General features: G+C 40.1%; 8 protein-coding genes across 14 annotated transcripts in view; 4 read left to right on the plus strand and 4 right to left on the minus strand.

The window, feature by feature from the left end:
• Positions 1–537: 537 nt before the first annotated feature.
• Positions 538–19,659, plus strand: kcnn2 (potassium calcium-activated channel subfamily N member 2). The gene is made up of 9 exons (XM_068335200.1): positions 538–1,450; positions 1,776–1,871; positions 10,843–11,261; positions 11,525–11,666; positions 11,792–11,902; positions 12,010–12,137; positions 14,036–14,044; positions 16,856–16,925; positions 19,384–19,659. Exons 1-9 carry the CDS (start codon positions 620–622, stop codon positions 19,657–19,659), a joined length of 2,082 nt encoding a protein of 693 aa, XP_068191301.1. The 5' UTR covers positions 538–619.
• Positions 19,660–22,753: 3,094 nt separating this feature from the next.
• drg1 (developmentally regulated GTP binding protein 1) lies at positions 22,754–28,508 on the plus strand. The gene is made up of 9 exons (XM_068334720.1): positions 22,754–22,919; positions 23,541–23,664; positions 23,769–23,944; positions 24,034–24,103; positions 24,507–24,676; positions 25,788–25,918; positions 26,104–26,271; positions 26,409–26,531; positions 28,165–28,508. The coding sequence occupies exons 1-9, from the start codon at positions 22,881–22,883 to the stop codon at positions 28,262–28,264; spliced, it is 1,101 nt and encodes a 366-aa protein (XP_068190821.1). The 5' UTR covers positions 22,754–22,880; the 3' UTR covers positions 28,265–28,508.
• Positions 28,509–34,379: 5,871 nt separating this feature from the next.
• On the minus strand, positions 34,380–38,945 carry stard7 (StAR related lipid transfer domain containing 7). The gene is made up of 8 exons (XM_068334354.1): positions 38,076–38,945; positions 37,693–37,856; positions 37,514–37,563; positions 37,297–37,407; positions 36,990–37,072; positions 36,774–36,873; positions 36,601–36,685; positions 34,380–36,365 (listed from the first exon to the last, which is right to left on the minus strand). The coding sequence occupies exons 1-8, from the start codon at positions 38,528–38,530 to the stop codon at positions 36,187–36,189; spliced, it is 1,227 nt and encodes a 408-aa protein (XP_068190455.1). The 5' UTR covers positions 38,531–38,945; the 3' UTR covers positions 34,380–36,186.
• Positions 38,946–45,259: 6,314 nt separating this feature from the next.
• slc20a1b (solute carrier family 20 member 1b) lies at positions 45,260–54,845 on the plus strand. The gene is made up of 11 exons (XM_068334063.1): positions 45,260–45,544; positions 46,647–47,324; positions 47,398–47,538; positions 47,915–48,000; positions 48,237–48,333; positions 51,072–51,191; positions 52,335–52,616; positions 52,761–53,379; positions 53,795–53,980; positions 54,116–54,200; positions 54,394–54,845. The coding sequence occupies exons 2-11, from the start codon at positions 46,991–46,993 to the stop codon at positions 54,547–54,549; spliced, it is 2,106 nt and encodes a 701-aa protein (XP_068190164.1). The 5' UTR covers positions 45,260–45,544; positions 46,647–46,990; the 3' UTR covers positions 54,550–54,845.
• A 1,206-nt stretch (positions 54,846–56,051) lies between these two features.
• Positions 56,052–58,889, minus strand: si:dkey-200l5.4 (uncharacterized protein LOC795026 homolog). 6 transcript variants are annotated; one of them, XR_011038146.1, is made up of 13 exons: positions 58,791–58,889; positions 58,610–58,666; positions 58,469–58,495; positions 58,228–58,278; positions 58,069–58,104; positions 57,955–57,975; positions 57,835–57,870; positions 57,707–57,742; positions 57,570–57,602; positions 57,362–57,400; positions 57,240–57,272; positions 57,047–57,171; positions 56,052–56,339 (listed from the first exon to the last, which is right to left on the minus strand). XR_011038146.1 is itself a non-coding variant. In XM_068334067.1 (12 exons), exons 1-12 carry the CDS (start codon positions 58,843–58,845, stop codon positions 56,326–56,328), a joined length of 438 nt encoding a protein of 145 aa, XP_068190168.1. In that variant the 5' UTR covers positions 58,846–58,889; the 3' UTR covers positions 56,052–56,325. The 6 variants fall into 6 exon arrangements, 5 of the variants coding, with proteins under 5 accessions (XP_068190168.1, XP_068190166.1, XP_068190170.1 ...); XM_068334067.1 differs by lacking the exon at positions 57,047–57,171; XM_068334065.1 differs by having other exon boundaries at positions 56,052–57,171.
• A 669-nt stretch (positions 58,890–59,558) lies between these two features.
• pcyox1 (prenylcysteine oxidase 1) lies at positions 59,559–65,661 on the minus strand. 2 transcript variants are annotated; one of them, XM_068334751.1, is made up of 7 exons: positions 65,609–65,661; positions 65,090–65,215; positions 63,942–64,148; positions 63,681–63,855; positions 63,388–63,599; positions 62,032–62,184; positions 59,559–61,929 (listed from the first exon to the last, which is right to left on the minus strand). In XM_068334751.1, exons 2-7 carry the CDS (start codon positions 65,202–65,204, stop codon positions 61,259–61,261), a joined length of 1,533 nt encoding a protein of 510 aa, XP_068190852.1. In that variant the 5' UTR covers positions 65,205–65,215; positions 65,609–65,661; the 3' UTR covers positions 59,559–61,258. The 2 variants fall into 2 exon arrangements, with proteins under 2 accessions (XP_068190852.1, XP_068190851.1); XM_068334750.1 differs by lacking the exon at positions 65,609–65,661 and adding an exon at positions 65,301–65,592.
• Positions 65,662–66,062: 401 nt separating this feature from the next.
• On the plus strand, positions 66,063–68,008 carry fam136a (family with sequence similarity 136 member A). The gene is made up of 3 exons (XM_068335207.1): positions 66,063–66,303; positions 66,976–67,116; positions 67,527–68,008. Exons 1-3 carry the CDS (start codon positions 66,217–66,219, stop codon positions 67,713–67,715), a joined length of 417 nt encoding a protein of 138 aa, XP_068191308.1. The 5' UTR covers positions 66,063–66,216; the 3' UTR covers positions 67,716–68,008.
• A 947-nt stretch (positions 68,009–68,955) lies between these two features.
• Positions 68,956–69,395, minus strand: part of gmcl1 (germ cell-less, spermatogenesis associated) — a 5,872-nt gene continuing 5,432 nt past the window's right edge. Inside the window, exon 15 of the mRNA XM_068334880.1 lies at positions 68,956–69,395. This exon is cut by the window's right edge and continues 709 nt beyond it. The gene's annotated coding sequence lies outside the window, so the exon portion shown is untranslated.

Consider the following 69,395-nt stretch of genomic DNA (forward strand, 5'->3'; position numbering starts at 1 on the left):
TTCCTCGGGGTGATATAACTCTTCTCCTCCATTAATAACGCAGCCAGCAGCGGTCACATCAATCTGTGCAGGAGGCCTGCGCGGGTCACGTGGTTAGCGGTCAACGCGCTAAGCACGCATCGACCACTACATACAATACATTTTGAAATGAGCCATGAATTTATGAACAGACCTGGTAATAATGCAGAGATGTGACATTCGTAAGTAGTTTGATAGAAGAAAATAGCAGTCTTGTGTTTTCATGTAAACTTTTGACTTTATTTTTGCATTTTTAAAGAGATCTCTTAATTAATAAAAGTTCATTCTAAAGTTGAAAAAAGTAAATTTTTAAAGTGAAGTTAGATCTAAAATAATAATAATAATAATAATAATAATAATAATAATAAATATGCTGTATGCTGTCAATCTGATGAAATCAGGGTGGGCTTCTCATCCCGTGGTTATAACCTGAATGACGTACGTGGACTCAGTTGTTGTGGTCCCCTTTGCCCAATCAAGAGGCTCCGCTCACATTCTACCGGAGCCGATATGGGTCCAGACATGCAGCGGCTCCGCACCTGTCCGCCCTTCGTCGGGTGCTGCGCGGTACCCGACTGCTGCTTTAACCAGCAGCACTGACATGGAAACCCCATTGCAGCTGCACAACGATTTCTTTCCAGATCAGCAGCTCCAACCCTGTCGGCACCACCAGCACCACCAGCACCGCTGCGGGCGGGAGGAGCGGCTCGGCAAACAGCGCGACCGATGCGTCTGCACCTGCAATAACTGCACCTGTGATGCGAGAAAAAGCCTCGTCTTTCGCGGGACATCGCCGATCACTGTGGGAACTTTAAGGACACCTTCGGAAACGTCTTCGAAGCAAGGCTGCCAGTACAGTGTCTGCGAGTTCACACCCTCTAGTCATGGTAGTTCATCCAGGCATCATCATCATCATCCTCACCATCACCAGCAGCATCAGCAGCAGCAGCAGCAGCAGCAGCAGCAGCATTGCCGCGATCGGCAGCCAGGCAGCCTGGGCAGCAGCAGCAGCCACAAAGACAGTAACTCCTACAATGAAATAGCCATGAGCAGCTGCAGATACAACGGCGGCGTCCTGCGGCCGCTGAGCAACTTGAGCTCGTCTCGCAGAAACGTCCACGAGTTCGATTCCGAGTCCCAGCCTTTGCAGCCCGTGTCAGCCGCAGATGCGTCGGACACTTTAGTATCCAAGACGGAGAATAATTCCACCACCCTGATGCCTTACGCATCGGGAGACGGAGGGGGAGGCTGCGGCCACAGCGGCGGCAAATCGGGGAAAAAGAAAAACCAGAACATTGGGGAAAAGCTCGGACACAGGAGGGCCTTGTTTGAGAAAAGAAAGCGACTTAGCGACTATGCTTTAATCTTTGGGATGTTTGGGATCGTTGTTATGGTTATAGAGACTGAACTCTCCTGGGGAGCCTATGGAAAGGTGCGTATTTTCTCCAAGTCCACACCATTCAGTTAATCTGGTGACAGAAAAAAGCTCTTGAATTCAAAAAGATAAACTTATAGCAAATGTGTAGCAGAAAATGAGAATAACAGGCAACAGAATTAAGTGTCCCATGCAGACCATAAGGCCCACTGCTGGTCAAGCATGAAGGGGAACCCCAATAATACACTTAGAGTCCAGATGGTATGCTTTGCTTCAGTGGCTGAATTATTACATAAATGTATTTTTTCACACAACATTTATAAATTGTATGTCATAATGATGTTGTGTCTTGCTTGGCTTTAGTGTTGTTGCTCTTTTCCAGGAGTCCCTGTATTCATTAGCTCTAAAATGCCTGATAAGCCTTTCTACAATCATTCTCCTGGGGCTGATTATCATATACCATGCGAGAGAGATACAGGTAAAGTTGAAACACACGTTTTCCTCATTCTATGACTGTTGGTGTTGAAGGGTTATAACATTTAATACTTTCTTCACATTTAATAATGTCCGGTTTCATGTCAGAATTTACACTGTCCTGTGTTTCACAGGATGCCACAGATAGATTTTAAAAGAAAATTGACCCAGACATTTGCAGATTCAAAAATGTGTTTTTTATTGACTTCAGATTTAGCCAACTCAATAGCTTCCTAAGGAAGCAAGTGGAGACTTACATTTGTTTTTCTGCAATGTGGGACAGTGTGATTAAGTATATGTCCAGCATATTTATTTTTCCTGAAAGGGGTTCAGCAACTTCTATTTAAATCTTCTCCCAAAATAAAAATCTTCACTGCTGTCTCATTGCATATGAGAGTTGTAGACTGAGCATTATCTTTTGAATTCTAATTAAAACTTCATTATACATTCCGATACGATTGAGGAACTCCCTGCAGAGCTTAGTGAATGGATGCAGAATTTCAGCCTCCACTGAAACGATACCAGACTTATGTTGTGTCCTTGTCGAGCAGCATTACTTACAGTCTTCAGCTATTGTGTCTATGTTAGAGCAGTGACATCAAAGAGGATGCTTTCTGCAAGGTCGACTTAATGTATATGTGCTCGAAAGTGCTCATGTGTCAGATACTTTTATTTTAACAACGAATATTCTGAATGGAAAAACGTCACATGAATGGAAAGGCAGCTCTAACATAAACAAAATTTAACTTAGGTTTTTCTTGCTTAAGTTCAAACAATACAGATCAAGCTGACCTGTATTGGCTGCAGTTTTAATACATGAAATCTGGACAAACATCAGGTACTTTTGTCATCGTATATCAGCAGCCTTTTTGATATAAAGTACTTCAAAATCCTATAAGAGCATCAGGCATTAAAATAGTCCCAAAAAAAAGTATATTTCCTCCTTCCCATGTCTCACTGTACCCTATTCTTTGTTAGGCCTGATGGAAATGCACACATCATTACCATATTTCAATGCATAACGCAAAGATTTTTATTTCCCCTGCAGACATGTGTAAAAACCTGTTTGGAAATTGTGCATTCACATAAAAAGACGGTGCTCATCTTTCCTTCTCCTCAGCTTCTTGTTGTTGTGTTTTTCTCTAAAGATGTAGTAGCTATAAAAGATTTAATTCATAAATGGACCTCTTGCTTGAGCAAACTCTCTTTGATGCTAAATTATGTAAGGATTTACCCGTGACTAATATATTGCAAAGGTATATTCCTCATCAGAGCAGGTTTCCGTTTGGCGACTTTTATAACGGATTTTGTTGAAGCTGAAGTCGTGCCTCAGCTGTAAGTTAAGGGTGCCTGCTCACAATCAACCACTAAATGATAAAGCACTGAACGGTGCATATTTTAAGTTTGCATAATAATAATAATCTTAGAAACAGAATCATGTCTTCAAATTTGTAATTAAACATCATGGCCTCTGAGTGTCAAACTAATTGTCAGCTGCAAAGAAATATAATTTAAAAATAAAAAATAAAACAAGGAAAAATGCTTACAAAAGAGTTAATATTTTAATATTGAATAGACTGCACCTCCAAAATTGTTTACTGCGAAAAGTTGAAAATATTTTCATAAATGCTGTTGTCATGATTTTAAAACACATCTGTATTCACAAATATGTTGATGAAAGCAGTTTCAGAGGGCTTGAATCCTCTCATCTGCACATTAAAACCAGCTGTCAATCAGTCTCCTACGTGACCTTGTGTTACGTTGCTGCTCTGAAATGTGCATTTATTACATCTGTCGCTGGCTGTCTGAAACCTCTTTTATTCACACTCTCTTGACAGTCACATCAATATCCAAAGCATTTTTCACTCCGGATAGCTCTCCCTTTCCTCACAATTAAAGACATTTCCCCTTTTGCTGACATAGAAAACTTTATTAAGGTAATTGTTTGCCTCAGAGTTGATTAAAGCAAAGCACTTTTCACCATGTATCCCCTCAATACAATGATTTATATACAATTCATTCAGACGCTGAAGTCTGAATACTTAAATGAATCAGAAAACATTGTTGTGTCACTGCAGTCCCTCATGGTCCCTTCTGCTTCTGTCTAAATGAACATTGATTCTAAGTCCATTTTCTAATTTGAGTTTCCTTTGTAACAAACTATTCATCAGTTGTGAGTGTCTTACAAATTAAATCTGGTTCGTAGTGTTAATACTCCAACGTTCACCCCTCCAGCTGCTCCTTTCTGTTCCAGCCTGAGGGACTTTTGTTCTTGTTGTCATTAAGTCCGTCATCGCTTGCTCCCCGCTGACTGACAGATGTGCATGCATACAGACACACACGCATGCGTACACACACACACACACACACACACACACACACACACACATTTTAAGTCTGTCTTCTTAGTGATGCACACTGTGAATGAGCTTCCGTTTCATTTTATTTGTGAATATCCGATGTTTCAATATCTCGGCTCACGTCGTTTTGAGTTAAATTGTTCTCGTTTTACGTCGGTTTTCAAAAAAATACATGGAAAAATTAAAATCAAGTTTACGTCATTGTACTCGACTTTACATCCATCCGACACAAATAATCGTAAAATCACTACAGCAAACCTTTAAGGAAATATCCCATAACAACCCTTGTGAACCGTAGCCGAAGACCTTTTTTCAGTACTATATAAAAAAATACATTTTGATTGTAGGTAAGCTGAAAATAGATTCATATTACTAATATATTATTGAAAATACATTCATAAAGTACAGAACAGAACTGGGAATGGTTATTTTTGGGTTACGTCATTTTTTGACGTTACCTGTATTTATGATTGTAAATATCTATTTTCTCTCAGAAAATAGATATTTCTACTAATTCAGTGTTTTAGACAGACAAGAGTTTGCAGAATTCACAATGTCTTTACTTATCAGACCTGCTTATCAGACCTGCTACCTACATTACCCACAATCCAACTCAACTACAAACAGTTGTTTGCTGATACTAAATGAGTGACTTATGTTGTTTTGAACCATTTCCCTCAATCAGAAGTGTCGACCAAGTGATGGCACATAAATGTATTCAAAAACCTTATTCAGACTGTCATGTCTGAATAATTTAATGTCATTCCAAACTTACTTCAGAGTGACAAACAATTTAAAAAAACATTTTCATAGGCTGTGCTTTACTAAACTCCAAATGGCTTTTTATTGAGTTTGGTTTGTGACATTGGTGGAGTGTTCTCTTAAAATCGGAGTTGTATATCGTTGAATTTCCTCTAAGAAATCGTAAAACATCTGATCTTTTGACGTCACATGGAAATAATCAAATATTTATTAAGCACTCTATCTGTTATATTGCAGTGTTTGTGGTTAATGTGTCGGCACTCTGCATACACGTTGAATGTTTGCAATATATTAGTGTGCTTAGAGTGCTGTTCCTAAAGTGCACTTTTCCATGTGGGAAACTTTGCTCCTGCAGCGAAATAGATTATGCATGCACATCCATGTGTACTCACAGATGCCTGTCAGATGCAGAAGCATAAGACAAGATGATGAAATACTTTGCCACCATTTCTAGACCCTTAAAACTGATTTACTTGTCAAACTCTGTAAAGACTGTGCCCTTTCATTTTAGGTATATCAACGGTGGACTTTTTCCTCCACAGAGTGATTTGAAACTCAGAAGGTCAGGTCAGACAGGAGAGATGCTGGGCATCAGCTGTCATTTGAATTTTTTAGGGGTACATTTGCTGTGCTGCCAGTTTGCTGACCTACTGAGCTTAACTCATTAAGAAAGGGTAACAATATGTCCATATCATGAAAAGTATCTTAATGTTTATCCCAAAGTCTACAATTATGAGAAATAAAACTCATATTTAATCCTCACTTAACATGCTGGTGTAGTTCAAGGTCTTTTTTTGTACTTATCCTATAAATCCTGATCCCGTCCGAGTTGTGCCTTTTTAGTCCAGGTGACTTTGCGGAGTTGGCAAGCAGTCTTGTTTTATAATATGAATAGAAATGGAGAGGTTATAGTCTAGAGCTGCTTTCTGTCTTTGATTTGTCATTGTCAAAATTTCATTTGATTTTTTTGAGTGAGAGAAAGCTGACATTTTGAATGTTTCCTCTCGTTCTCACACCAAGCCATGTTTGCCGAAGGGTGTTTTTTTTTAAAGACCTTTATAATGCAGTTGTATCATGTGATGGAAAGTTCTGCTGAGTTTTCTTTCTTTCTAATGTAAAACGCTTTCTAATGCTTTGGGGCTAGTTCTTTCCTTTAATGTGTGCTTTAGTGATAAATGATAAATGTTTCGCAGTCGACAATTTGCAGAAGAGATAAAATAACATGTCGTCTGAACTACAGCTGCAAATCCAGGCCGTCAGACTAGTCGGTGCTTGACACACCACCCCTGGGTGGTTGATGTGTTTGTGTCAGAGATATGGGGTAACTGCAGGAGACGCTCCCGGAGAAATCTGTCGTCTAACGGAGACTCCAGACAGGAGTCGGATAACCAGCACTGGCTGGTGACCTCAATGTTTTCACAGGACACACAGGCTTTCAAGGTCAGGCACCCAGTTCCCGACAAGTCCTAAAGATTATTTATTCATAGAATTACCTACGTTCTTCTCCGCATGTGAATCCAAACATGCATCTGATTTTCTTCAAATTATTCCTGTGTGCAGTTTGGCTGCAGCTGAGAGATTTATGCACACCTTTGCTTTGGCTCAGGCAAATCTGAGACTTAATTTCTGAAACAAAAGAAAACAGAAAACCCCAGTGGCTTCAGATTTACTGGACAAAGCGGTCTCTTAGTGGATCACTTTGATATCATAAATAAAGTATTGCATTAGTGTCTAATTGGGCTGAACCTCTCAACCCAATTCACTAATGAGATTGAGCGATTTCATTCTCAGCGACAAGATATATGTTCCCATCTCCGCATTACACAGATTAAATATTGAGCTGGACTCCATTAGTTATATTGAGCTTGTTGAAACCAGTAACCAAACCAGCTAGCGTCGGAGGTAGAGCCCCTCCGAGGGAGGCAGGAGAGGCATCTCAGGACATATTCGGCTGAATTCCACCTCAACCTGACAGGAAGGAAAGTTTTCCATGAAGAGCGAGAGCCATGCACTCTTAGTGATTACATTGTCAAACAGAGCAGGCTGAGCGCCGGAGAGAAGCCAGTGACAGCTGGAGTGTTTCACCCAACCAGCTGTTCAGCTTATTGTGGCAAGTTTTTAGGTTTCTTGTTTATTTGAGGCAGAATACACACACAATTGCTTTAAGTGTCAAGCAAACGTGTGCGTTGTGTGTTCACATTTAATCAGGTAGAATTTATGGATGAACAAGTGTAAAACATTCAGAATCAAACGGAGGATTTAAGGAGTAATTTCCCTGAAATTTAAAAAAAATTAAAATACATTTTTCTCCTTTTTCGGTCAGGGTATGGGGTTGCGCAGATATTTTTATGATTTGATTTTCCCGGAAAAAGCACCTCCATGGGTCATGGAGGTGCTGGAGGTACTGGAACCTAAAGTTAGGGGTTAGGGTGAGGATTAGGATTAGGGTTGGGGTTATACACTCTCACTTACAGACAACTTGGAACAGGCCAGGTGATTCATTTCAGTTATAGCTTCATTTAGAAAAAGTTTTGTTTGATAAGTTGCATGCTCAGATCGTTGCATGTAGTATTTAAATGACAGCAGTGCTCTCTAAATAGTTAAAGTGTCCCTCACCCATGTTTTTGTTTGTTTGTTTGTTTGTTTGTTTGTTTTTTCCTATAGATGGAGGGGTTTTCCTCAGCTTCTGTCGTTTCTTTTTAGGTCTGCATGCAGCTAACATGGAATATTTAATGCTGTGAAGTAAAGGACCATTGAGTATTATATTTCAGGCGATCCATTACCATAATTGCTTTTACCTGTCGAAGAGGCTTTCCTCAGACAAGCTGCATTTTAAATGTTTAATTACATTGTTTTGAGGTAACAAACTTTTTAATTGCGCAGGACGGTTTGTTGTTCAAAATGTAAAATAAAACGCAGCTTGCGATGTTTGCAAACAATAGATTTCGCTTCTGTCCGAGCTGTAATTCTGTAAGTAAGAAACCTGTGGCAGAATGGAGTCACAGCTTGTGTTTCCGTGTCTACGTTACACCCCCATGGAAAGCCGAACAAGACGAGCTGTGGTTAGAGTTACACACTTCTCTGACAGATGTCCGTTTGTTAAAGGAGCTCAGTGTTGATCATTCGATATGAACAATTGCCTCTGAAAATTTAATTCCTGTGTATTCTGTGTGTGCAGGAAACTGATTGTGGCTTTTAAATATATAGATGAGTCTTGGGCGGACGGCTCCTGTTTGTTGGGGGACGTGTCATTTGTAGCTTGTTCTTTTATGCTTGTAATGTACCAGCTTGTCGACAGTTGAGGTTTCTTTTGTTGTAGCTGTTGGACATATTGGCTCAGAAGCTATAATAAGTGTTTTTTGTGTGTTAAAGTGAACCCGTAGTGACAGATTGCCTTCAAAGCAGTGAAGTATGTGAAGTCTTCATGCACGTCTGAGAGAGCAGTGGCAATATTATTGATTTTTCCACACGTTCTCTTTGTCCTTGAACACGCTGATCGAGGCCTTTCGTTTCGATGTGAGGAATGACTTTTACTGCAATAACATTTTTATGTGACTTATCACTGATAAATTTACAGTCTAGGTCATTGATCTCATTAGGTCCCCAGGAGTAGGACAATTTTAGCAGTGAAATTCCAAATGAAGCTAAATGGAGACTAGTTGGCAAAATTTCAAATCGTGATGTGTGTGTTGAAATATTATAACATTTTCATTTCTAACAGACCTAAAACTGTAGCTTTGACTTTATTTGAATAGATTTATGTAATGCATTTCAGATCTAAGCAGATTTGGGACTGCTCTGACATCATTGTTGAATACGTTATACTTTATTACATCCCGCTTCAAAGCGATGATGTATTGTAATTGTCAGTGTTGATATGTTCGTTCGTCCGTCCGCCCGTTAGTTAGTCCACCAAATATCTTCACAACCGTTGCTGATAGAAAGATGAAACAAAAAGCAGATTACTCGGGCTGCAAAGAGGATGAAAATTTGAGTCAAGTGTGACTGAAGTGACTTTTGGGCCTTGCTGGACGTATAAAACAACAGCATGCAGCTAAGTAATGCAGGAAGAATGGATCATAATAAAATAAGTAACTTACTGTAGTTATATGCTGAATAAAATGAAAGGGATGCTAATTTAAAACTCCTTTCAAAGTCAGACATTCATCTTATCTACTTCCTCGGGTCAGGAGGGGTAGCTGGTCCTATCCCAGCAGAAAGGCGAGTCGAAGCTAGACAATTAAGCTCTAACAGAGAGACACGATTATTGTCCTCAGAGTAAGTCAAATGTTCCGTTTTGATTCATGGCACACACCGGCATCTTTTAGAACAAACGTTTTTTGGATGAGTATTTTTTTTCCCGTAAACCCTGCACAGGAATCTGAGCCGTGAAAGATCTTAGAGTTGCCATCCCAATAAGACAAAAAGTCTTTGACAATCTCAATCATGCTAACCTGTAAACAAAAACACTTGTGTTTCAAATCCTGAGAAGACACTTGTTAAATGAGTTTGTGAACTGAGCAGAATTCATGGGCACTTTTTACTTCTGGCTCCTTTAAAGTCGCTTCTGCTCTGAGCCAAAAAAAAGCCACCTCGTTTGTATTTGCAGACAGCAACGTTTTGTGAAATATCCAGTTGTTCCCAGGAGGAACTGTGAACAGGAGGAGAATCTTGAGGAGATGGATGGAGTGGACAGAGCAGCTGTGAAAGAAAACTAGAAATGTCAAAATCAGCTAAACCTATTTGTGATGATATGATAACGTTTAACCCATGACCAACAACAGCAAATATAAAATCTGCCGAGAACCTCAGACTGAGCGTCGAAGACTGTAATCATGATCAGGGAGTGCTGTGAGTCATCTGGTGCTGGCGTTGGTGGGTTCAGCCATTAGTTCTGGGTGAATAAACTGAGCAGTGACTCTTCTGGCCAAAGATAAGGAAGATTGAAAGTGATGAAGGGAAGAGAGGGAGGAGGAGAGGCAGAAGGGTTGACCATGAGGAAACTGCTGTAAATGACGGAGGACAGGATAGAAAAGAGTGATGAGGGATGTTGAGATCCACCCATTGTCAAAGCACTCCCCCCATTGGAACAGCCTACCTTCTGGTCAGGGTGGCCAGGCAACCAGAACCTAATGCTAATGCGTAGGCGGCGAATGTTCTCATCAGTATAATTGAGGTTGAAAACGTGACACATATTTTTATGTTGTGAAAGAAAATCAGAGTTTGTTGGAATTTATCTTCCTGGAAAGATGTTTTCCATCTGAAAACCCACAAAATTTAATTGATTTTAATATTTAATATGACTCTCTATACCTTCCAGGTGGACACTGTATTCCATTCATTTTGCTTTAATATTTAAATCAAAGTTCTATGCATGGTGTTAAATCAAGTTTTAACACCATGCAGAAGTTAATAGAAACAAATGGCTAAAAGAAGAGTTCAGAATGAAACACAGAAAAGCATTTAAAAAACCTTATTTTTTTTGGATAATATTCAGAAAAACTATCAGCTTTCACCAGATGCCCTTGGACATATCTGAGGTCCCTTTTTGTCTTTGAACAAACACACTATCACAAATTTTAATTTTAATTTTCCACGGCCTTACGTCACCATAAAGTTCGGTTGAGCATGATCGAAATTCAGTATCCATAGATACCGGTTTATCATTAAGCCTGAATGGGTGACAACATGAGCCACTGCTGAAAAAAATGAGACTTAAAATGTTATTTAACAACCAAAGGCTGTGTGATTTACTGTTTAATAGCATTTAATGATTTTCCCACGGATTGCTGTGTCACCATGTCGAAAATAATTTTTCCTCTGCTCCCGCCTCACCGTGTCCTTTCCTTGCAGTTATTTATGGTGGACAATGCAGCTGATGACTGGAGGATAGCCATGACATACGAGCGCATCTTCTTCATCTGCCTTGAGATTCTCGTGTGCGCAATCCACCCAATCCCAGGGAACTACACCTTCACCTGGACGGCACGCCTCGCCTACTCCTACGTACCGTCCCAGACCGATGCAGACGTGGACATCATCCTGTCCATCCCCATGTTCCTGCGGCTGTACCTCATCGCTCGCGTCATGCTGCTACACAGCAAGCTCTTCACAGACGCCTCATCCCGCAGCATCGGCGCGCTCAACAAGATCAACTTCAACACGCGCTTCGTGATGAAGACCCTCATGACCATCTGCCCTGGGACCGTACTGCTGGTCTTCACCATCTCGCTGTGGATCATCGCTGCATGGACTGTGAGAGCTTGCGAGAGGTGCCCGGATCAGTTTCTCATGCAATGCTGCTCAGCATAAAACATAGATAAGGCCTAAAAATAGATAATGCACACACTTCTCAGCACGCTAAGTGTCAGAGCGTCAAAGTAGAAAGATTTACAGGAAAAAATGGCGGCTCTGCCCGGCAATATATTAAATCTAATGATTAGTTCCATTCTGAATGTTTGTCTTTTAAGAACTATTTATTTCTGTTTTGGGTGCGTTATGTTTGTCAAACTATTGCATTTAACATTTATTGCAGGTACCATGACAAGCAGGATGTAAACAGCAACTTTCTAGGAGCCATGTGGTTGATCTCAATCACGTTTCTCACTATTGGATATGGAGATATGGTCCCAAACACATACTGTGGGAAAGGAGTCTGCCTCCTGACTGGCATTATGGTGAGAAAAGCAGCAACAGCGCTTCAAGGTTGCATTTATTGCACAAATATTGATTGTGTAATAAATATTATGGGAAACAAATAGTTGAAGTTAATGAAATCACATTGTGTTGTGTTATTTCTCAGGGTGCTGGCTGTACTGCGTTGGTGGTGGCTGTGGTAGCAAAGAAACTGGAATTAACCAAAGCTGAAAAACATGTCCATAATTTTATGATGGACACCCAGTTAACAAAAAGAGTAAGGGGATTATATTTGGCAATTTTGACATCACTGATACTTTACCTTTCATGCATTATTGACCAAATGCTTCCCTGTTTTGTTGGGGGGGGGTTTTTGGACCTCAGGTGAAAAACACAGCTGCGAATGTTCTCAGGGAGACATGGCTTATCTATAAGAACACAAAACTTGTGCGAAAGATGGACCACGCCAGAGTCAGGAAGCACCAGAGGAAATTCCTCCAAGCCATTCACCAGTAGGTACCGCGCTCTGAGCCGTGGATTCTCGCCACTCAGGTTGATCTCCTCCAAACATTTCACCCAACAGTGTGTTTTCTTGATTCACCAACCTGAAATCTGAATTGTTTGACACCTGTAGCAAATTTATGTCCTCATGTTTTACTGGAGGATCTTAACAGTGGATCTCCTGACGTGACTGTGACTGAATTTTCAGGTGCGATAATGAGTTGACTGGTCCATTCCTCGTCATAGAGTGAGAGTGATAAAATATACATAAAGAGTGGGTAAAATCGGACCAAATGCATGTAAATGATGTGCTATAATTTATTCATAGTAACAATATTGTGAAAGCCACCTTTATCATCAGTGTAATATACTACTTTCTTGGAATAACAATGAAAACCTTTCTTTGGGACGTGGCTTTGGGCAGAAGCGAACATTTTTTCAGCAGCCGCAGTTTTCTGGGGTTATTCCTGGAAGAAGGAATGTTGACATATTCACAGCAGTATGATATTGATCCCCCCCCCACTCCCTTTCTCTCACCTTGGATGTCAGATTGATTTGTGCGTGTCTGTTTTGTATGTGTTGGTTTGCAGGCTGACACCCGGGGGGGGGGGGGTTCTACCTTTCTGACGGGTTGTTCAGACATTTACCTGCCAGCTAGACTTTATTGGTTCCCCTGAGGACTCCTTAAGTGCTATCTCTATAAAGCTATCAATTCTGGCCATAACCAACAGTGTTTAAAAGCACATCCACAATATCTGGCAATCAGCTCAGTGTTTCACTCAAAATGCAACAAGAGGTGCGAGGATTTTGCTTTTATGCAAGGTTGATTGACGAATTGTTCTGTTTTTGTATGTTTGTTTCTTTCCTCTGGTTTGATGTATGTTTACAGTGTATGTATTTATTTGTGGGTCTTGGTGCTCTCCTATGTTTGACTTTGTTTTCCATTTATCTTTCTGATGAGCATTTAAGATCTTCAGAAATACACAAAGGTTTTGTTATAGTTGCGACCCACATCCAGTTTTGTGCTCTTTCTTTGTCCTTGCTGTCATATTCAGGCAATTTGCAGCAGTGATGACAAGGTCATACTGTGTGTTCACCTCCTGATCTGTAGGACTGCCTGATGCTGGAAATCCCTCTGAGCTACGGCTAAATTTTTACGGGACCACATTCAGTTGGAAAAAGTCACGTATAGCTCTGTGTGCAGGGACCATGACTCAACGTGGTGTCAACATCCTCCTGTCGCACCTTTATCTTGTTAAGGTTCTGTTTTGTTCAGGAGGTAGTTTGTTCACCAGCTTTATCTCTACGAGTTTTAAGTATTTCCTGTAGTGTAGGTGCAGGATGTGAACCATAAACTGTGAGATGAATACGGGACAGGAAGCAGCCCGACAGCGAGCTGATCATTTAAGCGGACAGTTTCAAAAGCTGACAGCCACCCTTGACCTGCCATGAGGCGGGTAGTAAACATCAAATCAGATATCTTAGCACCTGTTTCTCCAGGTCAAGGATGCCTGAAAAATTCTCAAACACCCCCATCAGTCACTGTAAAGGATGTGAGCTGTAAACAGTTGTTAAAATGGAGACTGAGAAGCAGTTTGTATTGGTAAATCCTCAAAGGTAACAAGAAGGCTGGTTTGATTTACTGTATTCTGGATAACCGGGAGTAGGATGGAGGGGGGGAAATGGGATTAGAATGAAAGAGGGGACGGAGAGCTGCAGCGATCAGACACACTGAGCGATAGCCCGATGGTGGCAGGGAGAATTAAGTGGAGAATAAACTGTTGCTGTCGTCCGGAAGTAACGGTGCAGAAGCAGATTGTGCCAGCTGAATGTGTTTCTCTGATCTAATAATTCATTTGTCTACTTCATGTGTCCCTTTTTTCCTGTTTGTGTCGACACAATGCAATAGAGCTCGAAAGTAAGTCTTCGCCTCACATGTAGATACAGACCTGCTGTTTGCATGCCAACAAGAGCTTGAACCCAATAATGTGACTAAAACATTACACTCCCTCATTCGATAAGTGAAATTCATGCAAAAAAAAAGGAAACCATTGTCATTTGCACTGATTTTGATTGTTTCACATGATGCATCCGTAACGTCACCAGATTATTCCACCTAAGCTGCTATGAAGGTTTGTATTTGATATCCTTTCGACTGAGTAGCATGTCAGTTTTATAAAGTTTATTATGCTCCTACATTTGACTCTCAAGCCACTTTAGATAAAAAAGCAAAACCACAATTCAAGCCTAATTATTGGTACTCGTTGCACATTGTTCACGCCCAAAAAAAGCACGCAAAGTGAATTTCAGTTATCGGTGATGGAGGGTGTTTTTCTTTCCATTTATGCATGGATGTGATGAGAATTTGATCTTTAATCAGGAATCTACTGATTAAACTCCAATCATCTGTGCTTTCGCATACTGAAGTATGGCGACTGGAGCTCTACCAGACACAGACCTGCATTATATTTTGGCATTTTATACAACTGAGCAGCCGTGTTCATTCAAATCGGGGGGCTCAGGGTCATCTTTCAGCACGTGAAACCATTGTTAGTCCTGCTACTATATTTCCAGATACATTCCCTCCATTTCCCACTTGGATGGCACGGTAGCAGAGATGCTGATGCAGTGTTATCATGGCTGGTAAAGCAGCATAATAACTTAACATGGAAGCTGTCATGCATCTCTGCATTGAGAGGAATTAGGAGGAGTTTGTGATACGAAACACAGCTTAAACACTCCTGAGGTCGTCCGGATGGTGTGTTTTAACCACCAGGCATGATAGCGTACGCATGCAAACGAATGTCTTACATTATGTTTCAGGCCATAACATCTGTTAAGTGGAGTGTTTCAGTAGATCCCCTATGGGAACGCTGTCGCTCTCTGTGCACAAGGTTGAGGATGGGGAATTATAACAAAGAAACGGGACAGTGAGCGTTTGTTAGCTCAGGGATCGCTGGATGGAAGAGGCGGTGACCTGAGAGGAAGGTCAGACTAAAGCCACAGAGCAATCCGGTAAGATCTCGAAAGGAAGGGCCGTAAAGAAAAATAATGACAGGCTGCAAAGCAACCTGTCGGATAAACTCAAGATAAATAAGCATTTCTCTCAATAGTGAAGAAAACTGAAAGCCACAAGACAGGAAAGCAAGTCAGGAGCATTTAACAATATGGTGCAGCACTAACTGAAATTGCCTTTGATTTAGTGGGGGGATTGAAAAGTGCAGCTTAGCCGCTTTCCCCTGATGAATAGCAAGCAGATCGAGAGTGCCATTCAAAAGGAGAGCCGCCCCCATCAGGGGCAATTAACAGAATGAAAGAGATGCATTGAATATTAAAGATCATCAACATCCTGGCCTCCAGCTGCCCCATGCACCGACCCCATCTGTTGGTATTCTGTGAAATGTCTGGTTTTAACAGGTCCTGCATCGATTTTATAGTCATTCAAAACAAGTACCTGCTATCTTGCACCGTTTCAGACTATTTCCTCTAATTGATGACTTTAATAATTGTATTTGCAGTAGTATTTTGTCTGTGACTGCAGAGGCTTCTGTGTGTGACGCGTTTCAGTCCTCTGTTGTCACGACGTCCTTCCTCACCCGTACCATAGCTCCCTACGGTGATGCTTTTGGCCCCCTCTGTCGGTCTGACCCGTCACCCTCGCTCTACATCTGCCTGTCTGCAGGAAACTGAAACGATCCTGCATTGCATGAGAATGGCCTAATTATCAGACTCCCCAAAGTCCCCTTAAATCCCCTTTCAATCTATCACCATTTGCTTTCAATTCACACATAACCTAACGATGACCTCACAAATACATCCACAACCATTCCGTTTGTTATTATCATATCAAAATCTGAAACGTCAGTCATAAAACTTGCCGTCTTGCTGTTACGTCTGTTTATCGTTCCCAGTTTTTCAGAATGACTCGATGATTCAGGAAAATAAAACTCTCTAATATCGTGAGGCCATGTGTGGTCGACACGCTACGAAACTGCATAGTCGCTGTTTTTCAACCCCCTGAGAAGATGAGTAACGATAGGCTCAGCAGCCTAATTAAATGTTTGATATGAAATATTTAAGCACACTTTAAGGAGTAGGTGAGTTAATTTTTCCACACTTTAAAAAAATTACCGTGTGTTGGGGGTAATTTATGGAAAAGAGGCCGTTGTGACTTTTGTCTATAATGCAGTACTTTTAGCTTTATATTGTGAATAACTTTTGATTTTCATCAAAGCTTATGCCTCAAAAAAAGGTAGACTGAAAACTACCCAAAAGTTAAAGCTCATTCTTTGTATCTCCTTTATCTAGAGTCTGATATGTTTGGTTCTAAATAATTCATAAATGTAGAAAAAGTTGGATTAACCTGAAGGAGAACTTCAAAAGAAATAGCAGTGAGTGTTTTTTTATTTTATTTTATATGCACCAAGTTGCTTGATAAGCAATGCATCATAGGTGCTCAGATGAGTCGTGTTAGCGTGTAGGACATAGAGCTGCTGTCATTCTCCACAGCCGCAACTCTCTCCTCCTCTTCGGTCTCCTTTCCACTTGCATGCAGTTCAATCAAATAAACTGACCCCTGCATTTTTCTACACACATCCTGTGCATGTCCTAGGAGTGCTCTCCGTGTGTATGCCGTGTGTGTGTGTGTGTGTGTGTGTGTGTGCACAAATTTAACAATAAACTTTTTTATAGCCCTAATTTATTGGGTTCTGAATGGTCTTGTGTTCAGATTGAGAAGTGTTAAAATGGAGCAACGCAAGCTGAATGACCAAGCAAACTCACTAGTGGACCTTGCTAAGGTAAGCTAGACTAACAGTTTCCTGCTGCATTGCACGTGAGGATAGCCAGCTATCCTGATGAGTTTCTTTCCCATGTGTGATTGAATTCAATGCATACCGGCTCACTTGCTCAAATGGGTGTGTTTTCTGATATAATCAAAGTCTACAGGTGTCAAATAAACAGACAGGCCGTTCACAAGGTGATCAGAATAAATCTGTATCGTGATTCTCACCTCTTGGGTTTGAAATAACCATATTTCATTTTGCAGAGTAAATTTCCATCCCTGGGGACGTATCCTCAAATTTCCTGAATGAGAGTGAGAAGAAACTCCTTTTGTGTGTCGACACCGTTCACTTCAAGTATTCACCGATGTTTGTGTCCAGATTCACTAAACAAGAGTTGACAAACCGTAGGGAAAGTCCAGGCAGCGTGCCAACCTGACGCAGCAGAAATAGTAACCTGGGGAAGGGAGACACACTGTGATCTGATGATTCAGCCAGAAGTACAGGCGAGGAAGGAGAGGAAGGCAGAGAGTTTTGACATTCAGAGGTATACCACTGTCAAACCATATTCGGACCAGGGTATCACAAACACTATGAGTGTGTATTACGCTTTTGCCTGGAGCTGTAATAGCATCAGCAGGAAGGATTTTGATGTGACATTGGTGGTCAGGGGCAATCTGCTGGATCCTGTTATAACAGGCTGTCACCACAGGGGGGCAGGGCAGCGCCGGGCCCTTTATGTTCCCAGTGGAAAGATGGAGTTAAATAGAGCTGAACATATCACCAGCAGCTGCGACAACACTGCAGTGCAATGAGAAACTCCTCAGATCACAATGTACCCCCTTTCTCATTGTCTCCCTTTGTAGATTTTGTCTTCGATTTTGAAGCTACAGTACGCTGTTTGGTAAAATGTGGTTTCTCTCCAGAGCATTTCCTTCCTTTCACTCATCTGGATGAAATACATGTCATGACATCACACACCGATTGCTGTTTGAACATCTACCATTCTCCCCCCCACTTACAATTTATTTTCTAATCTGGAAATTGGTTGATATTCAATGTGTGTTTGTGGTGCATCCATAATAATCTTAACTATTCAAGCTGGATACTACTACTACCCCTCTTTTCTTAGGCTCTGGCTTTCTATGTCATCACTAATTAATGTGTTCTTGTTATATTTAATTATTTACAGGCGAGGACCAAACTTGGGTTAGTTAAGTCCACATGTAGGACTAAATAAGGCGTAATTTATTTTTAGAAAGGAGAAAAATTTCAAATCCCTAATAAATTAAATGCATGCATTTATATATTTGGTGATCATTTCATGAACTGTTTGAATATTACAATACAGATCTCTGTAAGTAATAAAAAAATACTGATCTCCACTCCATCAGGCACTAGTAGTGTCAGCACTACTTAAGTCCTTCCCCATTCACATAAACAGCCCATCCCATTATCCCCACCTCACATCAGATGAGGGCAAATTTAGTGATGGATGGGCTCGCTTAGGGTGCAGAGGATTATAAGTCCTCTGCTGAATAATGTCACAAAAAGGTCCTTCTAGCGCAATCACACCCCTACTGTTACCCACAAATGTTACACCCCAGCGTGTTGTTGATTGCCTGATCCTCCAGAGTTCAAATGCAGGCGCTGCTGTCTATTATTAAATGTCTGTGAGTGGATGATTGATGCATCAAATGTGCAGGAAGCTTCACCAGCAGGCACCTTTCCCGTCTCTTCAAGGTCGTAGACTAATTTACTCTCACCTCACTTTTTATCTTGATAACTGATGTTATCCTCTTCAGTCAGTCTGTTTGACATTTTTTCTCGGATGCTTTTAGTTAATAAGAACGGTTCACCCTTTTCAAACATGTCTAAGAATACCCATGTGTCCATATGTGCACTGAATGATGTAATTCTCTCTCCTTGTGTTGCTGACATTTCACTGTTTCCTTGACAAGGAAATAGTGTCCATTGAAGCACATGAATGGAACCAAATAGACTGACTCGCTGAAGCAGCATATTGGCTTCATTGGAACCTTGATATGCAATTTATACAGCATAGAAGCTGAGGGCTTTGTCCCCAGCCTCCTCCACTGAAATCTCTTCAGAAAGGGAGCTCTAAGAGTGCATGGAGAAGGAACATTTAAATAAAACTTTAACTGTAGATATGCACAATATGTGTATATTATTGCCAGGCATAAAATGTAAACCTAATTATTTCTCTGCCAGACAATTAAAACAGGAAAATGGTCACTTTATGCATTTTTGCTTTCTGTTTTTCAAAGTCTTCAGTCTCAAAATAATGTGATGAGGAAGTTAGTCTTCCTTTTTACAGCCTTTGGAATTGGCTGTAGCTCCGTGTTCATTGAAATATTGTACTTTAATCTCCCATCTGCATGTTGATAATGGGCATAACACTATATTTTCCATTTGTAAAATGGTCATTCTAAGTTCATCCTCTCCCCTGTTCCAGACTCAGAACATCATGTATGACATGATATCAGACTTAAATGAGAGAGGGGAAGACATGGAGAAAAGGATTGCCCTGCTGGAAACGAAGCTGGAGACTCTACTGAGTAACTTGCAGGCTCTGCCAGGACTCATCAGCCAGGTCATCAGCCAGCAGCACAGAGACTTCCTGGAGGTGCAGCTGCAGCCTTATGACAAACACAGCCCTGAGCGCTCACAGTCGGTGTCCCGACGGAGATCGTCCTCCACGGCGCCGCCCACCTCCTCTGAGAGCAGCTAGAGTCCGAGGGGAACTCCTCCACTCAAGACTTTTGCCATCATATGGCCAAGTTGCATTTATTGTAAAACCTTATGGTTTTAATAAGTATTATCCAAATTCTGATGACAGAATCCAAGATACTGGGGACGATGCATTTTAATGGATAACTTCATTGCTGTTATTTGTTTTTTATTACCTCAGAAGATGTTGTTATCCTAGCTCTAGTGACATGACTGCATATAATGGCACTTCCTTCAGTTGAAAACTAAAAGGCCTTTCAAGGTATGATAAGAGCTCTACTCCGTCTCTATGCAGAGATAGCCAGTTTTAGATGGCAAGGTTATCATGTGAAACTATTGCACTAAAATAGTGCTTCTCACAGACTTTGTGCTTCTTCTGGCTTGATCCAGTCACCGTCTTCCTCAAATCGCACTGGGAAAACACTAAATTAGTCAGGGAGCATGACAGCGATGCTGAGGAAAAGCATTGTGTTCAATGGACTGGAGTGAACTGACACCAGAAGGCAGATGGAAATTGCCCCAACTCACAGTCACTCAGAGATAACTTAAAAGCTTGAAATGAGGAACGAAAGCGTATATCTTTGAGGTTAGATACAGCATCAACTATAGCAGTTTTGTTTCACTGAATGTTTCCCTGTAGAATGACTATTTTTTGGGGAAACATTGCAAATAATTAAATCTTCTAGTCAAAATGATTGCATCAAAATCTGTATTTGCACTTATTTTTAATTATTGCACTTCAATACTGACTGACGTATGGTATGAAGATGCGTTGCTCATTAAAACAAGAACATTTGAGATGTTTGGGCATGGGTTTATTATTGTCAGTTCTCAACTTGTGGCAAATATTGATTAATCAAGTTGAAGCCCTGTTTTCTGTACTTCCAAAAGAATTATCGGTGTAGACCGTCTGAGGTCTGCAGAGATGTATTGATTGGTCACAAGCTCAGTAATTATTACCCCTTGTCTTGCTGTGTCTCACCTACTGTCCTTACTTCCTATACTATTTATGCTTGCTGTCACCCTGGCTGGGCAACAACAAATGCTGAACAACTTGCTGAAACCATATCTACCTTTTAAAAATAAAATGCCTATTTTTGTATATTTTGATGGGGACAAGCACACCTCCAACAAATAAACAACAAAGATGTTTGATGTGAAAGATTTAGTATATGCTCAATATTACTTGGAATGGAGTTGAGGTGAAAACATAACATCCATTCGTTTCTATCCAAAAATTAATTATAGACTATTTAAAATTTAATCGTTATTCAGATTTAATTTTATTTACAGCATATGCCTTTGATAACTCTGTTGTCTGAGCTGGCAGAACAACATTCAAGTGCTGAGCTGACTACATTATCTACAGTGACTGACATTTAGTACAGTTTTAGATTGAGTTCTGATGTCAAAAATCAAATTAAAACACTTAAACTTTATTTTTCTCCATACATTTATGTGGAAATTATGTGGCTAATATTCCCTCTAAATATTCATATTCACCTTATGAACTTACTGTAGGTGCAAGTTTTTAGGGATTGCAGAGAATAGTTAGTGGTCAGTGGAAATCGGATAAAATTCAGCCCATTAACCAATAAACTTATTAGATTATTAATGAAAAGAGAGATGTTCAGTCCACAAACTGAACACAGAAACATAGAAACCAATGACAGATTATAATGTACGCCACTTAAACGGTAAACAAACAATAAACATCTACAATTTCACAGTGCCGTCTATTTTTTTTTTAAATTGTGTGAAAGTTTGTATTTATTTATCATTCATTTTATTATGATTCATTTAAATAATTACAATACAAGAATCACATCTGCATTAGGATTTAATGTATTCACATTGTGGCCAAATCACTTTAAAAAAAATTCACTTTTTCTTGATATTTAATTTAACCATGGGCTTATGTTGAACCTGGAGGATGTGTTCGCTTAATGTGTATGTAGAGTACTGTATTTTATTTTTTAACTCGCAGGCTTTCTAATACAGTACATACCAAAAGGCTGACCACTTGTGGTGGAAGAAGATATTAAATTGTTTACTTTAGCACCACCACCAGTATCACAGTAGCTGTTACACTATTCAAAAACTGTATTTTTTTTTACACGTTACTTAACGCGTGATATAGTTAAGTCCAGAAATTTTCAATGAGCCCATCCACCTGCTGCTGATTTCATCACTTTATCTTACCAAGTTTTTTATTTTATTTTTTAATTTTTTATTTATCTATCTATCTATCTATCTATCTATCTATCTATCTATCTATCTATCTATCTATCTATCTATCTATCTATCTATCTATCTATCTATCTATCTATCTATCTATCTATCTATCTATCTATTTATTTATTTATTTATTTATTTAATACACTGTTATAATCCCCGAAGGGAAATTAAGAACGCATAAAAGCTCAAATTTCAGCCTATCCATCATATGGTGATGGACAGGCTGACAGACGAGGTTAGACAGGAATCTCCATGGACTATGATGTTTGCAGATGACATTGTGATCTGTAGTGAGAGCAGGGAACAGGTGGAGGAGAAGCTAGAGAGGTGGAGGTTTGTCCTGGAAAGGAGAGGAATGAAGGTTAGCTGCAGTAAGACAGAGTGCATGTGTGTGAATGAGAGGGACCCAAGTGGAAGAGTGCGGTTACAGGTAGAAGAGATCAAGAAGGTGGAGGATTTTAAGCACTTAGGGTCAACAGTCCAGAGCAATGGAGAGTGAAGAGGTGAAGAGATAGTGAATATATTGGCAGGATGATGCTGAGTTTTGACCTGCCAGGCAGGAGGCCTAGAGGAAGACCAAAGAGGATGTAATGAGGGAGGACATGGGGTAGATGGACAGGGTTAGATGGAGGCAACTGATTTGCTGTGGTGACCCAAAGCTGAAAGGAGAAGAAGAAGACTGAGCTGTCTGAGGGCTTAGATTAGACATTCACCACCTACTCTTACCATGTTTTTGTAAGTATGCCAAATAAAATTAAGGTCTCTGTTATGTGTGACTTTCTCCCTCTTATAAAAATGATACCGCTGACGCGTGTTCTCGCGACGCGTGTTCTCGCGAGATTTCCCGCCACGCAGTGCACGCCGGTACTTGCGTGGTTTCAAGCTCGTGCGCCGTCTAGCTTCTGCTAACTTTGCTCATATCCATGTAAAACCTCCCCGGATTCTGTCAGGAGTTGTGCTGTGTACAGAGGAATCGTTACCACCATGAGTATTCTTGCGAGAATAGCGGAGATTGAAAATGAGGTAGGGTTTAAGTCACGATGGTTAACAGCTAGCTGTTAGCATAACCGCCGCTGTTCCATTGGGTTATAGCTGCCAGGCTAACGCTAGCAAAAGCCGAAGCCCCACAGCTGGGCTTCACAGTCATCTACAGACTGTTAGTGTGCTTTAAGACTTAAGTTTAATTCATTTATTATTGTATCTGGCTTTTAAATTAAGTATTAATCAAAGGTTAGAGTAAATTAAAGAGTGTCCCCTATCTAGGTCTGTGGCACGCTTCCTTTTGATTATGTTGAAATGGTTGAAAATGTATGTAGCGTCCGTGTAGAGAGTCGGCTTTCTCCATTTTTGTATCTACGATCGTCTGTTTGCCGACACTCGCAAGTATTCATTCATATCTGATATGAATGATCTCTTTTTCCACCGCCGGGCTCTTGCCACGTACCGGTGTGTCCCTCGCATTATTTTGACGTTTGATTTTTTTTTTTTCCCTGTAATCGAACCTGTCTCACTGACAAGATGCTGTTTCATGTTGGTTGTTTTAGTTCCTTCTGAAAAAGGAGTACTACCTCACTGTTCACTTATACACAACTATCATCCAGTAAGTGTAAGACCTCATGTTATAATTGTTCCTGCTAACTGTAGATGGCCAGGACGCAGAGGAACAAGGCCACCGCTCACCACCTGGGTTTACTCAAGGCACGTCTAGCTAAACTGAGGAGGGAACTCATCACACCCAAAGGAGGCAGCGGTGGTGCTACAGGAGAAGGTAAGATAATGATTTATCAATAAATTTACTTAGAATAAACGTATTTTTAAGTCATTTTAAGGATGTGGATATGTTCATATTTACTTTTTTTTTTGACTATTTAGGATTTGATGTTGCAAAAACCGGTGACGCTCGTATCGGCTTCGTTGGATTCCCATCTGTTGGAAAGTCTACTCTGCTAAGTAACTTAGCAGGTGTGTACTCTGAGGTCGCTGCCTATGAGTTCACCACTCTTACGACAGTACCTGGAGTCATTAGATACAAAGGGGCCAAAATTCAGGTATAATATCTTCTATTTCTTCCATAGTCACAAGAGTTTTTAAGTAATTTACTTACTTTTGTTTTTGTTTTTTGCTTCTCCCTTCTCAGCTCCTGGATCTTCCTGGAATCATTGAGGGGGCCAAAGATGGAAAGGGAAGAGGCAGACAGGTCATCGCAGGTAAAGTGTGATCATGCACATTTATGATAAAAAGTGTTTAGATTGATAATAAAATGATCACTGCTTTATTACAGTCCTTCCTTTTCTTCCCTTTTGTCACTACTTTGTGTTGTTGTGTGCATCCAGTGTCGGCAGAAAAGTAACATGCAACTTAATAAAATCTGAAAAATGGTATTTAGATAATTTCATTATCATTTCCATTTAGATTATTTTTTGTCAATATATATGAGATTTGGAAAAATTACTAAATTGTGTAGTGGCATCTATGTTATGACAAAAAGCTGGTTGCATTTCAAGTGTTTTAAGTGTAGAAGGAAAATTGTGAAAGTTGTTATTTTGAAGTGACTGTGATTCTTTTCATGCTTTCCATGTAGTGTCTGCATCTCTTCTCCATTTGTTTCAGTTGCTCGAACTTGTAACCTCATCCTTATCGTTCTGGATGTTTTGAAACCACTTGGCCACAAGAAGCTCATAGAGCATGAACTGGAGGGCTTCGGCATCCGCCTTAACAAGCAGCCACCCAACATTGGCTTCAAGAAGAAGGACAAAGGAGGCATAAACTTCACAGCTACGGTATTTGCCACACAGAATGAGACCAATTTAAATCCACAAATGAACACTACAGTAATCCCTCGCTTATTCGCGCTTCAAGATACACGGCTTCATTACATCGCAGATTTTTAATAGGTAGACGCGTGATACCCTACTTGCATGCTATTGGTTGACAGCATCCATGTATGCTGTGTTCCGAGACTCACGGAACACAGCACACTTCCGTGTGTTAAACAAAAAACTTTTCTTTAATATAAAAGTGCTTTAAACAATCTATAAATGTGGGAAAAGTTAATACAGATATAAAGTGGTTTAAAATCGGTGTGGGGAGGGTTCATAAATGTTTAAGTTACCGTAATTAATAAAATAAATTGTTAATATAGCGCAGAATTTTGTTTTTTGTGGGTGGTCCTGGGTGGTTGCTACATGCAACTCTGTAGTAAGAGTTGTATATGGTTGTTATAAGCATTGGTTGTCTGCTTGTCATACAGCCATTGGATGAGCTAGAAAATGTGATTATTATAAAAGTAACACAAAAGTACTGTAGTCTAAAAAATGGGTAAAGATTATCCATTACTCTGGTATGTTTTACATGTATGTTGATGATTATCAGTTCAGTTTGATGATAGGAATATTTCAACATCTTTATAATTTAAACAAACTTAAGGGCCTCAAACCTGAGTGTGTTGGTGTGTAGTTGCGGGTGTGTGTACAAAAGTCAGATTTAGTACAAGTATTTTGTGATCTGTCAGTCCCAAACATTGCAAACATTTTGTTGTACATATTATGGCGTAGTGACGTAATGCTGCCCTCTGGTGGACATCTAAAGTTTTACACTTAACCAAGTCAGTTCTTGACTTAACTGAGTCTGGGAGTTGGAGAACCAAAATATGATGAAATAAATTATGAATGCTATGAAATTGTGCGTAGTGCTGGATTTTGGCCTCAGTAATGGTTTTATGTGGATCCAGGAATGGCTTCAAATTCTTTTTCATTTTGTCACATTGCTTGATATGTCCTCTATGAACTTTTATTCACTCTTCTGGGATTTTTTTTCATACAGTGTAGTTTATACAAGAGGAAGCTACCTTCTCCTTGTCTCATGTTGGTTATGATTATGTCTTCTGTTTAGTGTGCCCAAAGTGAGTTGGATACTGAAACCGTAAAGAGCATTCTGGCAGAGTACAAGATCCACAATGCCGATGTGACGCTGCGCAGCGACTCCACGGCTGATGACCTCATTGATGTGGTGGAAGGAAATCGGTACAGAATGAACTGCCTTTAGTCCTTTAGAGAAAAACATAATTCTCCAAGTAAATGCATGTTACACACTTGGATAGCGATGTAAAAGTAAATAAAAACAAGTGCTATCTTATTAAAACAAAACTTGTGTTGATCACGCAGCAGTTTTGTGGACAGTAGGGATTCACGGTCGCTCTTTTCCACAGGGTGTACATCCCATGCATTTATGTGCTGAACAAAATCGATCAGATCTCAATCGAGGAACTCGACATTATCTACAAGGTGCCCCACTGTGTGCCCATCTCAGCTCACCACCGCTGGAACTTTGATGACCTGTTGGAGAAGATGTGGGACTACCTTAAGCTTGTGCGCATGTAAGAGTTGTTAGACAGTCACCAATAGGGGGTGCCATTGGAGCTGGGGATTTAATTGCTGCAGAAAACAAGGAGTCTATGAAATATGTTGTTGGTTCAAAATGCAGAATTTGATGGAGATGTATGTTCATTTGCAGCTACACCAAACCTAAAGGCCAGCTCCCTGACTACACGTCTCCTGTTGTTCTCCCTGATGAACGGACTTCAGTCGAGGATTTCTGCTTAAAAATTCACAAAAACCTCATCAAAGAATTGAAGTAGTAAGTACCACAGACTTATAGTTTTAACTTTTTAAACGTGAAACCTTGAGCACTGTTCCGTACATTCTTGTCACTTTTTGTGTCGAATTATGTTTGGATTTATAGGCGTTGTGAAAAAAGTCACTTCTATGTGGTAAATGATCCGACTAGACACTAAACTAACTCAAATGAATGAATAGCTGCCAGTGTTGTGAAGTCTTTGTGTGTTTTATAAGCTATTCGTGATAAAAGTCCAGCTGTAGATGCACAAAGCCAACAAGCTCCTATAGCCCAGAGATGGCAAGTTCTGTCACACAGTACAGTCCAGTCAGGCGATGTCCTTATCCATCAGCCATTTGTTTGGATCTTTTGGTTCTAGCTGAGAACGGAACTACAAGTGTCAAACAGTCGTGGAGCTGTCATTGTTGTGACGTACACCAAGGAGGTTAATGATCAGTTTGTTTTTCCTATTAGGAGGATAAAGGATGGGTCCAGGATTATTTTTTTTACATTGAGTAAGGGCATTTTCCCCATCAAGGTCATGAAACTTTGTCGAAGGGTTGACAATGTGGCAGAGCATTTTTTTATTCTGGTGATGAAGGGTTTTGACTGTATTTGTATGTTTAAACTAATGCGATTTACTATGAAACTGGTGAGATTTGGACTTTGTCCTAAAAGAGGAACCAAAAAAAATTTGCCGGTGTCCACTTTTTCCAATGTGGGGGAAGCGCTAGCCCATTCACAGAAGAAATCAAATTCGTTTTGCACATGTTAAACAAAGAATGGTTTGTTCGGGTCATCTGAGAGCTGTCAAGTCTACAGTCTTCACTATATTGAACCAAACTGAGACCATTTTAATGACACCTGTAGAAACATGTCCTGGTGCTCAGAGTTGAGTAGATGATTAGTGTGTGTGACGCTCAGTTTAAAACATTCATGCCATGCAACATTTGGACTGATTTCTTCACATTATTCTAATGTTTTTTCATGGGTTTTGTGAACTGGAAGCCAAAATTATGTAAAAATAAACAAGCTCTTCAAATTGTTTAATTTGCGGGCCCTGAATCTATAATCTATGAAAGTTAAACTTTTTGAATGGAATTATGGAAATAAACGTTTCCACAATATTCAAATTTTTGCAAAGGGTCTGTATATGATGGCAGGGTCACTTGTAGTTCCTTTGAATAACAATAAGCACAGTGAGGCTTACAAGGAAGAAAATTGTTACCAAGGATGGAATCATGAACAGAAGTGCAAATTTTAAATTTTGTCTGCTTTTTTTTCATACTTTCCAGTCCAGTTAATTTATTTTCAGCAATTTTTCTAATTAAAAACTATGAATCCACAATGACAAATGATCCTCAAATGATGACGTAAATAACAGACATGGCCTCCTTTATGGGGAGGTGTGGCATTCATGTTCAGGGTCTGGATTGGGATCAGAGGGGACGTGTTACACCACCATCTCTAAAGGGGAGACCTAAGGTCATCAATCAGTGGATATGTCAATGCTGCTGAGAATACTTATTCCCTGGAGAATGTTTGTGTCAAATGTGATTAGAGAGCCTCTGTACCTATAGGGTGTCACTGAACCATTGTTGCTATAGCAAATAAAAAATAATAAAGTATATTTTTCTTTTTTTAATTCTTTCAGTGCACTTGTGTGGGGTGCATCTGTGAAGCACAATCCTCAAAAGGTGGGAAAGGACCATGTGTTGGAGGATGAAGATGTGATCCAGCTGGTGAAAAAGTAAAAAAAAAAAAAAACAACGTCTCCACTCCATGGCTTCTACGTCAAAATGTTCCGTAACAGTTGCTCATTAAATCACCAGATCCATCTATTAGAGCATCTGTTGTGTGGTTCCCAGTTTTCTGCTTTAATTTTAAAAGATGACTTGAATCCAAGTGTCATGTTTTAAAGAACCTTCAATGCTTAACACCATGAATAGTTCATATTGAATATTGGTTAAGGCTTGCAATAAAACCTGAAATAAATCCCTACAATAAAATCATGTGATCTGTTTTCTTTCCCCCCGTATTAGTGATTTTACATGTATCGGGTGTAGCTAACGTTATCTTCAGTGATCCGGGGTGAGCTACATGTGGCGTCACAGATGTGTTGCATCACTTCAGTTCATCACAGCTACATTGTCCCCCTCACAAGCGGCAGCGCTGCAGCCATTAGAGTCTGGCTCAGAACACTAGAAACGTCTCATCTGAAAGCCTTGTCCTGCTCTGTGATTTATGTTGCAGCGATGATGAAGGCAGTTATTCAGGCTGGGGGGCCCACACCCCTCCTCTGGAAGGGATGGCCACTCAGGTTAATCAATTCATTCACTCAGACGCAGTCTGGAGACATCAGCGACCAGCTGTTCACAACTAACACGACTCCACTGAGCAACATAAAGAGCATTTCATCAGAGCCCAGAGCGCTTCTGGAAGCCTGCATCGGTTAATGTCATTATGCTGCAACCTGCATGATGTGCAGCAACCATTTTGTGTCTGAGCACCTCATCCTGGCTGGTGATTGCAGCGGGTGGCGCCGGTGCATATGCAAGTACAGAGTCTGATCAGATGAGAGTCAGGCTGGAAATGTGAAGAATGGGCTCAAGGAGTCAAACAGGGTGAATTAAATTCAGTTTGTTACTGAACTAAATGAGCGTCCTTTATTTTGTACATGCTGCAAACACGATGTGCTCTCCTTAAGTAGTAGAGCTTTGGTGAAATAAAATGACCCTAACATTAAATCTAATACATGAGTGCTGTATCAAACAGTAAAAACATCAGCATTAAATCTACAGATAGCATCGAAATCAACAGCTTTTACAATATTGGTCCACATGCACCAGAAAGACTTAACCTTCATCATGTAATAGCAAAGTAAAATATAAATATTGATATGCTTTTGAGACCAGAGAAATTTTATTCCATTCCTACATAAGAGGCAACATTAGTTATGTGTTACACTCCATTTTAAATGTCAGTCTTGGGCTTTCAAACAGGATTTTTGTGCAACAGTTTGCGTGCAAACGTATCGATAGAAATCTGATGAACGAGACTGACAACACTTGATGCAACTCTAAAGGTCAATGAGGACACTCTGGAGTATATCTGATGCTATAGACTACTGTTCTTGAGAGAAAATCTGCTTTTTCAGGAAAAGCTGCAGTGGCCGGAGTCCTGCTTGCCTGTCCCACAGCAGCAAGATCAACCCTATTCAGACACCCTCTCTTCCCCACCCCCCATTCTACCCTGTAAATTATAGCAGCACTTTAGCTAATGAAAGAGTTGAAGACTGGGCACTAATAAAAGCCATTAAGTGAATAAAGCACTTCCCCCTCTAACAAAATTAAAGAATCTATCCATTTGGAGAGGAAGGACTCTATATTAATATTTATGAAATGCGGAACCAGTGGCCCTCCCAAATTCCCCAACCCGCATCCAATCCTAGCCTGACCAAGTTCTCCTTTCCAGTGCACCTATCCCAAGAGAACATCACCAACCCCTCCTAGCTTGAAGGAGGGGCAGGAGATGGGGACTTGAAGGGTGCTGAGGACGAAGGCAGGACAGTCTGCCTCCAGTAGAGCAAGCTAGAACATCCCAAGACCCAGCTCACAGCACCCACCTGCCTCAAAGCGGCTACACCCAGCATCAACTTTTGGGGCCAGAGGAAGGAGAGGTGGGTTTCTGGGAAGCACCAGATGTGCAGAGGTGACTTTCCACAGACAGCAGCTGGAGATTGTCAGTAAAATACAGAGTAAGTTGTGACAAAATCTCATATTTTTGTTTTTTATTGATGGCTTGTTCAGTTATGACCCTAAATTTGAAGAGAAATTAGTGTATTTGTTTTTAAGTCTTATATTTTTAACAATACATGGTTTAGAACATTTTTTCTCAGATTTAGAATTAGATTCTGAGATACGTGAGGTCAAACCCTTCCTGATTACAGTGATACAATTCTTGAAGAAGCTAATAAGGTAAGGACGCTACATTGTGTTTCACAATCATCCATTCATAAAAGCCATCTTGCATCCCATCAGTCTTTCAAACATCATCATCATTCTAAAAAAGTTCCTGCCCACCAGTTCCATCCAAAAATCCAAATGTTGGGTTTGTCTTTGGCGCATCCATTTGTATTTTGGAGTAATTTCATCACACAAAGTGGTTCAAATGCCGGAGTTCTAAGTTGATTATCGCACCAATGCCTTTCATTTTAGACGTTCGTCCCAGGGGAACAGTAAGAGACTCAAGATAACAAGATTTGAAACCTTTTGGAGAGGCAGCTCTTTAAAGATTGATGCTATCGTGATATTTCACTAAGTGACCGTTAACATAGTTAGGACAAAAACGTCAGGAGTGGTTGTGTCTTTGACTCTGAAAGGACGGCAGATATCCTCAACAGTGAGTACAAGACTAAAGTCTGTTGGCATCCCCCAATGCCAAGATCTATTTTTTAGTTGAGTGAATAAAAGTTTATCAAATGGACTCTGAGAATCTATGATTCTTATCGAGATCACAGAAAAATCAGCCAAATACTGTTTCCATCCCAACCCAATGGGGTCATGGAGAAAACATACGTGTAGACCACCACTCCTTGGGCCTTCAGTAAACCTCTACAGAGTTAAATAAATTTTAATGTTTTTGCCATGATTGCGAGAAAATTAAAAAATTTTCAGTCATGTCTGGTGAAGTTGGGCGCCAATGGCGAGAGGGTGGGGTTTGTCGCAGTTAGTGCGCAGCCCTTTTTTCCGCAGTGGGTGTGACCTGTGACTAATTCTTTTTTTTTTTTATTCTGCAGATGTTTCTTAGCTGCAGTGATTTCTTTCTAATCGTTATGTCAACCGGTGTTGAGATATTTATTCTATCTTATCAATGAGATCAAGAGCCCTCCATCGCACCTCTGGACTTTGAATCGAGCCATTGGATTGTTTTTCCACAGCAAGAAAAACTGATGGTCATTTATATTTTAGTATTTTTTACTATTTCGCCACACTGACCACTCCTTCATGGAGTTGGCGAAGAAAAGCTAAAAGACATATCCTTTCTTACTGATTCTCTCCTGTTTCTAAATCATCTGACCAACAATTGTCCTTTAAACAGATAACTTTGGATTGATCTTAGATCAGTGTTTGATGTTTCGTCTTAGCCCAAGACCCCATTGTGCTTGATCTAACCATGCAGTGCGTCTTCTCTCCATGGTTGTGCCAAGCACCTTGGAGACTTGTGAGCGATGTCTTCATCCTGTTGTGAACATCTAAGCAATTTCAAGTTTTAATTTTTCCTCCTCTTGTCAGCAAAGACCTTAAGCATTTTTAAAAACTTAGAAATGAGAATGAATTGAAAATGGAGCAATAGAATATGAATTATAGAACTTAACACACTAGCGTGTGTACAAAAGGATTGATGAAGTAATTTTCAACATTACTTTCAGGCTGTGATTATTTCTGTTATTTTTTATCAGTCATGTTGTTTTATCCCGTGATGTACTTGAAGATTATAACCAATAAATATGATATAAATATCTTGTGTGTTCTTTTGGTCATATTTTTACCGATGAGTGAAAAAGGTTCAAATGGTTTCACAGCATTAACAGAGATAATACAGTCATTTTGAATAAACAACCTGGTTGGTGTCACAATGGCAGATTTATGGATACAACCAATTACTTAAAGTGCTTAGTGGCTTTTAACTACAGTGAAAAATTTCAGACAGTGGAGGTCATTCTGTGAGACTGCAGACACATCGCTGGTCTGTAAATCAAACGCAGTCATATTCAAGACATTGTCCTTATACAGTTTATGTTCTTAAAATGATCATAAAATTATACAAATTTCGCTTTGTACAGTTTTCAGCTAAAATCAAATGAAGCGTATCTCACCATTAAATTTAAAAGGTCAAATTAGACCCTTCTTTTTTTTTTTTAATGGCTCTTATTTAAACCGATTTGGTCACTTAACAAACACATCTGGTGTTAGATAATACACACTGTAAAATATTATATCATTATTAGAATCACCATTACAGCAACGATATACAATAAAAGTTTGGTTGATATTATCTTCATTATCATTATTCCATGGAATTTCATTCTCATCATGAATGAGGTGACACAATTCTAAATTGTTCCTGCAGTTTGGAATGGATGATTTTTATTATTATTTCAACTACAATTGATCAAATTAATTTAATTAAAACCATATCTCCTCTGTTTTGTTGTTGTTGTTTTCACGCCAGACCTGAAGGAAAGGCACAAATCTTACCAATGACATTAATTCCATGACAGTGGACTCTATGAACCAAGACTCTGAATTAAGGCAGCTGAGTGGAATCCAACCATTTTTCATTTTATTTACACCCGTGCTTTTCTGTTGTCACGTCACAATGTTTTCCCCAAAAAAACCTGAAATCAAATTGTTGCATGGGACTAAGATGCAATATAATATAAAAATATAAAGTGGAGATCAATAAATAGATGAATAGCAGCCATAATTAGAAGCACAGGCTTCTAAGAGGAACCAAGAGCAGAGCTTGAATTATGTTGAACATCACATTATTTTTTTATTTAATCACAGCTGAAATAATAGCTTCTGATATTTCAATGCAAACTTTGGAAAATCTACTGATTCCAAATTCTGAGCAGGTATTGTGTACACTTGATTGAGTATGCTGTTGGCAGATTCTGATCCCCAAAACAGCAAAAGGACACAGAGAATATTTTAACTAAGTATTTTAAACTACACAGCAGTCAGTGAGTGCAAATGTCTGCCAGGTCATCTCAGTTCTTCATTGTGTCGTCAAGCCACGAAGCAGCAGTCCTGTGATTGGCCCTCATAATATGACTCCCTGACCATGAAAACCTGTCCCTAGAATTAAGAATCACAGATCACGTATCTTTAATAGTTTGACCGTCCCTTTGTCTGGATCCTCTCCAGAAATTTTATGTCTTTCCATGGCAAGTGGCCCACCCTCTTATGCAGTTTTAAAAGTCTATCAAAATAGTTTTTGGGCAACTCTGCGAACGCAGAAAAACAAATTAGTACGGCACTCAGTGGAACGAATGCCTCTGCCAAAGCCCAGCAATCCCCTTTAATTTAATTAAGACTCATTCAAAATCAAACTCAGAGTACTGTAATTGTAATTTATAGGACAGACAATCCCCAATAAAAAAAAAAAACCCAAATAATCTCATTTTTTATAATGATCAGCAGCAAAATGTTCAAACTTATGGCTTATTGATACTTACCAGTAACTACTAAATATTCCTGATTTGTATTCATCATGATACACAATGTTAAAAGTTAAAAGTTATAGAAAAATCCTGGATCTGATCCTATAAGCTGGATCAATACCAAAATTCGATAAAGTCTTTCTGGCCAAAGACCCATCCAACCACCGAGTTTCATGGAAATCAGTGCAGTGCATTTTGCATAATTCTAGCTGACAAGCCAACAAGTAAATGGACACAGACTCCTTGGCGAAGGTCAGAAATCGTAAATGTTTCACTCACATTAGGAACAATAATAAACAGTTGCTTTTCTAAGTTGCAGTTTAATAACCGATGCCCTAATTTTATACCTTCTTTGGAATAATGTGGGACAATTATGTATTATTAATGAACTCTATAAGTGTCTAGTAAAAACTAAGGATAATTTGCATGTATTCTATTGGATCCAGATTCTTGTTCCAAGGTGGTAAGCCGAGCAGACAGTAAAGCGTGGAGCCTCCCTCTGCTGTCAGACCTCACATCCAGACAGGGTTTACAGATGATCCCATTAGACTAGACCGCTGTGTCTGCTTTGCACATCGTGTTAATCACCCCCCCATCCTCCACCAGAACAAGGTCAAAACCAGAAACACAATGCAGTCAACGATGATTCACATTAAGATTTATTTGATCTGTTATGTCACTCACTTCAATCATTCTTGAAATTACGGGTTAATAAATGCAAAAAAGCTCCAGTCCACAAAGTAATGTAGCCACTTCTAAACTGATTCATGCGGTAGCAAATCTTGACATGAATGAACCGCCTGCAGAAAAAGCGAGAACAGTGTGATAGCTCTTCTAGACCACTGCAGGTGGCCATCAGGGGTCTGAAGTGTGCATTCACAAACTTAATATTAAGGAGTATTGCATAATGTTCACAAGTGTTTTGAGCTCTTTAGTAAAGTCTCACAGCTTTGTTCGACTACACAAGAGTTCAATTATCAAAAACGAGCTTTCACTTCCTTTCACACACTTTCAATGTCGTGTCACTTTTGCATTTTAAATTCAACAGCAGGAAACAATTACATGATGTAAGCACTTTGACACAGTGAAAACAAATTAACACTCGATCATCAAGACAAACTTCTCCAGTTTAGTGGATCCCATTGTTTTGTACCATTTTGACAATCAGTGCAACTCATTCATTATGATGTACCTTCAACAGGTGTTAAATGTTAGTACAAGGTTTGATGCCGTTTAACAAATGGATTTCAGGGTATTTATGTCATCTTGTCAGACTTAACAGTGCATTTTTTTCAGGAAGGAACAGCCTCTAGTGCTCTTGGTACATCCATACAATTGACTATAAAAGCAAGTAATAATAAAAACTAAAGGGTTAACATGTTACAGAGCCAGTTATTCTTTTGAGAAGAGGCATTTCCAGTAGTAAAACCTTTCAGATGTACAAATTATATGTTCTATGTTCTGCACAGCAAACATGCATAAATCTAATAGTACAATCTTCAGTCACTTTGCTGCATCTGCAGTGGCCATACTAAACTAAATGAACTAAAATAGGACACCTTTATTGCTTACAAAATTTAAATAAATCATGACGTGGCACAAATCTGTTCCTCCAGGAGGGTCACTGTTTTATTCAAAACGCCTCTACAGGACGCCCAACTAGCGAAACTCAACTCAAGTGCATGAGCACCACAGCATCTGAAGATTTATTTGGTAATAAGATACTAAGCCCTTAACACTGAATGACTGGTTTATTTTTAGAAGGCTGTTTTGTCAACACTAACAGTTTCCAACAAAATGGACGGCATGAATCTATGACATCCCCCAAGAACAAAAACGCTTCCATTTCATTTTGTGGACACATTTTCCCCTCATATGTGGTTCATCATTTAACTGTTTGATGATCAACCTCAAACAAAGTGAAACCAGTACTTACAAATGCTTGAAGTGAAGAAATGCATTTGTTATGTTTGAAGATGCTTTGATCCTTCATGGTTATGGATATGACTGGGGCCTGACTTTGAACAATTTGGTGCTGATCATTATAAAAATCCAGATTCAGTGCTTTAAGAGGCATCAGTTCCCTCAATATTTCGCTGCAATCACACCCCAGACACTTAAATTGGATGGAATTTGAAAAAATGTAATACAGGATATACAACATTTAGATGGCAAAAACCATGCTTTGGCTTAAGAGAATGTACAATTACCAACTTATCCTCAGTCTTAACAAATGTTTGCAGATCAGATCAAACAGATCAAAGGAACCAAAATCAAATCTGGACCAACATATCACTGGGTACAACTTTTTGAATTTTTGACAGTAATGCCTACTGTCAAAAATGAATGTCTACTACCAGAGCAGATTGCAATCCATTTGCAGGTCACCTAATGTACCAAAAAAGGTTGGCTGAAGGATTTAAGTGGGTTATCTATTAAATATCCATCTCAAGCGTAGATCGGTCCAGGACCCCCTGTGTGTGGGTTTTCTTCACTCAAGCGCTCTTGGCTCGGCTGGCGGCTGCTTTCACTGGATTTTATAACACCTGCATAATCATGGATCCCAACTTCTAAATTCTTGGCCCTCAGAGCAGCATTATGAAGCTTCTCCAGAAACTCAGGCATACCTGCCAGATACAAGAGGAAATATGATGAGGAGAAAATATTAAAAATGAGGTAAAACAAATTCACAAAGTACAAGGCACAAAATTCTGAATGTGTCAACAAACAAAATTAAACATTAACAATTTCAAACATGATGGGAAATTAAATATCTGTGGTTTGTTGGTCCAACAAAGCAAATACATGATTTCATATATTCTATACAGCTCACATCAGCCCCAATCACTGAAAAGAGCTCACCACTTGATACCATCCAGCTCACACAGTAACGAGGGAAGACGGTCTGAGGGTTGTCACTATAGGTCAGGAGGTAATCAAATCCGTTCTGCAAAGGAAAACACACCAGCGAAACTCAGTGGATACAAAACAAAGAACGTTGGATGTTCTAGAAAAAAACCCAAAAAACTGCAAACCTCATCAAATGACTTGTGAGGGCGGATGACCATCTTTGACTGGTATGAGTTAACTCTCACAAACTCCTGAGTCTCTGGAACTCTGGGATGCTGCACAGCTCTATCCATCAGCAACACAAGGTTAGAAAAAAAAAAAAAAGACAAAACAGGTTCAGCATTTATTTACAAGTCATGTATCAAAAACGCAATTGTATCCAGAAACTCTTTCATTCCCACCTGGATACTAGGACCATCAAATTGTTGTCAACATCAACCTCATAGCGGCGAACATACACATAGTCCCGTGAGTACATGGGATACTGTGAACAGAAGGAATGAAATAACAGATGATGGTCTAAAACATTATACATACAATGCTTAATGTACTTTCACCAATCAAGTAGTTGGTCTTCATTAAATGATGGACAATGCCATTGTTAGTTAATGGAAATGAGAAATGGAATGGGAAAAGTGTTCCATGAAGTCTCATTATATTGAACAAATACCCTCCTACCTGCAGACAAAACCGCAAACAGAAACTCACGGGAAAATGTGTAGCCCAGTGTACAATTTCAGATCCTGTGCTGGCATCCCTATCCACCACTTCAAGCTTGATAACAAGAGAATCCCACTTCTTCCTGTACTCCGTGTCCAACTGGGGGAAAGGGGACAAGAACAAGCCAAGGGTAAGGTGCTTAATATAGCACATCGAGTTGAGCTCACACTTGTTTTTGTGCTGCACTCAAACAGCATAAACATACCTGTACATTGAAGAACTGTCTTGGGGTAACATCATCATATGAACCCAAAACTGCAAGAAAAATAGTCTTCAGATAAATAAATGTCCCAGAAAAAAAACTCAAGACCAAAAAACCAACGTGGAAAAAGTGGAATATGTGCTTTGTGTTTGAGAGACCTATGAGATTGTGAGCTGGCTGACCTCTGTACTCATACAGGTGACTGTTAGGTAGAGGACGCTTCCACACTTTAAAATCCTTTTTCTCCATCACAACTTCCCATTCGGACTCCAGCCGTCCAGCCACCGATCCTGGACTTGTGGTCAAACATTTGGCGGCCTCCAGCGCCTCCAGCTCAACCCCACACCTTCAAAACGAATACAAACAGCAGGAGAATTAACAATTTGTTCAGCATATTACTCAGCTAACATTACATGTCAGTCAAGTCAGTATATATTCAGTTTGCATGTGTACAGGTGATTACAGGCGAGGCCATGTTTTGGTAAGGTGTGGAACCACTTAGAGTTGCACTTTTAGTTTCCTGTCATTCACATACACGCTTGCTTTTGTAAGAAATAAGTCAAACCTGTGCATCTCCTCGTCTTGAATCCTCTCCTTGTCCCACATGAAGACACCAGCCATGGCTGCAAAAAGTTTCCCCGTAGGAGAGTGCTTGTTCTGAAACCTGCGCCATATGTTCCCCACCAGGGTCCTCCTGGTCCGTTCGGAGTACAAGTTCGAATAAAGTTCCCCGATTTGATAAGCACGTCTGAGTCTCTGGCCAGTCAAGAAGCTGCAGTGGTCCGCAAATATGGAGAGCAAACCCTTCCTCCTCTGGCCGGATCCAGACTCCCCGGTGACCCCAGCGCTTCGCCTCTTGAGGGAGGCCAACAGCAGGCCCAGGGTCCGATCCAGCCAGGACACCTTCCCGAGCATTTCTTCTCCCTCATCGACAGTCCGTCTGAATGACATCCGGCTCTGCAGCCTTATTGTACCCGCACCGATGTCGCAGATGGGTCGGCGAGGAACCGAGTGCAGCATGGTAGCTGTGACCCTCAAGTTTACGGATGTGAATAAAGGACAGCGAAGTTCATGCACGTATTTCGCAGCCAAAGAAAGCTACGAGTCAGCGATTCTTCACCTTTACTTTACAGATAACAAGCCGGGTTTCTGACCGCTAAAGCACATTTTCACCTGGTTGGGGCGTTAGCATGCGACATGTGCTAGCATTAACGGTTAGCTACTGGTATCTGTTAGCTGCGCGCTGATATTACACAAACTACGCGTCGACACCGCTAGACGTATTTATGAATTCACACTCAAATAACTGCAAAGTTTACTGACGTTATACGACTGAAACACATTTACCAACCCTGATAGCTTCTCGTGCTTTACCACGCGGGTGTCAAACTCCTATAGCGCCTTTGACCTCCTCCTAATCATGTCTTTCCCACGCCCACTCGGAAAGCCCGCCTTACAGAGTGTAATGCGGTCGTTAATTGGTCTTCGGTTCTTCGTAAACAAATCTGATTGGTCGTAGGAACAGCATGTCTTCAGTATATCCGCTAGTGTATCAGCAAGTGCGTTCGACCGGATTTTACCCTCTACTAAAGCTTGTAGCGTATATGTGACGTCATTCAGACGATTTGACGTTGTGATAACTGATTTGAGCTGTTGATATCTCGTCTATAGAAGTCAGTTCAGGCTTCCTGAGCCACATCAGTTCCAAAACATTTTTTTAAAAAAGAAAAGTCTACAAACATGGAAACTCCTTTCACCTTCCAAACTCAAATCTTTTTCCTTTCGGCTTTTCCCTTCAGGGGTCGCCAGAGCGAATCAGTCGCCTCCATCTAACCCTGTCTTCTGCATCCTCTTCTCTCACACCAACTACCTTCATGTCCTCTTTCACTACATCCATAAACCTCCTCTTTGGTCTTCCTCTAGGCCTCCTGTCTGCATCCTTCTACCAATATATTCACTATCTCTCCTCTGGACATGTCCAAACCATCTCAGTCTGGCCTCTCTGACTTCATCTCCAAAACCTCTAACATGTGCTGTCCCTCTGATGTACTCATTCCTGATCCTATCCATCCTGGTCACTCCCAGAGAGAACCTCAGCATCTTCATCTCTGATACCTCCAGCTCTGTCTCCTGTCTTTTACCTCAGTGACACTGTCCAAACCAAACAACATTGCTGGTATTCCTCTCCTTTCCAGGACAAACCTCCACCTCTCTAGCTTCTCCTCCACCTGTTCCCTGCTCTCACTACAGATCACAATGTCATCTGCAAACATCATAGTCCATGGAGATTCCTGTCTAACCTCGTCTGTCAGCCTGTCCATCACCATAGCAAACAAGAAGGGGCTCAGAGCTGATCCCTGATGCAGACCCACCTCTACCTTGAACTCCTCTGTCACACCTACAGCACACCTCACCACTGTCTTACAGTCCTCATACATGTCCTGCACCGCTCTAACATACTTCTCTGCCACTCCAGACTTCCTCATACAATACCACAGTTCCTCTCTGGACACCCTGTCATAAGCTTTCTCCAGATCTACAAAAACACAATGCAGCTCCCTCTGGCCTTCTCTGTACTTCTCTGTCAACATCCTCAAAGCAAATACTGCATCTGTAGTACTCTGTTTTGGCATGAAACTATACTGCTGCTCACAGATGCTCACATTTGCCCTTAGTCTAGCTTCAACTATTTTTTCCCATAACTTCATTGTATGGCTCATCAGCTTTATTCCTCCGTAATTCAAAACTCAAGTGATTCCTAAAAATCAAGAGTTCCCCATTCTGGCCGACATTCCCTTGGATCCAGATGCTCTGGTCCTGAGATGAATGCCAAACCAAAAAAAGAACAGCAGAACCAGAAGGAGGAACAAAAAGAAGCTCCAGCTGGCGGAAAAGAAGGACCTGGTTGGAACAGAGGCCTGTACCATAAAGCTTGATGAACCTAGCTGGGCTTTCTCTTACTTATCTGGCTTCACTTACAGAGACATCCGCCCCCCAGATTTTCGGTACCATAAAGCCGGCTATCAACTCACTAATTCAATTCAGACTTGTCCACTCTAGATCTGTGCGCACTCACATAAAAAGGGCGGAGTTTGCTGCATGTGACCAATCGCAAACATGCAACAAACCGGCCCGAGCCGCATATTTCACAACGGAGTGGCAAACAATGATAATTAATAAATACGAGCAATGCAAATCAATAATCCAGGCAAAAAGCAACACAGTTGCTGCCAAACGGCGCAAGGATCACTGGAACAAAATCGCCGACTGTGTCAATGCGGAAGTTAGTACCATTATAATATTACTTCCCCACTATGACTGCACTTGTTAATCTGACTACACTAACATTTGTGTGTTCCATAAGTGTATGTGTGTACATTTTTCGTTATGGCATGTGATTATAGCCCCCGCGACTTTATGAATGGCTCTACATACTGTGTTCATCCAGAGGTTTTCGGCATCGCCAACAGAATACATAAAAGTACCTATGAATGAATGAATCAATCCATGATTTACTTAAACAAATGATTGATTAATGGCATTTTATCTGTGGATTGCTTGCAACTCATCCAACGAGGGACTTAAGGACATCATAATAATTACGAACATCACTAAGAAATATATTAACTGTGGCAAAGAACCTCAGTGCAAAGCACCCTGTGTGCGGGACTGTCAGCACGTGGTTGCGGTGCGTTACATTACTGATGTCAGGCTCCAGCAGCTGACAGATGTAATGTCACCCCTCTCCCCAAAACCTCTACCTTTCGTACAGTTCAGGCAATTCGAACGGATTACAGCGATCTCTAAATATTCTTTCGCGCCTGAGCGCTCTTCGTACAAGCTGTGCCCCAAGATCCACCGGGTTCTCATGAAACGGACAGCCCATTTTCCAAGAGAACTGATTGGTCAGTAGGTGGGGCTGTTATACCTGCTGAGCTCTGATTGGTCAGTAGGTGGAGCTGTTATACCTGCTGAGCTCTTATCCTGAATTTATCCTGCTCCGGAGCAGGTTAAGTGTTCAGCATAGGTTACCGCGACAACGTAGCCCGATAGAAAGTCAGCCACCTTTATGGTACCGAAAAGCCAGGGTTAAGCCTGAAGTTATCTCGCTAAACCGTAATCCAGCTTTATGGTACAGGCCTCAGGTCCTTCTTGAACGCTGTTGTTTTGTTGTTGTTGTTGTTGTTGTTGTTGTCGTTGTTGATGATGATGATGATGATGATGATGGTGAGCCCTCGAGTGAAAATGGGGGTGTTTTGATGCTGGTATGGATCCATGAGCTGTAATTGATTTGCTGTTGTGGAAATCCCACATTCACAAAAAGAAATAGAGTCTGTATTCTAATTTTTGATCATTGTCTTCTGAAACTGCAACAATGTGTCACTTTAAGAGGACTCAATAATAATAAGGCAATTAAGTCAAGCAGGTTTTCATGAAAATGAGCCATGAAGTTACATGTACAGTAAATGTCTCCGTCATTACAAGCCAATCAGAAGGCAAAGTAGGCTGGTAATACAATCACCATAGTAATACAATCACCATAGTGATAATTAATAAATTTGCTTTCGTGCTTGATTGTTCTGTGCTGTTTATTCTTTTATTATTTCTATTTTTTTGTTATCTCAATTGAATAGGTGGAAAAAAATGGTGGGTACACGCAAAAATCTAAATGTCTTTTCTAAAGCTCTCTATCTGAATCTTCCATTGTCAATTCGGATTGGTAAATGCGCAGGATTTATACTATAACATCCACTGAAGACAGGAAATAAGTGCTCATTGACAAATAATATTCACTGAAAATAACATGACTTGTGTCATCACACGTTTGGAAGTCTGGCCTTTTATTTAATTTACATAAGTGCAGTGTAGACGCTTGAAGTCTTACTAAAATGTGTGTCACTGAAAAGACAGTTGAATTTTAAAAGTAATATGTTACTTTTCAAGATACTTTTAAATATGCTTTTTCTAAAGAAGAGTATATTTATAAATTCTGGCATTATACCTGACAGGATTAGAGTGGGCTTTCCGTCCTTGGGAACAAGCATTAACAAAAAGACGTTAACAAGTTAAAAAAACATAAGTGAGCAAAAAAAATATTAAAAATCTTTTCATGCGAAGTATATTTTAAATGTCGGGCAATGAAGTCAAGGGATTTTTAACGGTCAGAAATGGTATTAGAGTAGTACACAAGATGGCACTGTTTGACTATGTGGAGAAAAAGAGCTCTTGCCAGGTCTGTCTATGACCCTGAAGTCAACCTTCATTCTTTGGTGACAGTTAAAAACAAATAGACATATTAAGTCTTAAAATAGATACATCACAGAAATGTGATGATTGTGTTCAAAAAGCATGTGATGCTGCACTTACTGACAAATTGGTGTCATTATCATTATTGTAGATAGATTTAGCTAATAAAATTATTCTAGGGTCATTATTGTTGACATCAGTGTTAGAACAATGGTTAAGTGTGTTTCCAGGGACAAAAGCTACTTTAACGGTCCAGACTCTGTTTGAACTTCAGAAATATTTCATTAACTTTAATTGTAATGTTAAGACCATGAAACTATATCTCAGTTTACGTACGAAGTAATTCAATTCTAAATATATTAAATGTGTCTATTTGTGTGTAAGATAAGACAAGATAAGATATACTTTAATGATCCCAAACTGTGAAATTCACACTGTGAAATTCTGTGTGTGTGTGTGTGTGTGTGTGTGTGTGTGTGTGTGTGTGTGTGTGTGTGTATGTGCGTATTATTTAATATCTTTTAATTTTAAATACAATATTTGCATGTTCTAAGGCTGTATAGCAAGAACAGCCTTCCAAAATGCATTTCACAGTCTGACACATGACCGTAGAAAACCTCTTTGACTTAAACGTGTGTTATGATCTGAAGAAATTGAAAACAAGACTTCTGAGATATTGTCTGACATTCTGGGTTCTGATAGAAATAAGGAAAAAGAGGGCTTTATTATTATGTGAGAATCTAGTGTTCAGCCAAAGAGAGGGTTAAAAGATTCGTTTTATTTTGGTTGAAGATAACATCAAGATTCAGTGGTGTTGGCAATGTACCACACACTCCTTTGTGACCGTCTTAGTAAATCAGAATCATTAAGCAATTATGGCCCACCTTAAATATTTGCAATCAGCTGCAAAATGTGGGATTGTTCTCTGATTCCCAAAAGTACTGATCTGAATTTACAGACAATGTAAAGAGCAGATGTCTGTGTGGTTCTCAGTCATCCAGGTCATGGTTATCCTAAATTTTGGATAATGTAAGGAGCAGTAAAAAGTACCGTCAGTGTTCTCGTTTGCGTGCGTCCTTGCGTCTTTGACGCAAGGACAGAAACACTGCTGTTCGCGAGGGGCTCAGAGTAGAGTCTGATCCCCCAGTCAGACCTGGTGGATGTGGCCGGGGAAAGGGAAGTTTGGGGCTCCCAGTTGAAGCTGCTGCCCCCGCGACCCGACTACGGATAAGCGGTGGAAGATGGATGGATGGATGGATGGATGGATGGATGGATGGATGGATGGATGGATGGATGGATGGACCAAACAGCAACACCAAATCTGCTCATTTTACACACTGTAGTCTTACATTATCCCCATGCCCCTGAAAAAGACGCAAAAGTTGGAGGAAACCTAAGTGACAACGAGTGCTTCCTGAATAAAAAACAATCAAAAGTTAATGAAAAGAGACAGATATTACTGTGGACAGTACAGAAAAACATGCAGAAGAAGTTCAGCAAAAACCAGCAAAAATCCAAACATTGGTACCGCAATGTTTCCATGGGTGAAGCACGGCCAAATGTCAGCACCCAAGACGAAATGCAGCTGACAAAAAAAGTGCGGAGAAAACTCTGTGAGCTTGGTGCAGTGCTCCAGAGGAGAATATATCAATTAAAGGCGAAGAAAACAACTGAGTGAAAAGCAAAAAGGAAAAAAATAAAATAATAAAAAAGTTTAAAATCAACAGTTTATTTAGGTTTTATATCGTAATATTGGCAAAACTCAATCCTTGCGTACGCCTCTACCGTACACTCTGTTATTACTTTTGGGATGCATAAATGTCATGTTGGGATGCACACATTTTTGCTGAAGTGCATCCCATTAATGCACTACTTTCCTGAGGTAAAATGAACTCTGAGTAATGTTACTACAGCATTATCTTGTAGAAATAGTCACATGTGGGGTCTATCTGTCTATTCCCATTGTTAAGCTGGTGTAACTTAAATAGAAAACATGTTTTGGGAAAAAACAAATAGAATATGTTAGTGTTGGGTATATCATCTTTTTATTGGCATAATCATTAGTCACCGTAGTAACTTAGCAATAATGTATAAAGTTTAGGAGCTTCATTAAGTGAAAATCAGCACAAGTAAAGAACCACTTATTCAAAAAACATGATGGAAATAACAAAGGTAACGATACGCAGTGGAGCTATGTAACAATCTTTGTTTTTAATATACAGTACATGACAGACACATTACAGTACATACAGTACAATGAGTACTAGTTATTCAAATCTGTTTTGATAGTCGTGTTTCTGGTTTAGTGTAATAAAGGAATACAGAAAAGAGAAGTGTTAAAAAAAACCTTCCCAGTGACGTAATCACTTCACAAACACAACCCTCCGCCCGCGTGACGATTTTTTTTTTTGTTAGGAAAAAAAAACCAAAAAACCAACAGGATCGTCGGGAGGTGGGCGGAGCTTCCGCCGGGGTGTATCCAATAAAATAGGAAGACCCGCTTCGCCCACCACCGGCTCAACGAGTTTTCACTCATGCGGCTTCGAGGCTCTCATTCAAACTAAGACGGCTCCTGTTCGGGAAAAGACGGTTTTATTTGACATCGAATGATATCGTCATCACCGTCGGTTTTTAAAGTGTCTCGATTTTTTTTTTTTAAGAAGAGATAATTCATAATTTTACGTAAGTCGTTATTCCGCGCGCACCACCGTCACCCCGGTACGCGCTCTAATTAGCTTACTGGCTAGCAGACCCTATTCTTCACAGGACTCACTACCGCAACGCGTGGTAAGTTTTACAATTCACAATTTCCTCTTGATTAAATAACATTTAGTAACGGAACACAACTTTGGGAAATAATATCCCTATGTGAGCTTAAACCCAACCCAACCTGGTGCTACTGTTAGCCGGAGTAATAAAACCATTATGCTACGCATGCACGACTGTACTTACACAACGAACGCCCTGGTTTGTTAATTTAAGCTCGTTAACGCGGAGACTCAACTTTATTTTTATTGTTTTCTTTGAACTGGGTAGAAGCTTTTATCTTAAAAGGTTGGGCTTCTATCAACAGACAGTCTGTTGATAGAACGGTTTTTGCGCATGACCCCAAGGTGCCATTATTACTATTACCATTATTTGGGTGAATTCTAGTAGTATTGACCATTTGTCCTTGTACAAACTCGACAGGGCTTAAATTTAGCTTGAGGCGATGCAATGGTGACTGTTCTTTCAAGGCAGCCAGAGATGAGGCGTAAATTGCGTTACATCCGGTGGCGTCCCCTTTTACGAGAAAATACGTCAAACATGGCTGAAAAGACTATTGTCAGAGTATTAAATTACTGCTCGGAAACTGATACCTTTACTCATTTAAGGTTAATGTTTAAACCGGTTAAAACACGGTCTAAACCGCTATTCTACAAGGGCGAGAAGCAGCGTGGCCGAAGGAGGCTGGCGTTAAGGCCGCGTTCAATGAATGGATGACGACACGTGCGTACGCAGGAAATAAGTCGTATCTGTGGTAAGACTGCGTTTTGTTCCATTACAGCGATGATTGTAGCAGCTGCGCCACGAAAAAATAACAGCGATCCGTAAAAATAAGTTAACTGTGCGTCCGCTGGCGCAAAAATACGGTAGCTTTCACTTTCATATCTGCGACATTCTCCAAAAATGGCTTCCCGTTGGGATTTTAGATGAGCATTTGTTGGAGATCCTCTTTACATGAAACATTTGTTTCTAACCCCAACTTGACGTTTTTTGTTTTTTCTTTTACCTGGTTTCATGTTTTAAGAATTTGATTCGTGATCTTGTGTATCTAAATGTCTTTTTTTTTTTAAATCTACGAATTGGGGGGAAACTAAATCCGTTTTTTCTGTCTTTTTTTTTTTAGGATGTACCTCTGCTCCTTTGCAGATACAGTTGCACAATGGCTGTCCAACTCTGCTTGATATCTCAGCAGGAGAGAAAAAGCTTTAGATCTAGTATAATTAAAGGATAGCAATAAATCCATACTAGATATTTCTGGTTACCCCTTTTTTACTTTCAGGTTACTGAAAGAGTGAGTTTGCACTGCTAAATATTATTGACAATTTATTTATTTTACAAGTTACCTCCATTTTACTTGCTGCTCCTTTATAAATAGCATTATACAATACAAGTAGCTGATTAGACAGGCATTTTTTTTACCTCTTTTGTTTTCAAGATTGTAAAGCAGTCATTCCTTAGACTGTGATCATGGATGCAACAACAGCAGCAATGCTTGCCACCACCGAAGCAGTGCCTCAAAATGCTCTCACAGAATATATGTGGCTGCTCATAATTGGCTTCATCATAGCCTTCATCTTAGCCTTTTCTGTGGGTGCCAATGATGTTGCCAACTCCTTTGGCACAGCTGTGGGCTCTGGAGTGGTCACCTTGCGACAGGCGTGCATTCTCGCTACAGTTTTTGAGACCCTGGGCTCTGTACTCCTTGGGGCAAAAGTGAGTGAAACCATTCGCAAGGGTATCATCGATGTGCGCATTTACAATGGCTCAGAGCTGATGGCTGGATCCATTAGTGCCATGTTTGGTGAGTATCTTTTTTTTAGACCCACACAGACACCTGGGAACAGGTAACGTTATTAGTTTTTATATCCTACCAGGGTCTGCTGTGTGGCAGTTGGCTGCCTCCTTCCTTAAGCTCCCCATCTCTGGAACACACTGTATTGTTGGTGCTACTATTGGCTTCTCACTGGTTGCCAGAGGCCAACAAGGAGTCAGGTGGCTTGAACTCATCCGCATTGGTAAGTCAAACATTCACTTGTCAGCTGATGTACTGTCACTTTCTTAGTGCTTGGATATATTGTGGTGCATACAGTATTAGTATAATGGCTAGGTTATGTGGCTGTCAGTGGTCAGGGCCTTTTTTATTTTGCGGGTCAGAAACCTAAGGATGAAGGCTGTTTAGTTTCCGAGTTAAATTCACACATGCTTTATAGAATTTGTGATACTACTTTTGTGTAAATATGTTTTGTGATATAAGTGTGCTGTCCAGCTGAAAGAAAAGATATTTTGATCAGCTCAAGACCTCTCACGTAACACGAATGAATCCAGCAGTTTAACCAGATTATGTAGGAGCACCGTTAGTTACCAAGTTTCTCACATTTCTTTAATTTGCAGTTGCATCTTGGTTCCTGAGTCCCCTTTTGTCTGGATTAATGTCAGGAATTGTTTTCTACTTTGTTCGCATGTTCATCTTGCGCAAGGTAAGTTGGCCATTATCAAATTTAGAATGTAGTGTATTTGAGTGAGACATTAATTATGGGGTGTGATACAAGGTCACTTTACACTAACTTTACTAGTCCATGCAGTGGAATTAAAGAAATGTTTTAATCCTATCTCAAGCAGTTCCTCATGACATCAACCCAAATCTGACAGGGAAATGGAGAATTCAATCAGTAGATTGTTGTTGTTTTTTCTGACATGTTTATTTCCCTTATAGAAAGACCCTGTGCCAAATGGTTTGAAGGCCTTGCCTGTGTTTTATGCCTTAACTATGGGAATCAACCTGTTCTCCATCATGTTCACTGGAGCTCCGAGTGAGTATCATTGTTCAAGTCATTTCGCTCAGCATGCCTGCCCAAAAGCCACAGCTTTAAATAAACTGCACCCTCAGACAGCCGGATGCACACACTTATTCCAGACTGAACCAGACTGTTTACTATTTTCACAGAAGCTGTGTTTATTTTAACGTGTTTTTTGGGCTCTCGCTTGTGGTTCTATGTGGGTCATAGCTGGAGTGAAGTTTTAGAGCGGAACGCAACAGGGAGTTGGAAATAAGATTTCACTTAACGCTTGACGTCACTGTCTGTGCCCTTCAGACATAAAGGAGCAAAAGAGAAGTAAAGAATTTGTGAATGGTTGTAGTTTCTTGCTGTCTGTACTTGACTTGCTGCTTTAAACTGACAAAGCAAATGCTCTAATACCTGTTGGCTTTTTAATCTCCCAGAATCACCTTTTTAAATGAGCAACTTTTGCTCCTTCTGTTCTCTTTTCTCTACAGGGCCTAACAGTTCAAGATGTTAGCTGGCCTGAGCCAGTAAATGGCTGCTACAGGTCAGAGTTTGACCAGATATGGTGCCCGGTTGTGTGTATGCACATCGGCAGCACACTCAGAGGAGAGATCACTTGCTGTTCCAGCATAGACCATAAACCTGCTTAGTCAGGCACATTGTACACATACTTGTGAATTCCCTCACATCGACAACATGCACGATATGACAGACTAAAAACACAAAACACAAATCTCAGTTAATTCCACAATTTATTTCCCTCAACTTCATAAACTATTAGCATCAAATAACATGCCCAATCTTTGATTTGTACTAGTTTTCGATAGAGGACTACCATGACACACATGACGGTAGTATTGCTCATAAAAGCACTGTTATGCATCTGTAGCTTCATTAGCTAAAGAGGGACAGGACGTTTGATCTGATAGGACTCTGTGATCTGGATTCTGTCATAGTGACGCAACTGGACACCAGGCATCTTGCAGAAAATTTCTACCTACAGTATATACACCAGTGTCTGACCTCAAGGTGACACATACAAGCAGTTTGGGCCGAAGAATTGGGATCAGCTGCAAGTGGCCGTGTGACTTGGGTTCCTCGTGATAAATCAGTCTGCTGTTATTACATTGTACCTTTTATTCATTATGTAACGTCAGACTACACAGAAATCAAGTTCCCACCTGCCCATGTTGGGGTGTTGAGTGTCATAGTGATGGTACATATTGACCCCTTCACACCAGCCTCATTTAACAAACCAGTGCTTTTAGCTGGATACCAATTTTCTGCCTGGGTTACCCTCTGAAAAACAACCGGTAGCTTTGTTTGCTCTGGGGACACTGGGCAATCCGCATAAATGTGATCCTCACACATCCTTATGCTTGACTTATTTTTACCCTGAGCTGTATTCCTGTAACAAAATCCTCCACTGCGTAAGTCGATTGTTACCTACAGACATTGATTGCAAGGTGCAGGTTCCTTCAGTGTTGTTACGCAGTCTGAATGTTTTTGGTTAATGTCTCAACAAAAGTGAGGACAATCAGGTGACTTGTCTGTGAGTCATAAACGGACATTTTTAAATTTTAAATGAGGGCGTGGGCAAAATGCTCGTATAGCAATGGAAAAAGTTATTTTGTCACACAGGCCACGGGATGGAGGTTTCAGGGAGTGGTTTGGAACGTAACCGTGGTTTAGTTCAATTTCCCGTGTAGTCCTATTCATCCCACCACATGACTGTGGTGTATATACTCACCCCTTTGTGTGGGAGTGTTTATCAGAATGTCAGACCTGGGTTGGCTGCTAAATTCCTTTAAATGTTGTAAGAAGTTGCCCATAAATAATCTGACTATTCATTTGGATCTTTATAAAGTATACTTGTCTTTCTCTTGTTTTTTTCCATCTGAAGACGGGAGCCTCAGCTGTTACAGAGCAGCCTTCCGGTTTTTCCTCTTATGTCCTCTCTCCTGATGAGAGTGAACTTCCATTGCATAACTAGATAAACACCAGTTCGGTGCTCTGTGGTCTCATTCTGCAGTATGACTCAGTGGAGAAGGTGCACTGGACTCTGCCCTCAAACGAACACAGCGACCGAGACTCTTATCGCTTCGGCTTAACCCTCATTTCCTTTTGTTGATCTAAAACTTCCCCAACGGTCTCATGTTAGTCCAAGTGTTGTTGTTTTTTATTTATCCATGACCAAGGTTACCTCACCAAAGGTAGTGGTGTTAAGAAATATCAGCATCTTTTTTGTTTCAAACCACCTTCTGCCCTGCACTGTATAATTAACCTTTTTCCTAGGGTAATTTTGATAATATATATGTATGCTGTATTTGCTTTTTGTTAGCATGTGCTGCAATAGATCCACTTCTGCTGCAGCTTTGCTGCAGTCTTGGCAAAGAGTAGTTTAGTTGCGACAGTAAACTGCTGCAGTGACAAACCCCCACTTAATTTTTTTGCTCCTTTACAAATCGTCCCCTTTTTTGAAGGAACTCATTGTCTGCATGCTGCAGTAAAGGACATTTGGGGGTCATGGGGATATTTTTATTCTTCAACCTGGTCTTATGTAACTTCACATGTAGGGGTAGACATACCTTCCATCTTTGCCTGATATCTGCCACAGTGAGGCAGAGCAGTCATACTTGCGTTAACTGCTTGTTCAGCTTAGTTGTAAATTTCTTTGTGTTGTCTACTAATAAAGGCAGCACCCAATGTCTTGTTATTTAAAACTGCCTCTCTTTATTTGCTGTGTGTGTCACCTTGTGGTCCAGTGCTGAGATTTGACCAGGTTCCTTGGTGGGGCACCCTGTTGATCTCGTTGGGCTGTTCTCTGCTGACTGCCACTGTGGTGTGGTTTTTCGTCTGCCCTCGTCTAAAGAAGAAGATTGAGCGTAAGTCTCATCATCATGCGTTTTAATTGTTTTGCACAGATGATTAGTTTACAGATCCACACCACCTTTCTCTTGGTCACTGAAACATTTAAGGTTTGATCTGTGTGGGTGGGGGTGTTCCATCATATAGTGTGCTGTAACATTAATCTAGAAAGAAAAAAATTTTCATAATGAAATTGCTCTCATTCAAATAATCTGATAATGTTGGGAGCAGTCTTATGATCTTGAATTGAAGTGAAACTACTGTAATCTGCCTTTACACACATGTATTGTTTTGGTGTTGACTGAGAGCCTGGTGGGAACTTTAACTATAATAAACGTTTTCTTCTTCCCCCTATTAGTGCTAAAGTGATTGTTATCTGCAGGATCTCACAATGGGTTAAAGCCTCCTTTGTTTATAGCGTTAACAACCAGTTTGTGTAAATTACAGTTCACACAGCTGGAGCTGATACTACCTTAGGCAAAGCCTCACAAATGTAGTTGTGCCATTTGTTTGCAACAACTCAATTCTTGATACTAAATAGAAATCTTTGTAAATGTTTTATCCTTAATTCGTAGCTGCATTGACAAGCAGGATTTGTCTCAATCAGTCAAGAAGTTTGGGGTCACAGTGATTCACTAATTGGTTAGTCTTGTCCTATGACAAAAATAAGCCTGGGGTGATTGGAGGTGTTGACATGACCTTTGCAGTGCATGCGTAAGTAAAATGCTAAAGGTTGTAAACAGCCTCGGCTCTGGCTTTGACTAGTTTGATTATGCAGTGTGACCCAGAGGAATACTCCATGTATTATCGCATAGAAAATATTGGCACAAAATATCTGATTCACTTTAAAACCATAAACAATGTCATGTGAGCCACGAGTTATGGGGGCTTATCTTTTGTAAGCTGTGCTGCAGGAAATGTTCTTTCTAAGGTCACAACTTTTAACTGATCTTGTGAACGCAATGCCTACCGGTAGCTTTAGAAAAGGTAACTCAGCATTTATTGGACAATGTTTTATTATTTTATTATGGCTCATTTGCGACCTGTGTGGAGTCCCACAATGTAGTGTGAAAGGAAACGTTGTGCTGTGTTGGTATTTCTCTGCTTTACTATATTTGGGGATGATCCAGGCAACATTTTTCCCTCTCACCACCGCTTAGGAGACATCAAGTCTTCCAGCCCCTCTGAGAGCCCCTTGATGGAGAAGAGAGAGCTGAGAGAGGCTCACTGTCCAATCCTGAAACAGACTGCAAAGGAGGCATCTACACCTACTGACCCAGCTGCAAATCAGAACCCCTCTGCTCAGTCCCAGGCTGCCCCTGAGGAACGCCGGGTGGCGTTTGACATCGGAGATTCTGATGACTTTGACAGTAATAAAGAACGCCGAGTGGCATTTGACATCGGAGAATGTGACGATGCAGATGACAACATTGAAACCGGTGGTAAGTTTGGCCCAGAAACAAGATTGTTTGGATATATAGGTGTAATAAAAATGTGTAGCTTTTATTCATTCTGGTACATCTTTGATTGTCCAGAACAAATACAGGGAATTATTCCAGTTTAAAATTTGTCATTTGTTTTTTCAGCCCCAAAACAGGTCCAGATCAACAACCAGCAAGTCCTGCACAGCAATGGTTCCACACACGCTTCCAACCAGGTCCACTTCAACAACCAGGTCCAGTTCAACAACAGGGCATCACAAATACCAAGTAATGGTTACAGCCAGTACCACACAGTCCACAAAGACTCCGGCCTCTACAAGGACCTCCTGCACAAACTCCATCTGGCCAAAGTTGGTGACTGCATGGGTGAAGGGAGTGACCGGCCTATCAGACGCAACAACAGCTACACCTCCTACACCATGGCCATCATTGGCATGCACGGTGACTTCAAGCATAAGGAAGGGGACCTCCGTACCGGCGAGGATGGCGACAAGGGTCCAGGGTCAGGCCATGAAAGGAAGCGTGTGCGCATGGACAGTTACACCAGCTACTGCAACGCTGTCGCTGAGCACACAACTCCCGAAGGGTTGGGTGAGTGCGATGTGGCCGTAGAAATGGGGAAGGCCGACGCAGGTAGCAGCCACAGCTCTCTGGATGATGATGGGCTCGATGCAGACAAACCAGAAGTCTCAATGCTCTTTCAGTTCCTTCAGATTCTCACAGCCTGTTTTGGGTCATTTGCTCATGGAGGAAATGATGTCAGGTATGTAGACTATTTGATCAATGTCACTTTGTCCTATCAGGCTGATGGTTTATTGTTGAACATGTGTTGATCTCATGGTTTGTCTGGTTGAAATGGCAGATACAGTATTTTCCCTACTATAAGACGCACCTGAAAGCCTTTAATTTTCTCAAAAACTGACAGCCTTCAGGACGCCTTATATGTGAAAAAAGTTTAAAAATAGTCATTTCTATGTGCCCTATTCCAGTGAAAACAATTTTAAAATGGGTCATGTACTAGAGGTGCTCTTTATAGTGGGCTGCACCTTATATATGAAAACAAATTTTAAATGGGCCATTCATTGAAGGTGTGCCTTAGAGTGTGGAAAATAATATAGTTTCACCAGCAAGTATACTCTGAATCCTGCAGAAATAAAAATAATTCTTTTTCATTGCAGTAATGCCATTGGGCCGTTGGTAGCACTGTGGCTGGTATACAAAACCAACGATGTCAGTTCAAATGCAAGCACACCCATTTGGCTGTTGCTGTACGGTGGTGTGGGCATCTGCGTCGGACTGTGGGTGTGGGGTCGCCGGGTGATCCAGACTCTTGGCAAGGACCTTACCCCCATTACCCCCTCAAGGTATGTGCTCGAGACATTATAGAAGCTGGTCACCTCAGCTATAAAATCCCCCACTCCCTCATGAGAAAATGGAAGCCTTTTAATTTAGTAAACATATCTGGCTGCATTCGGAGACATTTTTGTTTGTCCTTGCAGTGGTTTCAGCATTGAACTGGCCTCAGCCCTGACTGTCGTGGTAGCTTCTAACATTGGCCTGCCTGTTTCCACAACCCACTGCAAGGTAAGCTGGTCACACACTGTGGTCTGGGAGCCAGACTAAAACTTGGGGGGGGGGGGTAGCTATTGGTGTTGGGGAAAGGTTGACTAGATTGCCCAACAAAAGAGCAGTTCTTTTAAAATAACCTCACATTTTTGGCACTAACAATTCGAAAAATTTGAGGTAACTGAATTTCTCAACAACTTTGTCTTTCCAGGTGGGCTCGGTGGTAGCAGTAGGATGGCTGCGCTCGAGAAAAGCAGTCGACTGGCATCTGTTCAGAAACATCTTCCTGGCGTGGTTCGTCACTGTGCCTATCTCTGGTTTGATCAGTGCTGCCATCATGGCCATCTTCATCCATGGCATCCTGTGAGCATTGAAATGCTACCCAGAGTAGGGGTGAGAAAGAAAAAAACCTCCAGGAGAAAAGGAGCAAAGATGGAAGGCCAAAATGTATCACTTATCTCAAGCCTATACCTTGTTAGAAGGAAAACGTGACTGAAAGAATTTGTGATATGGCAATGTGGAGGAGTCATTTTCAAACTAGAAATTGCAGTTTGTTCCAGCTGGACCACATTACTTCCAGTGTGAAGCTTGCTTTTCTTTCTTTTACATAAATCAGTAAAGTTATTCTAAAAGCCTCAACTGATTTTTTTTTTCTAATACTAATTCTTCCATTTTTTACTTTCCAATTATGTATATACCATAACAATGCTGTTCTAACTGTTTTACACTTTACAAAATGAACAACTAGCCTTTTACAGATGTTAAATCTCCTGTCATAACGCAAGTCGAAAGTAATGTAGATGCAAACAGTATTTTTTAGGTGAAACGGTTGTTGGTGTGTATGGGTGTGTACCCACCCAAAGTTTGAGTATTTATGATTTAATGTTAAATCTTGTTTGCTAGAATACCTTGAACTGGGGCATTTAGGTGTGCTTAGTGTTTTCTACCATATCTACAGTATCATGCTCATACGCTGTCATGATGCACTATTATCAAAGTAGAATGTTATGGTAGAATCATTAATGGGACACACTGGGTGGCCACGTCAGATTATGAAATAATTAGAATCCGAAGTACAAACACTTCTGGTGCAAAACGATTGAACCCTAATTATCAAATTAATCTGGTTCCTCGTCTGGGTCTCTTGACTTGACATTCTCAACCAGTATAGAAATAACTTGGTTACTTGAATGCAGATTATCAATGCAAATGTGTTCGCAAACAAGGTCTTACTTCTCCTGTTAATACTTGATTGCAATACCCATGAAGGTTAAATGCTTTAGGACTGAAGTCAACTTGTTTTGTTTTGGGGGTTTTTCTCATGTGAAAGCTACTTGGTATGTTTTTTTTATTTTATTTTTTTGTACGACCCTGACGTTCCAGTTGCTGTAGCTTCTTTGTCCTTCATGCCCACAAAACGGAATGTTTCAAATAATGCGGAAAAGGAACCTGTAGTTGGAGGCTGTCTAAGCAGGATATTTTGGAGATGCGCTATCTGGCCTCTTTAATAAAGGCAGACATGTTGCATGCCACTAGTGTGTGGTTACTGCCTGCAGTAATAAATTTATTTTAGATATAGATGCTATAGTTGCCTTAATTGTTTCCTCCTGCCCCTTATAGGTACCAAAGAGGGTTTCTGTTATTTTTTGTTTTTTTCAATGCACATCAATAAATTGTAGTCCACACCTGTGGATGGAGCAAAAAAAATTAATAAAAATGGAAAAACATTTCTGAACTTTCCTTTTTGTTTCTAAAAGATGCAATATAATCCATGTTGGAACATTGTCCTGTAAAATAATGCTCTAATATGTGAAGAAATGTCAATTATGAAAGGAGAGCAAACTAGCTTACATCAGACTTAAATATGGTAAATTTGAGTGTATTGTGTAAATGTCTAACAATTGTATGCACTAAAAGCAAAAAACAACCTGTTGTGGTGAAGACACCTTGAACCGAACACTAGATTCGGGTGAAATGGAGATCCCTAACCGATTAATCCTGTCAATAAACTAATAGGGACGTGACTGTAACTTACTTGCTGGAGGTGATAAATGACACACAAACACGGGTTTATATAGCTTGGAATAGTTCCCAGTTTATTGGCTCCGTGCTGTTCAGGCATGAGCGTCGGGATCCTCTCCTTTCACTCCGGTGCATCTGTGACGCGAAAGCAGATAGAATTCCTTCACACTAGGTTTAACATTGGCCACTCACAATTCAGTAGATTTCCATGGTTCTCTATGCAGGCGGATGAATAACAAGTCATTTATTATGACTGACTCATCCTGTGAAACACTGAGTGATGACTGCTCTAGTGTGGGATTTTCCTGCTGCTACAGGCCTATTTTATCCCCAACAATTAGGACACACTGCTTCAGGGTGATTTTTCTCTTCTGTGGTCATGAAGGCTTCACTTGACTGAAAATTACAGGCATGATCTTTATTACTGCATTAATGTCCTTGGATTAATTAAGAATCGATTCTTTTAGCGTCTTTGAGGCCAGGGACAATGCATCCTTGGTCCAAAAATAGCTACAAGCAGATGATACAGTATAAATCAAAGCACAATAAGCACTTGGGTACGGTCTTCTGAGTGGCCTGGATTCTTGTCCTACATTTGCTACAAAAAAACCCCACTTGCTTTCGAGGTGATTTGACCTATCTGCAGTTTGTTTTGAACACATTGAACTAGAATAAAACCCAGTTTGAGAGATGTCATAAACTGCTGGGTTGTAAATTTGTAATTGCAGACATTTTTATTATTTACTTTATTCTAAAACCCACAGACTTTAACACTTCAAATCCAGCTGAGACCGGCTGTTGCTGGCTCTGTATTTCATTATCTTTTTCATTGCGTAACCTACATTTTAACCCTGTCTCTGTTGCCCAAAGCCACATCTTGCCTCAGCAGGTACATTGTGATCACTCATCAGAAGTGTTCTGGACTCAGTCTGAACTCAGATCACGAGCTGGGATGGTGGGTGACCCACTAAGAACAAATTTAGGGTCAGAAGAGGATCGTTATGCTGTGTTTATAGAGCATGTGGATATTTATACCTTGCTCCTTTGTTGAATCCTGGCTTGTTTCATCTGCAATGGAGAAATATTGATTGCATCTAGATGGCCTGGTGTGACATTCATACTTGATTTTATTTATTTTAACTTTTATTTCATCTTACCCACACTGCTCACAGTCTCTTGTTTTCCGTCATGTTGCTCTGGGAATACATAGAAATATACTTTTGAGTTTAAATAAATAGTACCAGGTTTTGGTACATGGTGTGCTTTACTCTGTCACAGAAACTAAGATTACAACTGATAGAATGACGGATGCTGAAACTTTGATGTACAGTACAGTAAGTTAAAAGTTTGAAGCTGTGAACTCACCATCTGCTTCCTCTGAGGACCCAGACTGTGATTCTGTTAAGAGGAGAATCTGTACATTTTGATCCACTTCTTTCACTCCTTTTGACAAAATGGCCTCTATTGCCACCTACAGGCTTGAACATTAAAACCTCTGTTACCTTCACGTGTTGCAGAGTCAGAGTTCCCACCTCCCTCTGCAGGAGGAGGATTTCACAGTTACATAACGTTCTTGGAAGCGTGAGATCATATGCTGGCTGGTAAAAGTTGACAGAATGTTTCTACACACCTGTGCTGTGATTCTCAGCGACAGAACGCTCCTCGACTGTTGAGAACATTATGAATGACAGGTGACACCTTTAACACACTATTAATAAACATGTTCATCACTAGGTTATGTCCAACCTACCAGATCCGTCTTGAGCAGCTTCTACATGGAGAACATTTTAAAGATTTTGTCACCAACTGCACACAAATAAAGCTTTTTGTTTTTTAAATGTCAGAAGACCTGAATGGTTCTTACCAAGGCGACGGGTGTCGTCTTTCTGTTCCTCTGTAACTTTATGGAAAAGGGTTGATAAAATTTTTATTTTTTATTTTACCTGATATATTCAACAGTATGAATGAAGGACAGGTGTATTTGCGTATTACGGTCATTGCTCTGGACTTTAGTCAAACTCACCATTCACATGAGCACCCTCATTCTTTTGAGCGGCCTCAAACTCCATCTGATCTGAATAGGACAAGAAATAAAATGATTTACAGCAGACAGTTGAAACAAAAAAACAAACAAACCCTAAAGGATAAATGGATAAATAAAATTAGATTTCCACTTGCAGCCAGGTAAATTAAAACATACTAAAATACGATAAAAACAACAGACATGAAAAATATATTTTCATCTAAATTTAATTCACCCATACCTATTTTTTGTAGTTCAGCGAGGTCATCTGTATGCAAAAACAAGAAACAAGACATTTACTTTGAAAGGCACGAGTTTCACTGCATTCATTCATTTTCATAGTTATCATAGCTGCTGATATTCTTGGCTCATATTTCCTCACCACGTGCAGCGACTATTATTTTGTCCTTCTCTTCAGATTCCAGAGATGCTGACAGAGCTGGAAGGCATCACGAGAATCAGTCAGACTTAAAAAAAAAAATCAACATCAGACGCTACCTGTATTCCAAGAATTTGACCTACTTTTCCCTTAAAAATTATCAAGAGATATTTGTTGCTCTTACTGGAGTAAAATGCGGCTGCAGCGAGGAAGAAAAAGAGTGGTGCTGAAACTCTCATCTTGGCTGCTGGTCAGGTTGTAGGGTGATGTTTCTGGATGTCCTTCCAAAGTGATGTGTTGTTGTGATTGACCCTCCTCTTATATCTTCACATCACATGTTTTACATGGACTGGTGGCTCTGGTACCATTGTCCCTTCCCTACCTGAGAAAACAGCTGGATGTCACATCGCTACACAGACAGATCTTTATTCAGGCCCTCAATGCTGCCCATTGTTGGATGTTTGGTGACAAGGGCCTCTATTTGGGCCACTTTCGTGTCTGTTTGATTTTTTTAGGAGGGTCCTTGCAATCGTAGCAGAAAACAATGTTTATTTACTTTAAGGATTGCTCATGATTCTGAGTATGAATGGTTAGTTATGTCACACAGTTAAACAACTTCTCAATTCTGCACATTAATCATACAAGTCAAAGAGAAATCAAAAACAGAAGTAGTTATTTTGGACTCATTTCCTCAGTCCTCAATACATGAAGACTGGAGAAAATCACACTCAGATTAATGACTTTACAAAGAATTTTAAAAGTAAAACAAGTTAGAAAAGTAATGAAACCAAGACATATAAAGTTAGGACTAATACCTGCACACACGTCACATATAAAGCAAATTGCGTGACACAAAATAGAATTAAATTCGTGGGATTAGAAATCATAGAAATTATTTCAAAAGAAGGATTTACAAAACAATGTTTAATAAGACAATTCAGCCAAGGTCTCATCTTTTTATTGTGATTGTCGACACTTTCAAAACAGTGCATGAGCCAGGATTCTACAGTATTGTGTGAGAAGAAATATCAGTAAATATTCTTAAAAATAATTTTAGAATTAAAATTGAAATCCTAATTTTATTGGACTCAGGTGCTAAACTGGACATCTCTGAAAGTGCAGAAGAAGCTAACTACAATTGACTTGATCTGACAATGAATAAATCACTACTTAAAGACACTCTCCATGAAAAATTACAGAGATAAAAAAACAGTACCTATTCAAAATGGCCCTCATGACCCAACTATTGTATTGTTAGAAATGAAACAGGAAGACCTACTAGACAAATTATTAATGAAGTCATAAGAAGGGTTGTCGTTTGACAAACACATTTGAGAGCTGCTATAATTTTAAGGCACAGTCAGTTCTAAAAAGTTGAAGTGGTTTACCGATGTCAAACACATTCAATTTGTGAATAAAATGTTTACGACAAAACTCCAATAATTTGTAGTGATTTGATCAGTAGTCAAAGTACAACATACAAAAGCATCAGTTAAAAAACATTGCAAGAATTTCACCAGAGGGTGATGATGGATGCTTATGTGACAACAGCAAAAGGATTTCCTGGCGTCTGCCATACTGTATACTATAAAACAGCAAAACACACGTGCAAATACAAAACGCCCAGAGTGCAAATTCTCATCAAAACTAAACAGTTAGGAAAAGTGCAGGATCAAAACGGCTGCCCTCAGGAATGGAATAAAAATAAAAAAACATATAGCCCAGTCAAAAATGGTTTGTTCTTTGAGACAACCGCTTCACCCAATTTCAAGGTAATCAGCAGTTACAGGACGCCTAACAAATTTCATCCATTCATTCATCACACTCTTACAATTTTCAAGACCTCTTCAAATGCATCCACACCCACTTCAAACCATTGCAGCTTTTTCCAGCTACATTCCAAAATTAATAGAACTTCTTGAAAAGTGCCAATTTCAAAGGAAAAACCAAGTTAATTCCCGGATCGACTACTTTATCTAGATCTAAAATGGAATTGCCTCTTATTTTTCATTTCCTCCAACCAAATTTCATAAAATTCATGTGATTTTTGTGTAATCCCTCTCATAGAAAATTAATAATTGATCAATAGAAATTGTCACTTATCTTGTTCTGATCACTTCAGTGATTAAAAAAATTAGCAGTTTCCAACACTGATCTTCCTTTATAAGAGATTTGTGCCGCTGTTACTGGTAAACAATGCTTTTTGGCTTTGTAGGAGTGATAAACAGATGCCAGTGGGCCTTTTTCTATACCATCACTAGTAAGAATGCTGTACAGAAGTCACGTTGCTGAAAAGATGCTTGACACAGGACAAGAAACACGAATAGTTAAGCAGTCTGTCATTTTTGACTCAAACTCTTCACGTGTTTTTGTTTTTGACAGAGAGAAGAAAGCAAATGGTATTTTAGTTCTTAGGCCAGCTTTTGAAGTGGGTGTGTGCACGAGCAGATCCCTGAGCAATTACGGTTTAACTCCCAAATACTGACGTTAACATGTTCTCAGATACAAGACATTAAGCTTTAATAAAACAAAAACAAACAAACAAAGGGTCAGGGCACCCCAGACACCTGAAGGAATGTTGAGATTTGCACTGACATTAGTGGTATTATTGTTACAGTGCACCAGGTATCTGGGCAGATGCTTGGTTGACTCTCAGAGTTCTGTTCTTATTCTGGTGTGAAGGTCCTCCTGATCCATCTTGCTCTTCTGTTGGTGCCAGCGATGATGTGCTAGAAGGGCCACATTCCTGGCCGCAATCGTGCTCATCTCCATGGCACTGGCTGCCCACTCCACAGCATTGAGGTAGTATAACCTGTTGTGCAAGATGAAGGGAGGGGTCTTACGAGGTGGAAGGCGGTAAGAAGGATAAGCCAGCCACCGAGTCTCAGACACAAAATCCCAAGAGAGGAACATTTCCTGCAGCTGTTCCTGGGACAGAGGCTGTTGGGAAAACACCTTCCAGACTTTGGGCTGGCTGGCAGGGGGTCGCTTGTACCCCTTAGGGATATGCACAGGGTCAATGGAGCTCAGGCTGTTGATGGCGCAGCCCTCTGAGTCCGTGGTCAAGATGTCAGACACGGTAAACTCTGAGGCTGGCTCTGTAGTCCCGAGGTAGGACATGTTCAGCGTGCCGTGAATCAGGGTGGAGACAGTCTGGTGGTAGCGCCCCGGATAGTGAGACGGAATTGGAGGTGAGAAACCTGAGAAAGTGATGTCAGACATTCCCTGGTGAAGCGGTGTTGCTATCACCACTATGTCATACAAAGAGTGTGCTGAGCCGGATTCTCCATCATAACTGACTTCATAGAAACTGGTTGCAGTGCCTGAAAATTAGATTGGAAGGAGGTCAAGATGAGATCTTGAAAACTGTAAACATATACATGAGACATTCATCCATGAACAAGAAGAAAAAATATGAAAGGTACCAGTTTTGGATGGTCGAACTTTTACTGCAATGGAGGTGACTTTGGCAGAGATTAGATCACTTTTGCTGTGGTACAACAATCCTGAGCACACTCTCTTATTGCCTCCATCCACTGCCCACAAACCCGAATCTGCTCCTGCTAACGACACAGCCCCTACAAAACAAAGACTTAATGAGCATTACAAAAATTGTACGACTCAAAGGGGCGTTTAGTAGAACAATTACCTCCCCCAAAGCTCCAGAGTCCAGTTTAACTACAGTATTTTCCGAGTTATAAGGCGCACTGGAATATAAGGTGCACCTTCAATGATCTATTTTAAAACTTTTTTCATATATAAGGCGCACTGGATTATAAAGAACACTGGATTACATAAAAACCTTCATTAAATGGCCTATTTTTAAGCTGTTTTCACCATAACAGGTTACACTGCATTACCAGGCGCATAGGATAGAAACAACTGTAGTGGCTGTGGTTGTGTTATGCATCCACTAGATTGAGCTGCGCTAAAGGGATTGCATTCACGACTGTGGCCTTGTCTAAAATTTCCAGAGCCAAGTCACTGCTAGCGAAAGGTGCCTGGCATGCTACAACTGATTTGCAAATGTGGTTGACACCTGAAACAGTGTGTGTGTATGTCGTGGGGTGGGGGTTTAAGGTTAAAGCTGAGAGCTGAGAACTCATCTTTTTTTCATATATTAAGGCGCACTGGATTATAATATGCATTGTCAGTTTTCGTGAAAAAAAATTAAAGCCTTTTAAGTGCGCCTCATACTGCAGAAAATACTGTAAATCAAACTTAGTTCAAATTTCGACTAGACATGGAAGAAAAAGAAGAAGAAAGTCCACTTAATTCATCCCCAACGGGAAAATTACTTTTACACTCAGCTGTACATTTCTTTGTGTTAGATATAATGTTGTGTACAGGCCCCTGAAACACAACCACACAAGGTGCCTGTAAGCATGCAGTTAGTACAGCAAAAAGTACAGGGGGAGGCAGAGTGACGGCTATCGACTTAGGGGTGCGCCACAATTGAACAGCTTGTAAGAGGGACGACCCCTTGCTCAAGGGCGCCTCGGCAGTGGCCGGGAGGTGAGCTGAAGCCTCTCACTGTCAGCTCACACTCCAGGTGGCTGGGTGGAAGCGGGACTCGAACCCCCGATCTCTGGTCATAGGGTGCTTGCTCTACCGCTGAGTCACTGCCGCCCCCCATGTCATCCCCAAGTAGAGTAATCATAGAATTAAAAGGCATGAGAATGCTCTTAAATGCTCATTAAAAATATTGAATGAGGTGAAGCGATATTGGAACACACCCCAAACCTGGTGAAAGTAATTGATGCAAGTCTGTTCCAACATACCCACAAATCCATGGATTCGGACACTTTGGCCGTAGTTGACACGAGTGATGGGTGCGACCATATCGTTGAGGAAGATCTGTGAAAATCCTTCATCAATCATCGTTTCCTCCAGAGTCTGATTCATCAGAGTAAGAAAACTGTCGCCACCCATGGCGTGAAGGAGCCTCTGCACAGTGGTGAATGAGTAACCATACTGCTGATACTGGTAGATCCTTTAAGTAAAAAGGATTTACACAATCATTACAATAACAGAAGAAGAAACAGTGATTCTGTGTTGACTGTTTTCTTCTCACCTCATGAATCTGTCCAGAACACTCTCCACCCACATCTGCATTCGCAGCAGGCTGAATCCATATCGCCAGAGCATACGCAAAAAATTGATGATGAACCAGTCACTCTCTTCGAATGTCAGCTCCTTTCCATTAAAGATTGCCACTTTAGTGGGGACATTCTGTCGTGGTGGAATACCTAAAGCAAACAGCAAACATAAGATGGGTCCAAGCTAAACTACACATCAATTACAAGTTCAATAATTTCTGAAATATTGACTTTACCCAATTTTTCAACAAAGTGCTTCATGTGTAGGTTGAGAGGATGAATGACTGAGCCTCCTGTCTCATACTCTTGATTCCCAATCTTCACTGTTGCTAGTCGGCCGCCGATGTGACCAGGTTCAAACACATCAATCTTAACTCCAGCTCCAAACTCCTGTCTCAGATAATATGCTGCAGCTGTTCCACCAATGCCCCCTCCAACAATGGCTTTAAAAATGAAATGACAAGAGTAAAACAAGGCAGTCAGAGACTGCAACATCCCGCGACTTACCCTGACCTACTTTCAGGGTAGGTCAGGGTACGCTGAAAGTAGTACCTGACTAGTGCATAGACTAGTGCATATGGAGAAGGCTAGTGTGAGCAAGACCATAAATCAAAACTAGCGCATAGGTACATCAAAACACTAGCTTTGAAGCAGAATGTAATCATTTGATTTAATAATTCTCCCTTTATTTTATGACACCTACAACTTTACTGTAGTCACATCTCCAGTTTTTATGTGGGTCAGTATAGCTAAAATTATTAACTACTTCATTAACAAATGAATCTCTTGATTATTTCTGGCTCAATTATTATTATTATATATTGCAAGGCACTCTGCAAAAACATCTTTTTATCATTTAATCTCATAGGATCATTAATGAGTTCATCAGTGGCGCAACGAAGGTGAGATGTTTTAGAGACAAAGTTAGACAGAGCAGATTGATTGTTTGGACACGTCCAGGGTAGACATGGTGAGTATATTGGTAGAAGGATGAGGATGGAGCTACCAAGCAAGAGGGGAAAGAGGAAGACATGAGGGAAGTTGGTGTTATAGAGGAGGATGCAGAAGATAGATGGACATGGAAACTCCCATTAAATATATATTTCAATATATATATATATATATATATATATATATATATATATATATATATATATATATATATATATAAACTGCCCAGATTACCCATGACTGGTTATTTTTTATTTTTACTGGGGTATTATTATTTCAAGATAATGGCAAAGGTTTTTTAAAAAGGCCACACCTCACAGTGTTAGAGGGTGACAGATATTTCAGAGTAAATACAAGCACCGAAACAAACAGAGAACTCACTTCCAAAAAGCATGATTAATGTGTTCTTGATTTGAACTCTGTGACTGCCTACCTATTTGTCTGGGCTGACTCTGCAGTTCTGGGGTTGAGGCTCGACTTATTTTATGACAAAGCCCCAGGAGAAGCAGAGCTCGTAGTGACAGGCTTCGAGGATTCATTGCGGGCATCTTCGTAGCATCTGTTCGGGAGACATAAGCACGATCCATTATGATCCCTGCTAGCCATTAGGTTATCAACCTCTATCAAGCTTGGTCAAAGGTTACCTAATGGACTTTGGAATCCTTTAACGAAGAACAAATATAATTTTAAATGCAAAAATGTGAAATGGTAAATTACAAATATCGTTCTATATACTTAATTTTTTACTACTTTATTAATTAACATAAAGCCCTCCGTAAATGAGTCAACTTCCTATTTCAAAAGTGATACCCGAGGTCCTGTTGCCTTCAGAGTTAACCTCACAGTTACACGTCCTTAAAGTTCGAACATGTGACTTCTGTTAAATTAAAATAAATCTGAATTGTCGACAAAAACACAAATAATACAAAAGTGACAAAAAAAACAACTAAACTTGTTAGACAAGTGGATCCAGTCGGGGCGCCATGAAGGTCGGTGAGTGTTGAGACTCACTTCCGGGAACTCTCTAAACTTGTCATAGTAGTTTCACAATAAAAGCTGGAAATACCCGAACGTCTGAAGACCTCGAAAATGTTGGGGTATTAGGTATTAACACGAGCCAGCGTCATAATAACTTGCTTAAACATTATACACAGAAAATAATTTTTAAAAATTGTTCACAAATTAATATATTGTACACAAGGGATAATGATAATAATGATAATTTGTTCACAAATTAATATATTTTACACAAGGGATAATGAAATGTAATCACATTTCATTGATTGTGTGATGTTCAGCTTGTTTTTAAGGCTGCTGGAATTATTTTATTATTTAAAATTTGATCACAGAACGGAAGAGATTGTTTTCCTTCAATGCAACTGCGGAAGTAATCCGGAAATCGTGTGATCATCCTCTCGTCTCGGACCATGCTTGAACGGAGGTGACCTTAGTTATTCTGAAGTAATTCAACCTGGTACAGCTTTGACGTGGACACCGCAGTTGCAACTATTCCGGTCAGATTTATATGTTTAATAAGCCCCAACTACTGGTGGAGCGACGATGGCAGAACAGCATCACGTACGAATGCAGAATGTGGTGGAAGAGATGGTCGAAAGCCTGGAAAGAGATCACATCCGTAAAATGCAGGCAGGTTTCCTTCTATCTAGAACCAAATATGTATACATTATTTTTTGTTCATATCTTTAAAAACTGGGGAGTGCTCCAGGGGTTCATACTGGGCTAGTTCCATTTCAAATGTAAACGCTCCAACCGAGTAACACAATACAGAGACATTATTGCTATTGCTATGCTAATAATACACATCTTTATCCCCCAGCTGCACCTCTTAATCAAACCTCAAAACTCTAATCTATTTAATTACTGTGCATATTTTTAAAAAATGGAGTGCAGCAGACGGTCTTGACTCAAACCCTGACATTTTTTTTTCATCCATCCATCCATCTCCATCTCCATCTCCATCTCCATCTCCAAACGCTTGTTCCGCTTATTGCGTGTCACGGAGGTTGCTGGGGCCTATCCCAGCTGAAGTCTCCCTATTTTTATCACCCACGTTTCTCATTGATTTTGCCACAAATAAAGTCTGTGATCTCTGAATTTGATTTAACAAAAAGCTGAGTGTGATGTTGACATATTGATCATTTTAGTGTGAATGATGACATCTCTTGATTTAAAAGTTTATTTTACTCTAAATTTCACACATTTGGTTTTTTACAGTTTTTAGATATTTGTAAGTATTTTAATTTACTCTTTGATTTCAGTGTTGATATACTGTCTTTTATTGCATGTTTTTTGCTGCAGCATCGGATGTTCAGCTGTAGTGCAGAGTGTTGTGATCGACCCTCAGACTCCATGTCTAAGGTGCATCAGTGTATCGAGAGGTGTCATACACCTTTGGCTAAAGCTCAAGGAGTGGTCACTTCAGAGCTGAATACGTTTCAGGTGAGGTATCTGTTACATTAGTCTAACTCACTCTCCTTGTCGAGTAGAAATAACTGGGCTTCATGTAATAGATGTTCCAGAAATTGTGTTAATATTTTTTTTTTTGCATTTTTATGGCAACAGCATTTTTCTATTTTGAAAAAAACAAAAGGTCAAACTCATTTTCAAAGCATATCACGGATTATATGTATAATACGTCATTTAAATTTGAATATTTTTAACTGCTGAATGACAGATTGTTGTAATATATTAATATCTTAATGGGAGAGAGAGGAGCCACTGCATGTGCACGTTCCACCATCTTGGAGTATGGTTTCTTGCCTTTTTTGTGAACGTTTTGTGTCACCTTTCACCTGAAAATCTCCATGTGTCAGTCTAAACCTTGCTTTCTCTCCACATTGCCATCAAAGAACCGCCTCACAAGATGCACAATGCACTGCAATGATAAGGCGAAGGATCTCTTTGACTCGGGTGCTAAAGAGCCTGCTGTTAAAGCACTGATGGATCGCTGTGTGGGCAGCTGTGTGGACGACCACATAAACCTGATCCCCAGCATGACCCGAAAACTCAAAGAACAGTTGAACTCTCTAGAGCAGTGAGGAGCAGCTTCAGCTTGAACTTATCACAAACATGTAAAGCAGGAACGGAGGGGTTGAATGACAATGACAAGATTGAAGTGAACTTCTAAAGGTTTCAACTCTGAACGAATGCTGAAGACATAAAAAATTGTTCACTGTGAGATTTGTTGTACATTGTGTATTTAACTTCTGAATATTCCGCAGGAGGAGCTCTCCTTCTGTGGAATATTCAGACGTTATTCTTTTAATTACTAAGTTGTTACTTTCTGACCTCACATAATGAGGCGTTTATAATGCTGGATTAAAAGTACTGTACTTCACTGTTTCGTGATCATTTCAATAACATGAGCTGAGTTTTGAGTAAGATAATGACTAATAAGCTTAAGTAACTGCAGGATAACTCCACATATTAAACAATTTAAGTCTTGCAACACACTTAAATTGTCAATATTCAAGACTGATGATCTTGAAGGAAAAATGTTGCTTTAAGAAAGGGTGTGGCCATTTTAATTGTGGATCAGGTTGAATGGAAACAAGGAATTACTGTTTGTAATAACTGACCTTTAAAGGGAGTCATTGTTCAGTCAATTAAATCCAGTAAGACTGGAAAATATGAAAAAAACCTTGAAAAGAAAAATTAAGCAAACAGGATGAACCAGGATGAGGGGTATGTGACAGAACTGAAAACTAAAGCCTGTTTATTGTACTGAAGTTTTGTTTTAATTTAGCAAACGTTTTTGTGGGATTAGTTTGTTAGGCATTGTTCAAATCCGACAGAAGTGGACAGGAGTCCAAAAGGTCAATGACCAAAACTTGAAGAGAAGATCACATGTAAATTTGAACTGGAACTCCACAGCTGAATACAGTACATATAGCAATAGCTGTGTTCAGTGTGGGTATAGGTGCATATCTCCTGTGAAGCAAGGTCATGCTCTGTTCTCACATAGATGCTACTGACTTCACTCTGCAGCTGGAGTCTTGTGACCTGTGTTGCAACGAGGTTCATCCTGCAGTTATGGGCTAACTTTAGCAAACAGATCAGAAAAATTACCTGGATTTGTACTATAGCTCCAAATGTTGTAATTAAATGTCTCAGCAGGTCTGAGTACGACCCAATTAATACCGATCTCTAAAGGAGGATTCAGCATAAAAGGAAAGAAGAGATAAAATACCACTAAAAAATATATGTAATTGTAGCAAAACACTTTTTCAGAGTCACTTGCTACATCTGCACAAGCATAAATACACAAATAACTAGTGGTCATGTGATAGCACCACAATCCTCATGGATGGGCAGTTTTAATGGCTAACAAGAATTAAATACATGTTTTCATTGCAAAAAAAAATAAAACCAAAAACAATATAAATACAAATGTAAAAAAAGAATGGCAAGAATGCCATACAAAAACACCTTTAAATCTGAACATGATAGTTATACAGGCAAGTCAGTACACACTTTACAAGTCTGTTCATTTTTAAATTGTATATGACAATAAGGGTGAACAGGACAAGTAAGAAAGTGGCAGCAGGTCTGACATCGATGCTGATCATCACACATCAGATGGTGGAGATGCTGCTTCAGACTAGTCTTTACAAGTGTTAAATAGAATGAGAATTGTCTCTTCCTTCTGGATACTGATCCAACCTAGTCTAAAATGTTCATAACACACTTGTATTTATGGTATTTTGTTTGGTCTCCAT

This window comes from Antennarius striatus, chromosome 15 (assembly GCF_040054535.1).
Source record: "Antennarius striatus isolate MH-2024 chromosome 15, ASM4005453v1, whole genome shotgun sequence".
Lineage (NCBI taxonomy): Eukaryota > Metazoa > Chordata > Actinopteri > Lophiiformes > Antennariidae > Antennarius > Antennarius striatus.

Excerpts from the sequence above, each read along its gene's own strand:
- stard7 (XM_068334354.1), bottom strand. The coding sequence starts at position 38,530 with ATGCTGCACTCGGTTCCTCGCCGACCCATCTGCGACATCGGTGCGGGT. Across the intron at positions 37,073-37,296 it reads ACTGGGCTACACATTTTCCC|TATCCCATGTACTCACGGGA; the intron begins GTGAGTTTCTGT and ends TTCTGTTCACAG. Across the intron at positions 36,366-36,600 it reads GAGCTGGATGGTATCAAGTG|GTATGCCTGAGTTTCTGGAG; the intron begins GTGAGCTCTTTT and ends TGTATCTGGCAG.
- drg1 (XM_068334720.1), top strand. The coding sequence starts at position 22,881 with ATGAGTATTCTTGCGAGAATAGCGGAGATTGAAAATGAG. Across the intron at positions 23,945-24,033 it reads ACAAAGGGGCCAAAATTCAG|CTCCTGGATCTTCCTGGAAT; the intron begins GTATAATATCTT and ends CTCCCTTCTCAG. Across the intron at positions 24,677-25,787 it reads GCATAAACTTCACAGCTACG|TGTGCCCAAAGTGAGTTGGA; the intron begins GTATTTGCCACA and ends TCTTCTGTTTAG.
- slc20a1b (XM_068334063.1), top strand. The coding sequence starts at position 46,991 with ATGGATGCAACAACAGCAGCAATGCTTGCCACCACCGAAGCAGTGCCT. Across the intron at positions 47,325-47,397 it reads ATCCATTAGTGCCATGTTTG|GGTCTGCTGTGTGGCAGTTG; the intron begins GTGAGTATCTTT and ends ATATCCTACCAG. Across the intron at positions 48,001-48,236 it reads GCATGTTCATCTTGCGCAAG|AAAGACCCTGTGCCAAATGG; the intron begins GTAAGTTGGCCA and ends TTTCCCTTATAG.
- si:dkey-200l5.4 (XM_068334064.1), bottom strand. The coding sequence starts at position 58,845 with ATGAGAGTTTCAGCACCACTCTTTTTCTTCCTCGCTGCAGCCGCATTT. Across the intron at positions 58,279-58,468 it reads CGCTGAACTACAAAAAATAG|ATCAGATGGAGTTTGAGGCC; the intron begins GTATGGGTGAAT and ends TGTCCTATTCAG. Across the intron at positions 57,871-57,954 it reads AGCTGCTCAAGACGGATCTG|TCGAGGAGCGTTCTGTCGCT; the intron begins GTAGGTTGGACA and ends TGTTCTCAACAG.
- kcnn2 (XM_068335200.1), top strand. The coding sequence starts at position 620 with ATGGAAACCCCATTGCAGCTGCACAACGATTTCTTTCCAGATCAGCAG. Across the intron at positions 1,872-10,842 it reads ACCATGCGAGAGAGATACAG|TTATTTATGGTGGACAATGC; the intron begins GTAAAGTTGAAA and ends CTTTCCTTGCAG. Across the intron at positions 16,926-19,383 it reads CACTAGTGGACCTTGCTAAG|ACTCAGAACATCATGTATGA; the intron begins GTAAGCTAGACT and ends CCCCTGTTCCAG.
- fam136a (XM_068335207.1), top strand. The coding sequence starts at position 66,217 with ATGGCAGAACAGCATCACGTACGAATGCAGAATGTGGTGGAAGAGATG. Across the intron at positions 66,304-66,975 it reads ATCACATCCGTAAAATGCAG|CATCGGATGTTCAGCTGTAG; the intron begins GCAGGTTTCCTT and ends TTTTTGCTGCAG. Across the intron at positions 67,117-67,526 it reads CAGAGCTGAATACGTTTCAG|AACCGCCTCACAAGATGCAC; the intron begins GTGAGGTATCTG and ends TTGCCATCAAAG.
- pcyox1 (XM_068334751.1), bottom strand. The coding sequence starts at position 65,204 with ATGCCCGCAATGAATCCTCGAAGCCTGTCACTACGAGCTCTGCTTCTC. Across the intron at positions 63,856-63,941 it reads GCACTTTGTTGAAAAATTGG|GTATTCCACCACGACAGAAT; the intron begins GTAAAGTCAATA and ends TGTTTGCTTTAG. Across the intron at positions 62,185-63,387 it reads CCGAATCCATGGATTTGTGG|GGGCTGTGTCGTTAGCAGGA; the intron begins GTATGTTGGAAC and ends TTTGTTTTGTAG.